This window comes from Lycium barbarum, chromosome 11 (genome assembly GCF_019175385.1).
Source record: "Lycium barbarum isolate Lr01 chromosome 11, ASM1917538v2, whole genome shotgun sequence".
NCBI classification, from domain to species: domain Eukaryota; kingdom Viridiplantae; phylum Streptophyta; class Magnoliopsida; order Solanales; family Solanaceae; genus Lycium; species Lycium barbarum.
This window is the reverse complement of record NC_083347.1, coordinates 7,535,652-7,607,740: the sequence shown is the minus strand read 5'-3', so window position 1 is coordinate 7,607,740 and position 72,089 is coordinate 7,535,652. Positions and strand designations below refer to the sequence as shown.

The following is a 72,089-nucleotide window of genomic DNA, read 5'->3' as shown; positions in this document are numbered from 1 at the left end:
TTTGTGTTAAAATATTACTTCATATGCAATTATTAGTGCTTAGATAAAAAAAAATGGCGTTGTAATAGCCGTGCAATAATATTTCGAAAATCCACAGTAAATAAACACTATTCTCTAATTATGCAAAGATAAATGCGATGCGTGTGCGTAAGCTGGTAAAATGCGCTAAAATGATAAAATGTGAGTTAATAATAATAATAATAATAATAATAATAATAATAATAATAATAATAATAATAGGATAGTGAAACGCCGACATTGATAAAAGACTAATAATTATAGTAAAATATAATATATATTTTTTATTTTCCAAAAATGTTAGAAGCATAAATAGGTATTTCGAAGGAGAGGCGGGACAAAATTGGGTGTCAACAAACTTCACTTTAAAATAGTGGAGAAAGAAAATAATAGAAGAATCCAGACAAATATTCAATAATTTACCTTCAATATCATGAAGGGAGCAATAAATTTAAGAAATAGCATTACAGAGCAAAAAGTTGAGGTCTTTACGGACATGAAACTAATCATTAACCATATATCATTTCTTATAACCTGTTTGACCAAGTTTCTAAAATTAGCTTATTTTAAAAAATAACAAATTTTCCAAAAGTAATTTTCAAAAAAGTACTTTTGGCTAAAAGCAGTTTGTGTTTGACCAATTGATTTAAAAAGTACTTTTGAGCAGCAGTTAGTGTTTGACCAAACTTTTAAAAAGTGCTTCTAAGTGTATTTTTCTTAAAAGTACTTTTTAAAAAAATGCTTTTGGGCAAAAGTTATTTTTTTAGCTTCTGAAAAACTACTTCCGCTACTCCCTAAAAACACTTATTTTCTCCTAAAAGCTTGGTCAAACACCTCATTTTTTTTAAAATAAGCACTTATTAAAAAAATAAGTACTTTTGAGAAAAAAATAAGCTTGACCAAACAGGCTATAAGTAGATTTGAAAAGTTGTGATATCTGGATAATAATAAATTGGGATAATAATATTATCCCACAGAGTTAGGCTAACGAGAAAATAATAAAAATATTTTTTAGGTAGAAGAAGACTCCATCACGATCCAAACTCGGGTTAGAACTTGTTATTTAGAATTTAGCTTTATTTTTTGTTTTTCAATTCAAAAGTTTTAACCACATGATTTCTTTGTTATTTTACAATCCAAATTCAAAATATTATTGATAACTTAATTATAACTTGTTTGGCCAAATTTTGTAGAGGCTAAAGTCAATATGCATAACAAATAAAAATGGAAAGAACATATACTTTCATTCTATAGTTCAGAATTCTGACCAAGCCAAAATTATTTCATATGAGCATAGAACGTTCTTTCCACAATTTTTTTTTTAACTTTACTGTCAAATAATTTTTGATCAATCTCAAAATTTGTCAAGGACATACCAAGAATCCGTGCGATTTTATACCTGATTACAATCTCGAGCCATTTTCATCAAGTTTTTTAATTACTTTACACCGGATGAGTAATCTATTTTTTTCAATAGTACAAAAATTAGAGTTCAACCAAAAATATGTATTACACAAAAGTGACCCCTCTCTATTCTTTTTGTGGCCTTCTAAAATTTCATTATGTGTGAATGATACAAAATCACAAAAATATATTTTGTAGAGATCAAGTTTTGTTCTTTTCCATTTAAGAACTAAGTGAGAATAATGCCACAAAATAACCTATTATATTGTCAAATTAAAATTCAATTGCCAAATTTATAATGAAATAATTCGGCAGTAACTTGAATCCATTAAACCAAAAAGACATGAAAATTCAATTGCAAAATATAATGAAAGATATAAAGATAATTCAGCAGTAACTCGAATCCATTGAACCAAAAAAGACATGAAAATTCAATTGCCAAAATTATAATGAAAGAGACAAAGATAATTTGGCAGTAACTCAAATCCATCAAACCAAAAAAGAAATATTAAAGCTCATGAAATGTCTAACAATTGCAATGAAAAAAACAAAAAGAGCATAAAATTTTCAGAGCAACAATATTTCAAGTTAAATAATAACCTAAATTCCGAAAGCAATGAAGTTAAGTAAGATCGTATTGCCTACCTAATACCTACTGAGACACTTCAAGAACAACAGATGATCTAATTGTGCACTTAATCAGATTGCGCTTGAGTCTTGATCAAAAGAATTGTCTGCGTAACAATTCAGAAATTCTGCAACAAAAAAATAAAAGAGAGAATACAAATTAGCAAAATAGAGAAAGGAAGGAGTCAAGCTCCTCATTTATTTTGTTCAGCACAACTCATAGTTCAATTTATATAATTTAAGATCACAAAAACTGCAATACACTTCTATTCAAGTTGAAATTCCAATAAACCAGCCATTTAAATTGGACTCGCTGATAAAGTATTCCTTATCCCACCCTATTATCTACTAATACAATATTTTTTGCATATTTATATGAGATAAACAGATCTAAGTTGAATATGCTTTTATATCATTATTTAAGCGGATAAGTCTGCCTAAATTTCCCAATTAAATATTAAATGTGATAAAAGTATAGGAATTCAAAATTTTGAAATATTATAGTTGTATGCTATCCTTGTTATCTTTCAATCCGGGATTCAAATTCAATTTTTTTTTCATTCCAAAAGTCTCTGTATAATATATCAAATTCAAAAAAGTTGATCTCAAATTCCAGTGTAAACTTTATCCATTTAGATTCCTTCAATACTTTTACTTTCCACCAAACATGTAACTAAAAATAAAATTTTTCGTTTTGATTGACAGAAAAGATCAAATAATTCTAATTATTTTATTTTAGTTATAGATTAATTTAAAATTAAATAAATACTCATCTTATTGTAACTTCAATCAACTTAGTCGTCGTTATCTACTGAGGAGTTGCTATAATTTCACGTTAGATAAGTTTAGTTTAGATAATTATTACGTGTAGATAATATCATAGTTGAACTATTATTTAAATTCAATGTGGTATTTTGTTCATCAATAACTCTTTTTAAAAAGGGAAAGTATTCAAATGCCCCCTAAACGTATACTCGAATTAATTATGACGCACCCAACCTTTGCGGTGACCTATTACCCCTCTCGCCTTATTTTTTCTGTATTTTTGTACCCTTTCTCGACTGACGTGACACAAAAAAAAATTAGATGACCAGTTGCACAAGGGAGAGTGTTGCACACTCTCCGCCACATCGGCGCCACGTCAGTGCAACGTTGGAACTTTCTAAATTTTGTCAAACAAGTATTATAATTTTATTTTTAATATATCTTTTCATAAATATATGTATTTTTAATTAATTTTTCCTTTTTTTTTTCTATTTCTTTTTTAAATTTTACTCCCTCCCTCTCTTCTATCATCAAGAGCTGCCGCCGCCCTCAGACTTCATCGCCTGCAAGCGACCACTGCCTCAACGACCCCCCTTCCTTCTAATTGATGATAAAAGTGAATGTGTATGTGTTAATAGAGGAAGAAAATAGGTTGGTTGATTTCTTGAAAAGATATGTATGATTGATGATGAAATTGAATGTGTGTGTTAATGGAGGAAGAAAATGGGTTGCATGTGTATGTGTTAATGGTGGAAGAATATGGATTGGTTGATTTCTTGAAAAGATATTTATGATTGATGATGAAATTGAATGTGTGTGTGTTAATGGAGGAAGAAAATGGGTTGATTGATTCCTTGAAATGAAGAAGAAGAAGAAGAATGGTTTAGCGATGAAGAAAATAAAATTAATGGAGGGTTTAATGATTAATTAGAGGTCAATTAGTGTAAATATAATTAATAAAAGAAAAATCAAATTAAAAAAAAAAAGAAAGGAAAAGAATATAAAATTAAAATTTAGAAAGTTCCAACGTGGCATTGACGTGGCGCCGATGTGGCGAAGAGTGTGTATCACTCTCCTTTGTGTAACTGGTCATCTAATTTTTTTTGTGCCACGTCAGCCAAAAAAGGGTACAAAAATACAGAAAAAATAAGGTCGGGGGTAATAGATCGCCCGCAAAAATTGGATGCATTATAATTAATTCGAGTATATGTTGAGGGGGCATTTGACTATTTTCTCTTTTAAAAAGATATCTTTGAGTTTGATTAGTCCCATAATCACGATGTTGCTAAGGATAGTTTAGCACATTTTGAATTTGAAAAAGCCTGTTAATGTGATATTGTTAAGGATAAAGTTTATGGCCTGCTAAATGCAGATAATTATAGCTTGCTTAAAAAGTCAAAAGTTTGTTTCTCATAAAATTATCTTTCAATTTTGGAATTTGATAAAAATTATGACTAAAAGACTTTGTCCTAATTCTCTTTAACTTTATCTTAAAATTGTCAAGTGATTTGTTATTAGCTTGCCACTTAACTTAACTATGTTGCTTGCACGTCTCCTATTTTGTATATATATATAGATAGATAAAATGATTTATAATTATATAAATATCTATAATTTATTTTAGATCATAATTTTTTTTAAAAACAAATTTCTTTAGCTTAATACCTAGATAGCTCATTAAACTTGACATGTTTTGTAAGATAGACATATAAACTTACATAGTGACCAAATAAACACTTAAACTTGTCCAAAGTGTATTTTTTAAACACTGAGTCCACCCTGGCATATAGCGTGCGGTGTATTTTCTTTTGAGCGAGTGAAGCCCAGCTCCTTGAAGTTAATAATGATAAAAAGTCCCTCTTTATATAGCCCATACCCCCCCATTAACATATTAAAGACCTGGCCCACATACTTTTCTTCTTCATCGTTGAAAACCCCATTGAAGGCAAAAAAGTTCAACGGTCATACCAAATGCTTTCTTCTAAATCTCTCTTACATTATTGGAAAGAAATCTAATTCACCTATTTTTTCATTATCTCCAATCTCCAAACAAGTTGACCACTAGGTAATAGGGTTGTTTTCTGTCATTGCGCAGAAAAAGTATTATTGAAGACTTCCTTGTCTCCAAACCAAATAACCCTAAGGTGTTTTTGGGGCAAGTTTAAGTGTCTATCTGGTCACTGTGTAAGTTTATATGTCTATTTTACAAAATATGCCAAGTTTAAGGGGCTATCTAGGTATTAAGCCAATTTCTTTCTTTCTTTCACATAAATTGAGATCGAGAGAGTAACTAAAATGACGTGCATCTCCAATCTCCAAACAAGTTGACCACTAGGTAATGGGGTTGTTTTCTGTCATTGCGCAGAAAAAGTATTATTGAAGACTTCCTTGTCTCCAAACCAAATAACCCTAAGTTGTTTTTGGGACAAGTTTAAGTGTCTATCTGGTCACTGTGTAAGTTTATATGTCTATTTTACAAAACATGCCAAGTTTAAGGGGTTATCTAGGTATTAAGCCAATTTCTTTCTTTCTTTCACATAAATTGAGATCGAGAGAGTAACTAAAATGACGTGCATCCCACCGCACCAATCTTTCTCTCCCTGAAAAAAGTTGTTTTAGGCATAAAAAGAATTTTCTCATTATGTTTCTCCGGCTGGGAGAGCATCACGGCAGTGAATACTTTAGTACATGTCTGTCACATCAGTTGGAAACGTGGCCCTCTTTAAGAGAAAAGCAATGGGTGAACGACAACAAGTATAACTTGAGTCCGAAATCAAAACGACTCAATAAAAAACAAGTGAACCAAAATACCCCAATAAAAAAAAAGTTACAAAATTACTTTTAGCACAGTAAAATATTGCGCTAAAGCAGTTCACCGAGATGGAGCCGTTAACTGCTTTAGCTGTCACGACCCAGCCCCGTGGGCCGCGAATGGTGCCCTATTTGGACACCCAAACAGACTTACGTACCAGATCGACATATCGAAGATTTATTCAAACTTAACATACGTCATTTTAAACAGATACTGAAAACGAATATCATCTTAAGCGGTCGCCCATACAGAAACATCATATCAAATCCGGTAGGCTGGCGGAATACACATCGCCCAGATATACATAAATATACAAACATATGGGCCGTTTTGGCCATAATAGCAAACGGGACCGCTTAAGGCACAAATCACGATCATAGTTGAACAAATGTGACCCATGACCCACATATATATCTACAGGCCTCTACAAAACATGACAGAAACATATGACGGGACAGGGCCCCGCCGTACCCAAATAGTCATATATACAGAATATGTATCACAGAAGATATGTACCAAAAATATGAGCTCCGGATCAAAAGGAGTAATCCAAGTGGAAGAATATGTATCCTATACTGGAGGATCACCAAAACGAACGTCAGTACCTGCGGGCATGAAACGCAGCCCCCGAAGAAAGGGGGTCAGTACGAAATATGTACTGAGTATGCAAAGCATGACATACAGAAATCCGAATCATAACTGAAGTGAGGAGTACAGAAAATGGATACAGATGTAGTATATCAAAACCTGTGCTGAAAGTATGTATATATAATGCAATTAAAATCGTGCATAGGGCTCAGGAATGTGGTCGCCACTCCGACGCTGGCGCCACAACACATCATACTCTAGAAGGTTTCATATCTCCGTACGATCCCCGAACATATCGTATCATCATAACATATCACAACACCAGAACATATCATATGCCATATCACATCATAACACCGTATATAAGCGGTAACCGGCCCTATGGCGAGGTCTCGGGAACCGTAACACATCATACTGCCGAATGTAACATAGTGCGCACGATCACAAAACCGGCCCGGGAACCGGCGAATGATATCATAGTAGTAGGCACGAGCGGATTAGTGCGGAAACCATATGCATATAAATAAATAAATTTCTTTCAAACTCGATAGCCAAATATTTTTACAAACATCTGAAGGCTCAAAAATAAGATTCGGTCAATTGGAATTAGTATGAGAGAGTTACAAACTTTCGAAGTATGGAACCTTCTGAAAATATTTCATAAGTCATACTTAGGAATTCAAGTATCATTCATATTAAGAAGCTTTCAAATAACATTATGGAGCAAATCAAACGGAGCCTTAGAATCATGTGCACATATCCAAAATATATATATAGATATCCAAAACTTTAGTCATATCAAATATTTTTCGAACAACATCCGGAAACGTATCGACTAGAACTTCGAACATCACAAGTGTGTATCAAACCATATGGGATAGTTTATGGAAATCAAAGACATAGGCCATCCTAGTGGCTCTAGGAGTAGAATTTTCTTTAGAAGCATATATATGTCATTTGTTTATTTCATAACAGTCATGGCAAAAGAAAGAAAGGTAGGCTCTACATACCTCAATCGCTCGCTAACAAATCCCGATCACTCGTTAAATAAATCCCGACTCAAGTCTCGGGCTCTCCAAGATCTACAATGACGTTATCAATTACCAAACATTAGCTACAAGTACTTAGAAATTTGATAACGTCCAAATACACTCCTCAAGAGAAAGTGTACATGGTCGTATGCAATATATTTACCCAACTATGAGTCGGGGTCGATCCCACAGGGAACAATATGCTAGGCGATTAAGAAAGTAAAGAACTTTCACCAACTAAGCTAAAGCCAAACGATAAATGATATTTTGGGTTTTTGAGAAAGATTATAACTAATGCGGAAATGTAAACTAACCTAGAAAGCGAGTAAAATGATCAATGGCCACAAGCATGGATAATAGGAGATTACACTCAAGTAACGATCCAACGTATTTTACGATTTTACAACTAAGAGCGGATTTGTGTTGATAGATAATGATATCTAAAATCTCATTGAAAGTCTTCCAACCAAATCAATGAATTTCACTCTAAGCTTTTCCAAGCCTTAGAGTGTGATATTAGGTACAATCAATTTAATCTCAAGTAACTATCCTCTTCCGAGCTCAAGTTATTAGATGAGTTTAATGACCCAAATTCTTGTTAATTGATCTTTCCCAACCTAGATTTCCTCTTCCAAGCTCAATCTAAGTAAATGGGTGAGTCCTAAGGTTAGCTAATCCCTTTGGAAACATTCAAGAACGAGATTAGTTAAATCAACAAAGACCCACTTCAATAGCAATAAGAATCATTCAATACATAAGCATAACAAGAGTTTCAAACCAAACTTTAATCAAGAATACTTTCATAAATGAGATTCAAGTTATGGAATAGAAAGCTACACACTTAGATATACAATACAAAGCAAGGAATTGAAGAAATGAATTAAAAGTTTAAGAAATACTCAACCAAATCTTCAAATCTTTAACCCCAAAGTGTGGTGTAAAAACTAGTCTCCAAACTTGATGAAAAACTGCCAAAGATAATTAATACAAACCCTAAAAGAGTATTTATATCATTACAAAAAACGGGAATAAAATCTGGACCAAAATACCCTCTTGCACAACATGCTGCACCACATGCTATTCGCATGTTCAACATGCTAATCGCATGTGGTGCCAAAACCGTAGCATGTGGTGACAATTTTCCCTGTCACCACATGCTGCTCGCATGTGCAACATGCTGCGTCATATGCTACACTCTGCGAGTAGCATATGGTGTCATTTTCACTGGCAGCAGATGCTGCAGCAGATGCTGCTAGCATGTTCAACATGCTGCACCACATGCTATTAGCATGTGGTGCCAGAAACGTTGATTTGTTCTATTTTTGCTCTATTTTGGTCCGTTTTGCTCTGTTTTGCTCCGTTATGCTCTCCGGGCATCTTTTCCTACAAAACAACATAAAAACACAAAAAGTAACAACAAAAGTGCTTAAGCAGTCAGAAAAGCTTAAGGAATTAGCGTCGAATATCGCGTAATTTCACGACTCATCAACACCCCCAACTTAAAGTCTTTGCTTGTCCTCAAGCAAACTAAAATAAAAATCTCAATGAGGATCCATTTTAAGCACAAAAACATGACTTTGGTTGGTACCAATAATTAGACTACAAGCATGTGAAGCTTCAACGAAATAACTCCCTCGTTTCAAAATATAATTTCAAGAATGCATTAGAGATTTAAAACAATCAAGCAACGACACTCAAGCCTCAATAAGTGACTCAAAACTACTAGCTTACTAGATATGCTCAGTTGACTCAACTTTGGATCTTTCAACATCACCAATCTATCGTAATCCATATGCCCTCACAAGAAAGAAAGTCCCTAAATCACTATATTCACAACAACAACACAAGGGACAAATACACAAAGTCACTCACACTCAACAAAGAAATTCTAGTGCTAACAAATATCACACCATAAGCTTGCCCTTATTTTCAATCATCACTAACTCAAGAACATTCAGTTGGAGATCACATAGGGACTTTTTAAGCTTGTAATGTAGGCTTAGGGAAGGGTAGGATAAGTATTTGGGATACAAGTGACTACGCCCTCCTTGAACACTACACATACTTTTTGTCCACTTTCCTCTTCATTTCAAAACATCACTCATTCCTTTGCATACTAGTTTCCCCAATTATGTAATTTTTTATTTATTTTTTATTATTTTTTTGCACAAAAAGTTTGCAACCTTTTTGTATTTTTCAAATTTTCTTCCTTTCTTTTGACTTTTCCACAACAACAACCTTCACCACTCTCAACCAACACTAACACCCCCAACTTAGGCTTTTGGCCTCAAATTCACAATTTCATGTTCACGGAGGGAAAGGTTCAAAAGAGAGACTCTTCATCAAAAAGGATAAAGGCTTGTAATGTGGCAACAAAAGAAAAGGTCGTAGGCTCAAATGGGGTTACTAGTGATATTATTTATGCAATGGTAGGCTAGAAAGGCTAAAGAGGCTTTTTTAAACATCACAAAGATAGCCCAAGGTCATCTCTCCAACCAACATAATCAAAATTAGCATTGAACGACTAACCGGGCAAGTTCTAGATGATAAAAGTAAACACAAGATTTATTCAACAAACACTCACACACATGGCATAGAAACTAGTCAAGATGGATTAATTTCACTACCCAAGCAAGAACAACTAGTGCAATATCTCATAATCCAAAGTAAACACAACTAGTAGGTAAAGAGTCACTAAATGAGCCAAAAAGTTGTCACAAAGATCATTCTTTCCTATGCACCTTATTTTTTTTTAACTTTCACAAAACAATTTGGAGGGTTATTCGCATTTCAATTTCACATGCAAGAGACTAACTCTATTAGTACCAAATAAGCCAAGTGTTTCCACATTTTTCCTCAAAGAAAATAAAATAATAAGAGTGACTAATCCACAACATGTCAAAAGAACAAAATTTTCAAAAATTTTGAGCAAGTTTCAAAATATAATGCGCTACCGCGTGCCACCCCCAACTATAAACATTGCAGTGTCCTCGCTGCACATAATCGAAACAAAACATAAAAATAGAAAAGGATTTTTTTTTTGGCATGACATGCGACCCCACATGCGATTCGCATGTATGACATGCGAGTCGCATGTGATGTCACCAGGAAAAAGTTTTTTTTTTTTTTGCTCTCTCTGTCACCATGTGCGACACTACATGCGATTCGCATGTATGACATGCGAATCGCATGTTATGACACCAGAAAACATTTTTTTTGCAGCTTTTACTGGTTTTGGGGGTTGTCCGGATATCCGATATGCTCAAAATAACTCCAAAAATTTTGAAACTTTGCAGATTAGTCAAAAACCATAAACTAAACTATTCTAAAAAATAAAATTTCAAAAACGATTTAAAACTTTTAAAACGATGGGTTACCTCCCACCAAGCGCTTGATTTAACGTCGCGGCACGACGGTTACCTTTACCACTTTTCCTTCCATTTGGAAGATATGAATTTGCGCCCCAACTTTGAATCAAGATTCCGGTGATGCTCGTGAGGCGGTGGTATGAAAGGAAAGAGGCCAACTCTCGGGTGTCGCATTTTGCACTTCTTGGCCTGTAAGTGAGGCATGCCATTTTGTCTTCTTGGCATAGCAAACTTCAAAATGAAAACGCTTTGATCTTCATCTCCAAAATTCTCCATAGGCTCGGTTAGTTCAACTTCCATTTCACTAACCAAGCATAATGTTGAAAAATGGTTGGAATGAGGTCCAACGCGCTCAAATTCCAAATTTGCATGAGTTTTGACATCCTCACCCAAAAATGAACTAGAGTCTTCAAAAACCATTTCATGAACTTTTTTATGCAACTCTAGTATCATTTCTTCAATCTCGGCATCATTTACTATTTTTGGGTTGGTAGGCTAGCAATTTACCATTAGCTCATGAAAATCGATCTTGACCTCTTCTTCATTGGAAACCAACTCAAAACTACAATCCATGGCCCTTTGATATTGAGCATCACATGCCTCAATCTTTGCATTCAGTTCGGCCTCCAATGTTTGGATAGCAATTTTAAGTAGCTCCACTTCTTGACTTTGCTCAACATGCATTTTTATAAATTCTTCCATCATCCATGAAATGCCTTCACGGTGATTTCCATAGGCTTCAAGTTGTTGAGCTTGATTCATTAGCCAATCTTGGCTCAAAATTTCCATTTTGTCAAGATTTTCTTCATTGTGAGAGTCGTCCAACTCTTGTAAAAATCCATCCATGGTGAGATATACCTTTTGGATAGTTTCATCATCTCCATGTTGAACTTCTTCCCACAATTTGGTCAAGACTTGCCCATATTGTTCATTCCTCCCCATTATGTTTTTCAAAATTTCCTCAACTTCTTCTTTTTGAGAATTGGAGATTTCTTCTTCAAGATTATGCTCTTCTTCTTCAAGTTGAACCATTTCTTCAATTTCACAACTTTCGTCGTGGTCACAAGAATTTTCGGGTTCATCTTGTAAACTTGAAATCTCTTCTTCAACCATTTCATTTTGAGGAGTCGACACTTCCATGACAATTGAGGAATTGGCATCCTCAAATGAATCATTCATTCTTTTCATAGCTTCTCCATTTTCTAAAATGGATTGTTGGACGAGTTTTCGCGCTTCCTCCATTTTAGCTTCTCGATCTAAGTATGTTTGGAGCATTGCCATGATGCCTTCATATCCGGCACTTTGTTCTTCATTTGCCATGTCATTGTCCCTGTCAAGCTCAAAAGCACAACTAGCATTTTCGTTAGAACAACTTGGGGGAGGGGAAGCAAAATAATTGGGACAATCACCCCAATGTCCACCTTGACCACCACACATATTACAAATACTCTCATCATAAGATTGAGACGGTGCACGCATCTCTCTCCCGGGAGCATATTCACAATCTTGCCAAAAGTGGAGTCCTTCACAATATGGACATGGGTCATCAAAATATGGATTGCAACCATCAAACCCATTTTCATTCCAAGATGCCATTATTTTTTTTTTGTTTTTTTTTGTTTTTTTTTTTATTTATATAAAGCAAAGAAAGTTTGGACCAAAGCAAGTTAGCTTAAATCCCAAACTAACCCAAATACGCCAAATTGTTCCCCGGCAACGGCGCCATTTTTGATAACGTCCAAATACACTCCTCAAAGAGAAAGTGTACACGGTCGTATGCAATATATTTACCCAACTATGAGTCGGGGTCGATCCCACAGGGAACAATATGCTAGGCGATTAAGAAAGTAAAGAACTTTTATCTCTTACTAGTCACAATTATTTCAAATTTCCCGAATATGCAAAAATACGGGATATAACATTAGCGCAGTATTTTATTGCGCTGAAGATTTTTTTTTTTGTATAGCGCAGTATTTTACTGCGCTATAGCGAGCACTAAAAAAAAAATTGGTAAACTTTTTTTTTTTTTTTTTTTGCAACACTTAGTGTGTTTTTTCATACTTTGACCAACGATTAGTCGTGTGTCAAGACTCAAAAACGTCAATATTTTATATAGAACCTGATATTTTTTTCTGCGTACAATAATGTAGGCTCAATACATCAAGGATATGTAGACGTTCGGATCGTCATTTTAGGGGTTGAAAAGGTGCCCGAAGTAAGTTTTTTTTTTTTTAAAAAACTTAGTGATTTTTGGCCAACATTTTATTTTTTGTAACACTTAGTGTTTTTTAAATATTTTAACCAATGATTAGTCGTGTGTCAAGACTCCGAAACGTCAATATTTTATATGGAACCTGATATTTTTTTCTGCGTACAATAATATAGGCCCAATACATCAAGGATACGTAGACGTTCGGATAGTCATTTTAGGGGTTAAAAAGGTGCCCGAAGTAAGTTTTGTTTGAAAAAACTTAGTGTTTTTTGGCCAACTTTTTTTTTTTTTTGTAACACTTAGTGTTTTTTCCATACTTTGACCAATGATTAGTCATGTGTCAAGACTTCAAAACGTCAATATTTTATATAAAACCTGATATTTTTTTCTGCGTACAATAATATAGGCTCAATACATCAAGGATACGTAAACATTAGGATAGTCATTTTAGGGGTTGAAAAGGTGCCCGAAGTAAGTTTTGTTTGAAAACTTTAGGTTTGAGTGTTCTTTACACATAGACGTCCATTTTTATTTGAAGACTTGTTGTCATTAGCTTAAATTTTTTTATTTTTAGGATTTAGATTTAATTGTGTTATTTTTTAATGCGTAACTTTATTTCGAATATATGCAATTTTTTGCGCTCGGACATCTGATTTATGCGATTTCTTTTTGCAACATATTCAAAATAAAGTTACGCATTAAAAAATAACACACTTAATAAACACTAAGTGCTTTTTTCCATAAAAAGATCGCAACATCTTATTTTTTTTTTTGCAACACTTAGAGTTCTCTTTTCCATACGTTGACCAACGATTAGTCGCGTATCAAGACTTAGAACTTGATATTTTTTTCTACGTACTATAATGTAGGCTCAATACATCAAAGATACATAAGCGTTCGGATCGTCGTTTTAGGGGTTGAAAAGGTACCTGAAGTTAGTTTTGTTTGGAAACTTTCGGTTTAAGTATTTTATTTTTTAAGATTTTGATTTAAGCGTGTTATTTTTTAATCAAGACATAACTTTATTTTGAATATAAATCTAATTCAGTTTGATAAAAAGTATTTAAAAAATATAGGGAGAAAATCTAGTTGTAAAGTGGTCAAACTTTAGATGGTCATAACTTTGCACTCGAACGTCCGATTTACGCGATTTTTTGTTTTGATTTTGGGTATTTTTCCGAGATCTATGCTGCGGCGGTTTGGCCGAGCCGATTTAAAAAAAAACACCTTTTATCCCATTCAATTTTAATTTCCCCCCAAATTGGCGTGAAATTTTCAGTTTTATTTACTTATAATATGATGATACACAATAGATATTAACGTAAAAATTCCGGAGTAATGTAGCTGTGAATGTCAATTTCACTTCTGTGGTTTCAATTTTTGAAAATAAAGCTGAATAATTTTCTCGACATATAAAGTTGACTAAAATAACCTTACAGTCAAACAGTAAGTTTTTTCAAATAGAACTTACTTCGGGCGCCTTTTCAACCCCTAAAATGATGATTCGAACATCTACGTATCCTTGATGTATTGAGCCTATATTATTGTAAGCAGAAAAAAATATCAGGTTTTATATAAAATATTGACGTTTCGGAGTCTTGACACACGACTAATCTTTGGTCAAAGTATGAAAAAACACAATAAGTGTTGCAAAAAAAAAAAAAAGTTTACCATTTTTTTTTAGTGCTCGCTATAGCGCAATATTTTACTACGCTATACAAAAAAAAAAAAACTTTAGAGCAGTAAAATACTGCGCTAAAGCAGTTAATGGCTCCGTCTCAGTGAACTGCTTTAGCGCAATATTTTACTGTGCTAATGGTAGTTTTGTAACTTTTTTTTTTTGTTAGGGTATTTTGGTTCACTTGGTTTTTTATTGAGTCATTTTGGTTCCAAACTCGTATAACTTTGTCCTTATTTCTATCCACTTCGATACAACCTGTGACCACTTGATAGTTATGCGTAAGGGTACGATATGCCTAACCAGAGAAAGTCTAGTCAATATATCTATTTTTATAGGAGTTAGTATATATTTTCTTAAGGGGCATGGTAAAAATTAAATATACTCTTATTTTGAACGCGAGGGAGTAATAAATAACTTATTTGAACTCATCTATCTATATGATATTAAAAACATGAATTCTCTAACTTAATGTTCAAATTACCTAAATACCTTCTAAGCCTAAGCACCCAAATTAATAACTGTCCAAACGAAAAGACACAACAAAAGTTGGGTTGGGAGCAACTTAACAAAACGGTGGCATCTTTTTGTTTGGTGAATGATTAGAATTGCTTGCGTTTAACCAAAACAGAAGCATGCAAAAGGGTTCAAGAATAGCAACTACGAAAGCAGTTTGGATATAAATTTCATGTTAGTGACTAAAAGCAATTGGTTGGGAACTTCACAAGGAGTACATATGTATTCAACTCCATTATTCCATCAGGCAAACAAAAGGTAAATTCAGACAGGAAAATTATTTCTCCTTTCAAGTTTAATTTTATCTTTCAATCAATAGTTAATTTGAAATTTTATTGTGTAAGTTTGGCAAAACATACTGGCTTGAAGTTCGAAAAAGGAGGAGAATTATTTTAAGTTGATGTCCAACATAATATGGAAATGATGTGTACGTATCTAGAGGCGGATTCATGATTTAAACTTTATGAGTTCAACATTTTAAGATTTTTAACATTGAATTCATTGTATTTTAAAAGTTATGGGTTCGTGTGTACGACTTATTGCAATTTTAATAACTTTTTTTCACATAAATTAATACTCCGCTTTAAAAGTTATGGTTCAATTGGACCTCCACCTATAATGCTACATACAACCCTAAATTTGTAATGTGGTATGTAGATTGATATCAATGCAATTAAGTTATATATTCTTTGATCCTGAATAGAGAGCAGAAAATTTAGAGGAAAATTTTAAACTAATGAAGAAAGAAATCAAAGAACGCCCTTCTGCTAATACATTACAGAGTAGGGGGGGCTCAAGAGAAGCAATGATCACTTGTCCCCGGATATTTAAAGTTGTATACTGCATGCAACTAAACAAATCTGTAGGAATATTGAGAAGATTTGTTTGGTAATGGCTAGTCTACTCTTAACATTAGCAGTCCACGACAACTTTATGTTCTTCTCTTGCAGTTTATTCTAAGACTAGTGCACGTGCCCGCGCTTCGCGCGGCTTGAATTTACAGAATAAATTTTCATCTCTGATATCCAAAGAGCCATCAAGTAGGTCAACTTTCTTGCACTTATTTAACAAATTTTATATGATTTTTCTATTGTACGTATAATATTCTAACATATATTTTCTTTTCATCGGGGAGTTTAGCTTTAGTGCATTGATAATTTTTCTCTTCTTTTATTTATGTAATATTGGATTGAGATGAACTTAAAAAGAGTTACATGAATTGCGGAAATTCATATAGTCGATCACAATTTGTTTGTAGGCACAATTATTATTGTTATTCATTTTCCAAAACAAACAAAAAAGTAAAATCTCTTTTATTTTCTCCAATTCTCATTTTATATGTAGAAAAACAGAGATAAAGGTAACAGATCAAAGAGAATCAAGGTATCATTGAGCTATTTTAAAAAAAAGTACTGTATCTAATAAAACTTAAGAAAAATATAAAAAAATGAGGGCGGGAAGGATGAATAGACATTCACCATATTCACATAATGAGTGATCACGTTTCTTTCAACTCCCTCCATGACAGTTGCCTACAAAAAAGAAACTTGAGGGGAAAAAAGGTATAATATTGGTATATTGTTGATTGGTCCCAAAGAGCTTCTAAGAAAATAGCACTGATAACATAACTTCTTACTCCCTGCTACATTCAACAATTACTAATAGGCATTCACTATATTCACATAATGAGTTATAATAATTCTTTCAACTCCCTCCATGACAGTTGCCTACAAAAGAGAAACTTGAGGAAAAAGAAGGCATAATATTGGTATATATATTCTTGTGCCCCAAAGAACTCATAGAAAAATATCACTGATAACATAAGTTCTTACTACTTGCTGCAATCAACAATTTAAGCATCAATTTAAGTGAAAAAAATTACTACTAAATAGGGTGTTGTTAATTGAAAATAAAACTAAAAAACGAAGAAATAGAAAAATAACTATTTCACAATCAAACGCATAACGATCAATTAAATTCAAATTTTGATAAGCATTATTGTTACCAAGAATCATCTTAAATGTTGTACAACATAAAAGAAATGTATGTGTTCGTGACTTGTATTTTGCTCATAACTAAACTATTGTGAAATGTAAAATGTCCTAGATGTCGTTGTTCTTGATCTTACTATCTTATCCGCACCTACTGTGCTACTTCCCCCGGAAGGAGCCGCGCAGCCGCCTCCCCGTTCCACCAATTCTCCGGCTTCTAAATGATGGAAATTTCACGACGCCTAATTTTGTATTACTTTCTTAAGAACTTGGTGCCAACAAATACAATGGCTAAGGATAGGTTCTTTCATTGGGGAGAGAAGAGGCTATTTGCAGAAGTTGAAACATAACTTTTACCAAAAAAAATTATCGGTCCATGTACATGTAATTCCTTATCTGGAACTCCATGTTCATGTGTAGGAATTATTGGAAGATCACATTTTATAGTATAGTTTTAACCTCTAAGAAGTTTTTTAGTTGTTTTAGTATTTAATGCCCTTTTGGTATCCCTTATTCTACTTGGAAAACGTTTAGGTATTTTGATGAAGTCTCGGCAGTTACTATGAAGAAGACTTTAAGGAAATTTAAGGTGAAAATTAAAGAGCAAATTAAATAGATTGAAGGAGAGAAATGGAGAAACCAAAAAAAGAGGAGAGAAATTAATACTAATGCTTTTAACACTCATTATAATCACATTTTAACGTGCATGAAATAAAAATTTACATGTGCAAGAATGAAGAAGCAGTGAATGAGAAGTCGTGGCATGGTTAAGATGGGCAATTAAGATGGATTTAAAAGTTATTTTCCAGTTAAATGACTTTTCAGATTTTTGATTTTTGCACTTTTTAAAATAGCACATAATTTTTGAAAATACGAAAATGGTCAAAAAAATTGATGAAAAAGATAAATACTAATGGAGGTCATAGAGAGGTGTCATATTACTTTATCTATGTCTAGCTTTATATTATATATAGATATAGATTGGTTATGAAGGAAAGGAACGTGGGTGTAGAAAAGGACGGGTATAAAAAAAATTCATGCATAGCTCATAATGTTTTGAAAGGTTTGAGTAGTAAATATTGAGACATTTAAGTATAAACATTAAAGATTAAAAATGAATAGAGAAGTAGTAATTGACACATTTATTTTTGAATAATAAGTAATAAGTAAATAGAAATGTTATGTAGAAAAAACTCATAAAAATCCAAAAAAAAGGAGAAAAAAGATAAATGCCAATAGAGGCCATAGAGAGGTGCCACATAGGATTGTCTATGCCTAACTTTATATTATATATAGATTTATTATAGACTGTTCAAAAATGCTAAGTAAACAGGAAGAGTTTTATAACAAAAGACGGAACCATTTGGCGAGGTAGAGAAAGTGTAAAATCAGGTACTACCTTTTTTACTTTACTCATTAATTAATTACTCGTCATTTATGTTTTTTTGAAATTTTGTTTTTGCAAATGTTAAGATAGATGTTATCCTTGAAAATCACACTTGAAATACTTAAATTAAAGTGCATAGTGTCTAATATTTTTTTGAAAAATTACAAGTGCACAAGGTTAACGAAATTACAAACTGATTCTTCGTTTTGCAAATTTCTTGATGGCACTAAAAGTATTCTCAATCAAAAAAATATATACATAATTATGTATAGGTCTTGTTGAAAGGACTAGACAAGTTACTTTAACAAATTGATTGTAAAAAAGTCATCTTTTACATTCAATTGGAAAAACATTGTGGTAATGAGATATAATTATGTAAGAGGTCTTGCTAAAAAAAAGACAAAAAAATGCGTTTGGTTAGTATCTTCAGAATGATTAATACATAAGATGTGGCCACACAAGTAATATGTATCAGTCAACAATTCTCATGTGAGTTCTAAAATGATTCTCCAATATGTGTTTATCTTTGCCTATTTAGCTAATGATTATGTTAGCTCTTAGAATATCTTAGTATTCCACTTTTTAAAAGAAATTCGTTAATCAACTATTGTAATAATATGTCATTGCATTCACGTCGAATATATGTACATAAGACTTTGTTCCAAACCTTTAATTCGAGGAATGACCTTTTATGACTACTTGCTATTTGAATAGAAGAAAATGACATTTTCAAATTTCTTGTACTTTCCTTTTAGATTTTTTATGTGTAAAAATAGAATTCTCTTAAGTCTTATAAATAAAACTAAAAATAAATTTATAAAGGACCACAAAACCAATTGACCACTCCTTAATAATTAATGTCTATCAATTATACTATATGGCTTGATATTCGAGGAACTAGTAAGACTAAAAATATAATGTGATCAAAGTTCAAAACCTTATAGATGAGACTCATAATGTTAAAATGTGATGTGATCAATATTAAAAATTTTAAAATTTAAATTCATAAAATTTAAATCGTTGATTCGTTTTTCTATTCGCTGGGAGAATCTTTAAGGCAGTGAATGCTTTAGTACATTTCTTTTACGTCAGTTGGATGTGTGGCCAATTTAAGAGATGAAAGCAATGGGTAAACGACAGCAAGTAACTTGTCCTTATCATCCACTTCGATATAACTTAGGACCACTTTCCAAAAAAAAAAAAAAAAAGAGAGAGAGAAAATTATGATCACTTCCTATATAGAGGCAGAGCAGAAGAAAGAGGAGTTCATTAATCGAGTGAGATGGAAGAAGTGAAGGAGAAGGGAAAGGTATGTCTAACAGGAGGTAGTGGTTATCTTGGATCATGGATGGTTATGAGGCTTCTTCAAGCTGGTTATTCTGTTAACACCACTATTAGGTCTCATCCAGGTAATTTGCTATACCTACAATTCTTAATTAATTGAGTTAATGATCAAAAGTAGTTCTCTTTTCCCATATGAATTATCACCGTATACTCAACTAAGTGTGTTTAATACATAGGTGGTGATAGGTAGGAAAAGAAAATCAGTCGATAGGCGCGAGTGTGAAACACGTGGAAAAGTGATAGTTTAGGCGTGTTTTTGACCATTATCTCTAATTAATTTGTGTTTCTTTACTTGTTTTCTATGTGACTATGCAATTATTTCATTCTTTAATGGAACAATTTTTAGGCCTTCTTCCATATCTGTTTTGCCATGGACCGGTATCATCCCTTTATAATTAAATTAATAACACGTCAAGCTAGCTACATATTCCTCAAATTTTAGAACAATCAGAACTTTAATACTATTTAATTAAGTTCCAGTAAGTTTCCTTCTTGTTGAATTTCTTTGGCGTTCATTTTTTTTGGGGGGGAGAGGGGGGGGGGGGGGGGGGGGTTGGGGGTTAGTGACCTAGTCTTTCTAGTTTGTGTGATTATTTGTGTTCTTAGTCTGCAAAAGAAAATATTGATGATTCGGAGATTGATACTTTAGTACAGTATTTCAAGATCAGAATTAGAAGAAGAAAGGCAAAGAATTACACCAAATGAGTCCTTTTGTCTTAAGCTTAGTAAATTTAAGTGAATGCCCACTTGCACCCTTGTTTATGCACTTTATCTTCTACAGTAATAAAATTGAGCTTGGTCTTTAACCACAAAAAAAAAAAAAAAAAAAAAAACGATTGAATCTGACACCTAACCATAAATTTATTTATTTATACTGGAAATACCTTACCAAGTACTTTCCATCCCAGGGGCGGATCTAGAGCACAACAAACAGGTTTAGAGGAACATTGTAACTTTTACCAATATAGAATTAAGAAAATTCACTAAATATTTACAAAATATTTGATCGCGAACCCAATTATTATGGTATATTAACTTTAGTTCGATGTAGGAACCCATAAACTTTAAATTATGAACCCATCTCTACTCAATCCCTTGCGAATTCTCACTTAAACACTTTATGTGATTGTCATGTTAAAGTTATATTCTTTTAGTGAGTTGATTTCTCATATGGTCACTCAACTAATAGTAATTATCATCTGAAAAAGTCATTTTCTTTGTTGAAGGAATCGGAATTAAGAAGAAAAAAGAAAGGTGACCTTCTGAGATAATAATTATTAGTTGAGTGATCATTTGAGAAATCAACATGTCTTTGAATCTAACTTCCTCATTTGTGTGATCACGAAATACGTTCAAGTTTCTATGAAAATTTTGATTTCATTGCTAGATCGCAAAAAGGATGTGAGCTACCTCACAAATCTTCCGCGTGCACAAGAAAGGCTGCATATTTTTAATGCTGATCTAGCCAGACCAGAGAGTTTCAAAGCAGCAATTGAAGGCTGCATTGGGGTATTTCATGTTGCACATCCAATGGAATTAGAGAACAAAGAAAGTGAAGAAATGATAACGCAAAGATCTATCGACAGTATTATAGGTATTTTACAGGCATGTATCGAGTCAAAGACAGTTAAACGTGTCGTGTACACTTCTAGTGCAGCTACGGTTGTGGGTGGCAGTTCAAACATAATAGATGAAAACTCGTGGACAGACGTAGATCTTATAAGAACCTTAAAGCCTTTTGCTAGTTCTTACACGATTAGCAAGACCTTAACAGAAAAGGCAGCTCTGGAATTTGCAGAAATATATGGAATTGATCTTGTGACTCTAATTCCAACCTGGATACATGGCCCTTTTATTACTCCTCAAATTCCTGGTTCTGTTCGTTCATCCATGGAAATGATTCTTGGTATGTCTTAAATTGTACTTCAAATACCATGATCATTCCCTCAATGTATCCTGGTACTAATTGCAAATTTGTGCAGGTCATCAAAATAATTCGATGAGTTATCCTCCAATTGTACCTTTTGTACATGTAGATGATGTCACAAATGCTCACATCTTCCTTCTTGAAAATCCTAATGCAAAAGGGAGGTATATTTGTTCAGCTGTTGAAATAACACGTGAAAAGCTAGCTGAGTTTCTTTCTACAAGATATCCTGAATATCGAAAACAAATTAATGAGTAAGTATAGATTCTTGCCTTAACTTTAGTTGGCTGACTGTTTTATATTTTATTCTTCTTTTTCTTTGTAGCTACGGCTCTTATCCTTTCTAAGTGGTTCATATGTATTATTTAGTTTAGACTTCTAAAGATTGCTTGCACCCCTTATTCCTGTTTTAGCCTGTGAGTTATTGCTCTTGTTGTTCTTTTTAGTTTTAATGAAGTGCTTATAGGGCTCAATTCCGTTTTAGCTATTTCTGTTGTAGAAGAAGAGTATATTATAGAATATATATACCCTTAGACCCAGTATGGACAGGGAGTAAGATAATTTATCATCAACCAAGGAAGGAACTCGTTAAAGTATTTATATCCTCCAATACTATACGGAGCAGCAAGTAGTTTGGAATCTAGTGAATTTGTCTTTCCTTTTAGATAAGGCGAGAAAAAGAAAAGCGGAATATTAAGCAGTTGGAGTTTTTTTTTTTTTGTGTCAAAGTTGAGCGTCCAACTTTCGTTTTTAGTTTGTGCTATTATAGTAAGGGGCAGAGCTAGCTCATCGGGTACGGATTTGGTCGAACCCAGTAGCTTTAGTCCAAACCTTATATTTGTGTTAAAAAATCTATTGAACATATACAAATTATTAATTAAGAACCTAGTAACTTAAAAAAAAAAAAAATTCAAACCCATAAACGTCAAATCCTGGCTCCGCCTCTGGACTTATAGCATAAACTTTCAGAAAAGTAACTGTCAAAATATAATGTATTCAACAAAAAGTTAACGTATGACCTATGAACACGTGCCAGTGATCTTATAAGCTAAGTAATGCATATTTCAACTAGGTACAAGTCAAATTAAAACATTTAATTTGAGACAATGGAAGAAAATAATTGATGTGCTGCTATTTATTTGCAGGTACACAGGGTCAAGTGTAGAACAACCTAAACACACTAGCCTTTCATCAAAAAAACTTTTGGAGATCGGATTCAAGTACAAGTATGGCCTTGAGGAAATGTTTGATGGAGCAATCGAATGTTGCAAACAAAAAGGCATACTCTAATCCCTATGTAGCAAATAGCAAATACAACTTAGAAACCTCATATTATATGAAGCTCTTCCCTTTCCTTTTCTTCTATTGTTTTGTTTCCATGTACGCGCATAGACCTGAATTATTGGAATCGTACATTTTAGTGCTCTTTAATTAATCAATGGTTCAAATGAATGGAGAAGAAGTCTTGCACATGCATTTGCCTGGACAAAGATGTAGTAGCTAACAAAAATGTTCTACTATATATTATGGGTGAAAGGGGAAATGTCACAACCCACTTCTGCTAGTCGCAATCAGTACCTAACGAGTTACTACCCTTTCTTAGGTGAATCATCGTTTCACTTAAAATCCAACACGAGTATATAGTTAAAGTAAAGCAATTGCAAATTAGACGTCTTAAAATCTCAAAAGCAACGAAATACTAAACAAAAAGTACAAACTGAATGGTCTAACACAAATTATCCCACAAATGTTGTCAAGGAGCTACTATAATACTCTAAATATAAGATTCGAGCGGCACCTCCGGAAAAGAAGAACATGACATAAATAAAGGATACTCTAGCATGCCACCATGACAGATATGGTTGGCTTGCTTTAGTTGAAACTGGAAGACTTTGTTGAACTAGATCACTGATGACGTGGTGCCACTAAGATTAGTATTAAGCAGTAAGTGAATTTGGTGAGCATAAATTCCAGTTAGATTATTGACCTTGCTCCTGCTCCTTGCCCTGTGGAGCAAGTCTTTAAAATAAATGTTTGAGGCAAAATAGGATATATATCTCAATACTGTAAACAGTATTATAAATAACCATAGCAGGTAAAATGGTACATTGAATATCAACTCAACAATTAATAAACTATATAAACGCGTTGGGATCTCGTGTATGTTACCCACTCGACCAAACTCGTATGTCCTATACAGATAGAATTGCTAGGCCAATTCACAGGTCCTTAGCAAAAGAACTGCTCGACCAATCACATGGGCCCTCGTCAATAGAATGACTAGATCAAGTCCATAAGGCGTCGCAAATAAGACCGCTAGACCAAAATCATGATAAGAATATCAATTAAACTCAACAAAATAAGTACAACATTCAATATGTACTAGGATGTTATGGTTAGTTTACCTAAAAAAAGATTAAAATAGTGCTTTTACAACTCAATAATATCATGTTATAATCTTGAGAAAGTATAACATATAGTAATAGCGCAAAATAGCATACATTTCTAAGTACGCCCTTGCCTCACAACATACAAGGTAGTTACTCAATACAATTATGCAAGTTTTAAATTGTGCCTTTGAAAAAACATTCAATCTGAATGTTAAAGTCGTCTCACTTACCTTGAAACCAGCAAGCTTCTTAAACCCAATTCTCCTCCAATTCGACTCTAACGGCCTTCATCAATACAAAGTACCGGGTAACAACTTCAACAGTACTTATCAGTGTCATTCCCATACTTTTCGTGTCAAGTCTAACTCAAAGTCAACAGAAAAATCGTTTTAACGGAGTTATGTGTGAGATATATAGCGTTTTAATTGAATAGGTGGTACTAATTTATTGGTCCATGGGAATAGTAGACCAACCCATAAATAACCCAACCTATTCGAATATATTTGTTCGGTAATCCATGGAACCGAATTACTACTATATAGAAGCATGGGTCTCAACCCATGCTTCGTCGTCCGTTAGGCATAAAGAAAAAAAAATTATGATCCCCATATTAAACACCAACCAATATTTAAAAAAAAAAAAAACCCCAACCAATATTAAAAAATAAAAAAGTAGAACCCCACCATCTCCAAACTCACAGGGGAAAAAAAAAGTGAACCTCATATTAACAAAATCAAGCAATATAAAAAAAAAAGTGAATCTCATATTAAAAAAAAAACAATGTAAAAAAAAAAGTCAGACTTTGTATTCGTAGCAAACACTAATATAATAAAGTTTTAAATACGGAGCACAAACTACAATGTTATATTAATCGTGTTTTGAATATAGTATCCCATATTGACAAGATCAAGTAATATAAAAAAAAAAGTGAATCCCATATTAAAAAAACAAACAATGTTAAAAAAAAAAATGCAGACTTTGTATTCGTAGCAAACACTAATATAATAAAGTTTTAGATACGGAGCACAAACTACAATGTTATATTAGTCGTGTTTTGAACATAGTATGTATATATATATATATATACATAAAAATAGTGCAAACTAATAATGTCCAAAAGTGTGGGGCCCATACTAAACAACACCAAGCAATATAAAAAATAAAAAAAAAAAAAAAAAAGAAACTATATAAAGCATGGGTTTAGACCCATGCTTCGTCGTCCGTTGTCCCTTAAAAAAAGGGTGGGTCCCATACTAAATAACACCGAGCAATTAAAAAAAAAGGAAGAAAAAAAAGTGGAACTCACCATCTCCAAACTCATGAGAAAAAAAAGTGGACCCCATATTATCAAAATCAAAAAAAAAAAGTGAACCCCATATTAAAAATAATATAATGTTAAAAAAAAGTGCAGACTTCGTATTCGTAGAAAACACTAATATAATAAAGTTTTAGATACGGAGCACAAACTACAATGTTATATTAATCGTGTTTTGAACATAGTATATGTATATATATTATATGCATAAAAATAGTACAAACTAATAATGTCCCAAAAAAAAAAGTGCACCCCATAAAGGGTGGACCTCATACTAAACAACATCAAGCAATATATATAAAAAAAAAAAAGTGGAACCCACCATCTCTAAACTCACTGTGAAAAACAGTGGGCCCCATATTAACAAAATCAAGGAATATAAAAAAAAAAGTGAACCCCATATTAAAAAAAATAATGTAAAAAAAAAAGTGCAGACTTTGTATTCGTAGTAAACACTAATATAATAAAGTTTTAGATACGGAGTACAAACTACAATTTTATATTAATCGTGTTTTGAACATAGTATATATATATATATATATAAAAAAAATAGTGCAAATTAATAATGTCAAAAAAAAAAAAAGTGCACCCCATATTAAAAAATCAAACAATATTCATGTAATTTTCAAAGTATCTCATTAAGTCAATAATGATGGATTCATTGCCACGTGCGTATTCGTAACAAACACTAATATAATAAAGTTTTAAATACGGAGCACAAAATACAATGTTATATTAATCGTGTTTTTAACATAGTATCCCATATTGACAAAATCAAGCAATATATAAAAAAAAAAAAGCGAATCCCATGTTAAAAAAACAAACAATGTCGAAAAAAAAAAGTGCAGACTTTGTATTCGTAGCAAACACTAATATAATAAAGTTTTAGATACAGAGCACAAACTACAATGTTATATATATATATATGCATAAAAATAATGCAAACTAATAATGTCCAAAAGGGTGGGCCCCATACTAAACAACACCAAACAAAATAAAAAAAATAAAAAAAAATAAAAAAATAAAAAAAGAAACTATATAAAGCATGGGTTTAGACCCATGCTTAGAAAGAAACTATATAAAGCATGGGTTTAGACCCATGCTTCGTCGTCCGTTGTCCCTTAAAAAAAAGGGTGGGTCTCATACTAAATAACACCGAGCAATAAAAAAAAGAAAGAAAAAAAGTGGAACTCACCATCTCCAAACTTATGGGAAAAAAAAAATGGACCCCATATTATCAAAATCAAGCAATATCAAAAAAAAAAAAAAAAAACTGAACCTCATATTAAAAAAAAATATAATGTTAAAAAAAACGTGCTGACTTTGTATTCGTAGCAAACACTAATATAATAAAGATTTAGATACGGAGCACAAACTACAATGTTATATTAATCGTGTTTTGAACATAGTATATGTATATATATATTATATGCATAAAAATAGTACAAACTAATAATGTCCAAAAAAAAAAAAAAAAAGTGCACCCCATAAAGGGTGGACCTCATACTAAACAACATTAAGCAATATAAAAAAATAAAAAAAATAAAAGTGGAACCCACCATCTCCAAACTCACGGTAAAAAAAAGTGAACCCCATATTAACAATATCAAGCAATATAAAAAAAAAAAAAAAAAAGGTGAACCCCATATTAAAAAAAAAATAATGTAAAAAAAAAAGTACAGACTTTGTATTCGTAGTAAACACGAATATAATAAAGTTTTAGATACGGAGTACAAACTACAATGTTATATTAATCTTGTTTTGAACATAGTATATATATATATATATATATATATATATATATATATATATATATATATATATATATATATATATATGCATAAAAATAGTGCAAATTAATAATGTCCAAAAAAAAAAAATGCACTCCGTATTAAAAAATCAAACAATATTCATGTAATTTTCAAAGTATCTCATTAAGTCAATAATGATGGATTCATTGCCACGTGTGTATCAATCCATTAGTGGGAGCAAATGAAAATGCTTTTCTTCAAAAGATTAAGTAGTCAAACCATACAATTTTTTTTTATATTAGCCTGAGATCTAATCTAGATATTAAATTGTTGTATATGCTATTCCGCCATGTCATTTGTTTGTTATGTTTACTAAAATAAATATACTTAAAATATTTATATTTTAAAACAAGATAGAATTTAATTACTTTTTTATTTTTATTCTTACTCTAATAAATGTGAAAAGAGATTAATGTCGTAAAAAAATATATCAAATGGAGATCAAATAATGAATAAGGTAAATTAGTCAAATTATAATTCTAATCGACGTTTTCTTAAAAAACTATACAAAAGACAACATGACAAGTAAAATGAGCTAAACTGAGAATATTTACCAAAAATTAAAAAATAGTATTTCTTCGTTTAAATAGAAAATCAATTTCTACTTTGTTTCGTTTTACACATGTAAAATTAATTTAATAATTTGAATTAGAATTATCCAAATCAAAATTTGATAAAAAATAATAAGTATTTTACACCTTTAAATTAATCGAATTAAAATTGAAAGTAGCAACTGATGCTTAAATATTGCTATTATTTTATCTCAAAGAGAGGAAAATAGTTTCCTTTTAAACAAGTCTTCTCTTTTAAAAAATATTAATAAATTTGCCGATTTTGTATTCGTAGCAAACATTAATATAATAAAATTTTAGATACGGAGCACAAACTACAATGTTATATTAATCGTGTTTTGAACATAATATATACTCTCTCTATATATATAATCACTATTCAAAGACAACTATATACACATAGATGCACTATAATCTAAAGTGTTGGGCCCGTACGCAGCACGGGCATAGGCCGTCTAGTTTCTTAATTAGAACCCACAATTTTTAAAGGATGAAGATGTCACGACCCAATTCACGGGTCATGATGGCACCTACACTATTTTCCCGGTAGGCAACCATCTCCAAATCATCAATCATTTATAAGAAAGAATAATGCAGAAATTACGTACATTGAAAATACTTAACAGTCTTGATAGTATGAATAAGTGCAGAAAAGATAACTTAGTCTTTACAACCCCCAAAACTTGGTCTAACTCATACGAGAGCTTCTAAATACAGTACAAGTTTGAAATACAAAATATGAAACTATCTGAAAATCTAAAGACGGAATCATAAGATAGGAGGAGATTCAAGGCTGCGGAAGTGTATATTGGTTCACCCTAAAATCTCGAAATAGACCACCTCGAGATCAGCCACGAGGCCTAGTGCTGGAACAAAATGAGTATCTACGCCCAAAGAAAGTGCAGCAAGTGTAGTATGAGTAAAACGACGAGTACTCATAGATATCATAGGCTGACAACGAAGGGAACATATATACATAATATAAAAATCAAAGTTAAACACTTAATGCATCAGTTCCATTTAGCTTCACCAACTATGCTCAATTGAATCACATTTCACACTAAAACAGACAAGCACACATCATATTAGGAAACTAAGAGACAAATGGATATGAGTACATGAATACAATGCATTGGCCATTATCAAACCTGGTACACACACGCTAATGGTCATTCCATCTAGTCATGACCCATAGGGGACTCGCAATGTCCATATACCTGTCACTGTACCGCCCGAGTTCCTTTCCCTTCAGACTGTGACCACTCACTGTACCACTCGACTTTACCACCGAACTGTGAGACACTCATTGTACAGCTGAACTGTGAGGACAATATCCCTACCTCATTCCGATACCTATACCATCTTGTATCCTCTCTTTGTCATAACTTACCAAATGTGCATATAAATGGAAATGAATGCAAAAACATAATATCTTATGTCAACAACATTATGAATTGCAAGAATGAATGTGCGTCATCCCACTAGTTGCATATGTCAGCTCATAAATCTAGAACAATTTCCTTTCACAATGATATGAGATATGGAGCGATGACATAACAATTCAATCAAGCAGGTATTAATCAAATCACGACATAGCCCACATAAACAACAAACATACCAACCTAAGTGGATTTATCACTACAACTACGCCCGAAGGCGCAACATGCTTCCCCTGTCATTCTAGCTACCCAACAATATACACTGGTATCCACCCAAGTCCTCATCGCAATTACTAAGGCGGGACCCTCCATTGTGCCCAATACCCCTTAAATATTTAAAAACTATATATGCCCTCCAATCGGGGACTAAAGAATAAACCATAACCTACCTCGAGGCGGAACCGGAGCCACAAAACTCAAGCCAACACCTTTCCTTTTCGGAGTGCTTCCGAACGATTAGATTCTATCAAATATGAAATCTACGTTAAAATACGATTCTATGGATACCCCTATTACCATACTTTTAACAAGAACCCAAAAACGAACCCCAAAATAATCAAACCTGAGCCCCAAGGGTAAAACTAGAATTTTAGTGCGGAAATATATTACCCATAGTCTAAATAGTCAAAAACCTAAGATTCATGGAAATCTAATCATAAATGAGCCTTCACTTTCACTATTTACTCAAAACCCCAAGTTCTGGAAACCCTATTCTCATACCCAAAATCATGGATTGAATCAGAAAATAATGGATGAATTCATGAATTAAGGGTTAGAAATTTACCCCAATGAAGAATCTTGAAAGTAGAACTTGAAATCACCCCAAATCGAGCTCTAGAAATCCAAATATTTGAAAATGAAGGGTTCCTATCTATTTTTAGAATAAATCTGTTACACCCCGCCCTCTCCAAGCATGAAAACGCCATGTATTTCACCATATTAATGGAATATCGGAGACGTCCTGTGAAGTCTTGAGAGGCACAAGGCATGGGAAGTATGTAACAATGAAGTGAAGGATGAATTATGATCTCGTAAGTCGTAACCGGGAAGGACAACCTTGGAACCAGGGAACATGACCCTTATCAAGTATAATTAATGATAAATATCATGTATGAGAAGTTTCGGAAGGTTTTGGGATCAAGCGGATAGAAGAAAAGAAAGTTAATGGGACTTTGGAAGAAGTTGGTGAAATTTCGAAAGTAAATTTTGGTCCAACTAGATGGCAGTGTAACTTTTAGCATACAAGGAGTTTTGAGGTGATTCAAGAGCCTAAAATGAATTTCATCGAGTCTAGTTTCCAACGCAACAAACCGTTCGTCATTATGACATCGGAGTAGGGAGTTACGGGTATTTTAAGATAGACAGCCAGAACTGCAAAGGACAAATCTGGGCCCGGCCCAATTCGGCCCAACTCGACTTTCAGGCCTATAAATACCCCTTAGCCCCCTATTTCTCCTCATTTTACAAACCACAAAGCTCTAGAATCCTCCACTTTTATCCCTTAGGGGTCGGTTGGTACGCAGGACAAACATAAATAGTCCTGGGATAAGAATTTAGCAATTCCTTATCCCTTATTTGGTTAGTAATCATGGGACAAGTTATCGCAGGAGTAAAAATAGTGCTGGGATAACTTATACCTGTCATAGGGTGGAATAAGTTATCCTGGGATAACTGGAAGAAACCTCTTCTTTTTAGAAATTATCCAATGTATAATACTTTTAGTCCAGCATACTAAACAGTCAATAAAAATAACTCCAGAATAACTAATCTTAGCATAACTTATCCCAATGTAATTAATCCTAGCATGACTTATCCCAGCGTAATTTGTTTTTGAACCAAGCGACCCCTTCAAGTCCATACATCATTGTTAGCTCAAGATTTGTAGATCCAACCACAAATTAAGCTTGGGAAAGGCGTATAATCCCATAATTTCCATTTTCCATCAACGGGTTATTGTTCAAAAGGGCGAAAACCTCGAGCTCGAGTGGCAGTACACGCATGCAAGCCCATTTAAGGTAAGATCACTTGTCTATTATTAAAGATTTACATAAATCCGTATTGGGTCTTGCTCGATGTCGCTCGTATTAAGTTGAATTGGTAGAAACCCGAAATAATCTAAAGTGGGTAGTGTTGATGGATGGTAATAGGTGTTGTTGATGGGTTGGCATGGATACGAATTCATATTAATTAATTGTTGGTGTTGGTTGGATTGTTGGTAATTGTTGCTATCGTTGTTGACGGTTGTTGTTGTTATTGATATTACGGCTATTTGACACATGCCGGGATATATCAAAAATAGAGGAAGTGCTGCCGAATTTTTCATAATTCGAACTCTTCAAGACTATAGGATTAGGATAAGTTGAATCTACGGAATCTACGAAATTGACTAAAGGAAATATTTGTCGATATAGGTTTCGGGATGAAGGGAGGAGCGGCGGAATAAGGGAGCAAGTCGGGATTAACAAGGCAGCAGAGACATGTATGTAAGGTTTAGCTGTCCTCATTTCCTTGGCACGAGTCTTAGAGCTATTTAGCGTGCATGTTCCTCCATTCGAACCGTCCGAAGTTTTACAAAGAAAGGATACGTTTTTATAAGAAAGCTGGATTTTGAGAAAAAACCATGTTTTACGAGATTTACCAATTTTATGAAAAAGTATATTTTATTTGATTTTCTCTAAAAGTATTTTATATGATTTTCTCTAAAAGAGGTTATTGATTATGACTAAAAGTTCGTTAGTGCGCATTCCTTGACCCTCATTAAATTCCACAAAATGTCATGTATAATCCTTATGCTTTGTTTATTGATATTATAACTATTATTGATTGTCCTTTTGGCCTCGATATACATTCCATAACTAATTCGGAGGTCACGACATTACGTCACTCCGAAAGGCCCATGTCTATTTCTTGAACACTGCATGCATTTATATATATACTATATTTGCACTATTTTACCTACCGAGCCGCGCTATAGTCGGTCGGGTACGACACGTAGATGTGCAACCACTGATCAATTGGGTATGTTTATCGAGTCCCAAAAAGGGTCGGGTATGTTACAATGATGATGATGATATGAAGTTTCCGCGGACGCGGGAGGATATGATGATGATGATATTTTTTTATCGAGTCTCGAAAAGGCCGGGTACGATATCTCACCGAGTCCCACTAGGGCTGGTTATGTTATATATATATACACACACTATATTGCTTATGAAAAATTATTTTACCATGCATTGCATATTAACTGCTTTCAGATTATGTCCTTCGTTTTTCTTATCTTATGGTTATTTCTGGTTTCATTATCGTATTTCATCCTGCCTTACATACTCAGTACATATTTTACCTTGATAGGTGCATCGTCAGCGAGTCAGCAAGTGCCATTCATCCGAACTTGCCTGTTTTGGTATATGATTATGACTGCATGGTTAGTGTATATGTTTTGGATACGTCGGTGGACGTGTAGTCCCAATCATTTATGAGGATGATGTTTCCTACTCTTAGAGGCTCGTAGACCCTGTGTAGTGTGTTGGTGTTGGTCATGAGAATTATGTTCTATTAAATGGGCCTACTGACTTATGATATTGTTTAGTGGGGGCCTCGTCGGCACGCGTACTGTGATTATGTGTATATATAGGTGGTGTTGTCTACTGTTCGGGTTGGGTTTTGCTGAATACAGGTGCCGCTAAGCTTTATGCTAAGTTATTCCAAGTCCATTATGATTATGTTATCTAGTTCAGGTTAGCTCAGCCGACATTCCGGTCGAGGGGTCAGGTGCCCTGCCGCCTCCCGGTGGGGGTGTGACAAAATGGAATCAGAGCGGGTCAGTCCTAAGGGTGTCTACGAGTCGTGTCTAGTAGAGTCCTGTTTATCAGTATAAAGCGCGTCATACTTATAAACAGGAGGATACATGGCATTTAGGAATGTTTCCTATTTTTCTTGATCTAGATCGTGCGTTAGAGCCATACATACGGTGTTCACTTTCGATTCCGACCCACGTTTATATTGCAGCTATGTCGACGGAGAGTCCAGTTTCAGCAACTAAGAGTGAGAGCACCGCTTCGAGGGTAGATGCAGGACCAACACCTCCTGCCCCTACAGATCAGAGAGCGGCAGATGAGGGGAGGCGGAGTGTTAGATCTTCTATGGAGTCAGACCCCTCCGAGTTTATTCCAGAGCAGGCTCCCTCTGAGGCTATGACATCCATGGAGTCAGACCCTTCTGAGATCGTTCCAGAGCCAGGCCTTTCTGAGCATCCGACTCCGATAGAGGAGGACCCATCTGAGGGTTCCTATGAAATCTCCATAGAGCTCGAGGAGACGCCAGAGGAGCAAGAGGTGTACTCGGGAGGATTGGGGCAAGCAGAGTTATTCCAGGGATCACCACGTCCGGCTTCCCCTATGGTTCAACATTATGTGAAGCAGGCCACAACTGTAAGTGTTACTGAGCCCGATAGCCCCTAGTCTTGGGCATCTGTGAATAGGGGTCCCCAGTGTATGTGATGAGATATGTTTCAGAGGAGGAGAAAGAGGATAGACCGACAGAGAGGGAGAGAGAAGAAGAAGAGGCTAGAAGAGCTCTACTTCAAGAGGCATCTGACCAGAGCTCCCGTGTGCAGGACTCGCGTAGCGGCTGACATATATATTAGCACCCTATTGATATCATGTGTGTTGTATATGTGTACAAGTTAGTTTGATTATCTATAGTATGGTATATGAAGAAAAAAAAATCGAAGGAATTTCTTCCTGAAAAGGGGGATTAAGGTCGGTATGACGAGAACTGTGATGTCGGGTGTTAAGTGAATAAAGATTGGGCCTTAGTCGCTAGTTACCCTATTTCACCCTCTTCTTAACGACATATGATCAGATAATTTTTCCATAGTTCTAATCAGACCCTAAGTTAACAACCAAATGGAAAGTCAGGACGACCTGAGTAGGCAAAGAAGAATGAAGATAACTGGGAGCTAGGACATGGAGGTTATATTGAGCAAGAATAGGAGAGACCGTGAGACGAGAGAGATAGTAGATAAGCCGAATAAGCATCAAGGATAAATGAGCATAAAAGAAAGTATGGAGAGGTAAAAGTGGAAAGGACCGAAATACATCAAGGACAAGGAATCCCGAATAATGAAAGGTTGAGCAGGTTGGAAAATGTAACCCCAATACGGAAGCACAGTGAAGGATTAAGTATAGTACGAGGGCAACACTAGAAGTCACGAGGCGACCACGAAATCTGACTCGAAGGAAAAGCACTAGCTACGGGAGTGAAGCGAGTAAGGACTAACGCAGTAAGAAGACAAATGCAAGAAGATTCAACCTATCAGGAAAGTGGCCTCAGAATTCTGAGATTTGCAACTCTGCCAGGCAGCAGGGAAATATTAGTAAGCATTGGGGGAAGACCCGAGGAACCAGACGATAAATTCATATCTATAAGGCGTATTGAGTGTAGACAACGTCAAGTAAAGCGAAGATCATGTGCAGGCATGCATTCATCTTAGTAAACGCCCAAGTAATCTATATGAATGAAGTGAAAGGATACGAGGATCTTAACCACCTTAGACCCGCCTCAGAGAATTCTGGGAATTGACCAACATGAAGAGGGACGGAGTTCCACAATCTGGAGAAAAGAGCGAAGTGTATGGAAGACTAGACGGAAACAAGATAGTGGACGCGGATAACCGGACAATGGAACACTCTAAAACCTAGAGCAGGAGAGTAAGACAGCAGAGAAGGAATTGAGTTGAGAGAGTTGACGTCAGAAGCCAAGTAGAAGGACTTCTGGGTTAACCGCGCTCTGAGAAAGCGCCAGCCTTCGAACAAACATCTTGGAAATAGCGAGACAGGACCAGTATTATTGCAAAGGGAATCAAGCATGGATCAATAACAAGGTAAGATGCTTTAACCTGAGAAGCATTCAAACATAGATTTGACTATAACAAGTGTATTAGAGACTGCCAACCCAAGAATTAAGGTCACAATGAGGAGAAAGCTAAAAAGGCCACACCAGGAAAACACGATGGGAATTCTAAGGACAAGACCCTAATCGTGTCAGGGGGAAAACTATGGGCAAAGGTATTAAAGGCTGAAGTTGATCAAGAGAACCGCTCAAGCTATTCCAAACATAAGGTGTTATACGACGTTGGTAGTAGAGAGGCGAAGTGTAAGGAAGCATTCCATGACATTCTTGGAAAATATTAGTTAAGGACTATATTATGGGTGGCAATACGAATGGGAGCGTGACTCAAGACTTATTAATTTTTCTACAGAATCTTTGAAGAGACTCAACATATTTCAGCTGCGGTAAGGGATACGAATATTGCCAAGGGCAAGTAAGTAACACGCGAATGGAATCTAACTTCTACTTCGAAACAAGGTTGAGAGCCCCAACCAGTCATTCCGGAATGAAGAAAGGACTCAAACATGTGACAAAGGCTTTGGCATTCCTCGAGTTCTATTCTTTGCTAAAGAAGATTCGAGAAGGAGATGGAAGTAAAGGACACGCTCTCAGAACACAAATAAGGTATAGGTTGAAAAAGAGGGTCAGCATAGTTGGATAACATTGGAAGGGCCTTAAAACGATGCGCCGACTCAGGTAATACCCTTGTTTGCTGCAAGGTATCCCACCCGTCGACTGGGACTTGATTAGTTGTATATCGGTTAGTCGCCACGGGAGCAAGGGACAAGCTAGGTGCAGCAAGTAATGAGCGCCCTATGCGAGGGTAAGCCACATAAGTAGTTTTGGTTAGCTGGTGGAATTCAAGTATGAATTAGTAAAGAAAGGTAAGGACACCCCTATAAGGGGGGAGAGAGAGAAAGGAATAGAAAAGGAAGAGACGCAATATAAATAATGGAAGCAGAACGGATATTGGGAAAGGACCTAGACGTAGTCAAAAGGTGGAAAGGTATCTCCCGTAATTAAGAGGTAGAGACGCTATCCGAAAACATCATAAGCAGAAGATACTAGAGACAGGTATGATGCCACTGCAATGTGATTCGGTAAATAAACATGGACGCAGGTATAAGCTACCATACTGATCATCGAATTCCAAGACAAGAAAGGATGAGTAAGGTATAAGATAAAGGGAGTACGACTAATCGCTGTCAAGAGCAGTGACAGTAGGATGATTAGGACAGCAATGGAATTCACCCCGCGAATCCCAAGTAACACCATCACCTAAGAGTTGAGCTCACTCGAGGAATAGTATGGTAAGGACTAATGATCAGATAAGGGGAAGTGGGCAATGACAAAATAACCAAAGATTGAGACATCAGAGAAGATAGACACTAAGTCGAAGTCCATAACCGCAAGGAATGGGGTAAGCATAAAACCTATGGCCATTAAGAAGGTGTCAGACAAAGGACATTAATGCAAAAAGGGCCTAACACGAGAACGACAGTAAGTAGATGCCATGAGCAGCTAAAGGACTAGAAGAACCAGAAACAGAATTTCCCAAGTATTAACCAGATCCAAGGAGCATATCGTAATTTTGTCACCAAGTGCAGGCCAAGCGTTGTCGGCACCTCCAAAGGCAGATATTATATAAAGGACGAGGGAAAAAACTTTTCGAGTAAAGACGCAAGATTGATGTAAATGTATGGAAGTTGGGAATGTTATTGCAAGAATTAAGGTTAGTCATGAGGACTCCGAAGGTAGCCAGGAGGAAAATGCACCAAGGAAAGAGTACCCCGTACCACACTAACTAAATGACAACAAGCTGTAATGAAGGCTTAAAAGGTAAAAAATAAGGACAAAGGAAGGGTGGGGAAGACTCTGAGTATAACCGAGTAAGTTCATTGATCATCAGCGTTTTCCATCTATGCGCGAGGGTGCAGACAAGAAAGAAAGGGACTCTTGGAGGCAAATTATCAACAAGATAGATAGAGGAATTAGCGGAAACTAAATACAAGTTCAGAAGACGAAGATAAGAAGGACGTCAGGTTCAAGTACACAACGGCACCCCATTGTTAATCAACAAATAGGAAAACAAGAGTTAGTATATTGAAGACAAAGTGTTGAGTTGTAAAAGTCTTGCTCGCAAAGATAACTTGGGTGGAAATGAAGACAAGAACTTATGTTTGGGATAGGCGAAGCAAATACAGACACTATCAACAGTATGCCATAGTACGACGGACCGTAATAAGAGGGGCCCCCATACTTTCAAGGGCTTATGGAAGTACATGTATACACTGCACAACATGCCATGTGCATGACAGATCCAAGCAAATCAGGAAGGAAAAAAATGACAAAGGAGGTGCTTATACGGACAGTGAAAGAAAGGTTGGTTCAGGACAATCGAAGGTACTTGAGGCCATCCATACCAGACAACGAAGTAGACTCAGTGGTCATAGCTGGTCGGAAGGTAGTAGCTAGAGGAGAAGACGTAGGATGTAAGGAGTAATGAAAGGAGGATCAAGATTCAAGAGATTATCGGCTGATGAAGCCTTCAAGAGAAGTGTTGGTGTATACAAGCATTCTTAAGTCCAATATAGCTTCTGCCCTGTGGAATGATATCGGAATTCTAGGAGAACGAACCCAACAACTGAGGAAACACTTCGACTGTTAACATTTGAGGACGAATGTTCTTAAGGGGGGAGAATGATACACCCCGCCCTCTCAGAGCATGAGCACACTAGGTATTTCACTATATTAATGGAATATCGGAGACGTCCCGTGAAGTCTTGAAAGGTACAAGCCATGGGAAGTATGTAACAATGAAGTAAATGATGAATTATGATCTCGTAAGTTGTAACCGGGAAGGGCAACCTTGGAACAAGGGGACATGACCCTTATCAAGTATAATTAATGATAAATACCATGTATGGAAAGTTTCGGAAAGTTCTGGAATCAAGCAGATAGAAGAAAAGAAAGTTAATGGGACTTTGGAAGAAGTTGGTGAAATTTTGGAAGCAAATTTTGGTCCAAATAGATAGGAGTGTAACTTTTGGCATACAAGGAGTTTTGAGGTGATTCAAGAGCCTAAAATGAAGTTCATCGAGTCTAATTTCCAATACAATAAACCGTTCATCAGTACGACATCGCAGTTGGGAGTTATGGACATTTTAAGACGGACTGCTAGAACTTTGAAGGACAAATCTGGGCTAGGCCCAATTCAGCCCAACTCGACTTTCAGGCCTATAAATACCCCTTAGCCCCCTATTTCACCTCATTTTACAAACCACAAAGCTCTATAATCCTCCACCTTTATCCCTTAAAGTCCATACATAATTGTTAGCTCAAGATCTGTAGATCCAACCATAAATTAAGCTTGAGAAAGGCATATAATCCCATAATTTTCATATTCCATCAATGGGTTATTGTTCAAAGAGGAGGAAACCTCGAGCCTGAGTAGTAGTGCACGCATGCAAGCCCATTTAAGGTAAGTGCCTTCTCTATTATTAAAGATTTACATAAATTCGTATTGGATCTTGCTCGATGTCGCCCGTATTAAGTTGAATTGGTGGAAACCTGAAATAATCTAAAGTGGGTAGTGTTGATGGATGGTAATGGGTGTTGTTGATGGGTTTGCATGGATATGAATTCATATTAATTAATTGTTGGTGTTGGTTGGATTGTTGGAAATTGTTGTTGTTGTTGTTGACGGTTGTTGTTGTTGATATTACGGCTATCTGACACATGCCAGGATATAACAAAAACAAAAGAAGTGCTGCCAAATTTTTCGTAAATCGAACTCTTCAAGACTATAGGATTTGGATAAGTTGAATTTACAGAATCTACAAAATTGACTAAAGGAAGTATTTGTCGATATAGGTTTCGGGACGAAGGGACGAGCGGTGGAATAAGAGAGCAAGTCAGGATTAGCAAGGCAGCAGAGACAGGTATGTAAGGTTTAGTTGTCCTCATTTCCTTGGCACGAGTCTTAGAGCTATTTAGCGTGTATGTTCCTCCATTCGAACTGTCTGAAGTTTTACAAAGAAAGGATGCGCTTTTATAAGAAAGCTGGATTTTGAGAAAAAGCCATGTTTTACGAGATTTACCGATTTTATGGAAAAGTATATTTTATACGATTTTCTCTAAAAGAAGTTATTGATTATGACTAAAAGTCCATTAGTGAGCATTCCTGGACCCCCGTTAAATTCCATAAAATGTCACGTATAATCCTTATGCTTGTTTATTGATATCATAACTATTATTGATTGTCCTTTTGGCCTCGATATGCATTCCATAACCAATTCAGAGGTTACGACCTTACGTCACTCCGAAAGGCCCATGTCTATTTCTTGAACTCTGCATGCATTTATATATATACTCTATTTGCACTATTTTACCTACCGAGTTGCGCTATAGTCGGTCGGGGACGGCACGTAGATGTACAACCACTGATCAGTTGGGTATGTTTACCGAGTCCCAAAAAGGGCCGGGTACGTTACGACGATGATGATGATGATATGAAGTTTCCGCGGACGCGGGAGGATATATGATGATGATGTTTGTTTACCGAGTCTCGAAAAGGCCAGGTACGATATCTCAACGAGTTCCACTAGGGCTGGGTACGTTATATATATATATATATATACCCACACTATATTGCTTATGAAAAATTGTTTTACCATGCATTGCATATTAACTGCTTTCAGATTATGTCCTTCGTTTTTCTTATCTTATGGTTATGTCTGGTTTCATTACCGTATTTCATCCTGCCTTACATACTCAGTAAATATTTTCCATACTGACTGTTCCATTTTGGGACTTGCATCTCGTGCTGCAGGTCAGGACAGGTTTACTGAAGGCGCGCCTTGATAGGAGCATCATCAGCGGGTCAGCAAGTGCCATTTATTCGGACTTGCCTTTTTGGTATATGATTATGACTGCATGGTTACTGTATATGTTTTGGATATGTTGGTGGACGTCTAGTCCCGACCTTTTATGAGAATGATGTTTCCTACTCTTAGAGGCTCGTAGACCCTGTGTAGTGTGTTGGTGTTGGTCGTGAGAATTATGTTCTGTTAAATGGGCCTATTGATTGTTTAGTGGGGGCCTCGTCGGCACACGTACTGTGAATATATGTATATGTAGGTGGTGTTTTCTACTGTTCGGGTTAGGTTATTCTTAATGCAGGTGCCGCTGAGGCTTTATGCTAAGTTATTCCAAGTCCACTATGATTATGTTATCTAGTTCAAGTTAGCTCAGCTTGCATTCCGGCCGAGGGGTCGGGTGACCTGTCACGCCTCCCGGCAGGGGTGTGACAAAATCACTGCTCACTGAAAATTCCTTCATCGCGATCATAGAAGACCATTACAATCGTGATGATACGCGCCCCAACTCAGTGAAAATGTCCTTCAGGAACGTGGATAGGGTCTCGCGTACGCTAGGCTTTATACCTGGCTAGGCCCAACCTATTTCCTCTGCGAGAATGCAAGGAGACTCGTGCGAGTGGGACCACGCAATCGCGGCCCCTCCTTATCGAATGCAAAAAAGGAAACCAGAAACTAGACACCTAAAATTCTGGTGTCCCCCGAACTCGGGATGGATACCAGAAGCTTACCCAAAACCCCCCGGACACAAACAAAATTTGCACTTCACTCATAAAACACGCTATGAACTCGCTCGCGCACTTGGAATTCCCAAAAGAGGTCATCTTGACCTAGTGTTTACCATGGTCAACTCCAAAACATCTAAAACCAATAATTCTAACCAATGACCCAAATCAGACGTGAACACGACGGGACCTGAACCAAAAGCTCAACTAAGTCATAAATGACATTCCGAACCTAGTGCAATCGATGAAACTTTGAAAATGATGAGAATACTCCTGATTTTGACTTTGGTAAACCCTTTATATTCCTATAACTTAGAATCTCTAAAGCCCACCAAACCAATCCAAACTCGCTCGATTACCTCGGGAACCGCACCACGCATCCCCGAAAGTTCTAAACGAAAAAATGAAACTATTAGAAGGGTAATTTAGGGAAAAAGTGGAAATAGCCTAAAACAACCAAAACGGGTCGTTACCGAAGAAGTTGAGTTGAACCTAGATCTAGACTCGATTGGGACTTGGTTGGATCAATATTAAACCAAAAAATCGCATCTTTGTTAGGGTTTTCTCTAGGTTATGTATCTTTTAGTATATTTCTTTTGTTGTCTGATTTATTGTCATTCAAGGTTTGCAATTATTAGCCTCCGACCCAAAAATCTAGTAGGCGCAATCACACCAACACCTAAATTGATAGGCGAACCAAAAGCCAAATTTAATTCATTATTCAATTAGTAAGCAGAAAAGCAAAAGAAGAATAGTAATTAAGTCAGAAATGTAGTCGCATAATCATCAAACCGCATAAAATAAGAAGTACACCACTAAAACCTGGTGTCATAGGTACAAGAGTCTCCAAAACAAGAATTCAAGTCTAGAAATATCTCAATATAGATATCTCAGAATAGTAAAAGCCAGAATAGAAATAAAGATAGATGGGGTCTAGTGCTGTGGAGTATCCAGACAACTCACCTCAAAGTCTCCAATAAGCAGCTCTTAAATCAACTAAGTCTGTGTGCTCCACTGATACACATATATAAATCTACACAAAAATGCACAACAAGTATAGCAGGAATATGATAGATCAATATGTACTTAACAAGTAGCATTAACCGACCCTAAATGAAGTAGTGACGAGCGCTGGTCCACGAAATACTTGCTATCACACTTCGATAGTTATAAGCCTTGTCAGATAAATAATCAATAATCAAAGATAAGATAACTCAGCTAAAACAGTAAACCACAAAACTAATACAAGAAAAAATATGCACAAAATCCCCTTATAGCACAGTATGATGCTTAATCACATTCAACATGATAATATGAGAGTGCAACACAATGTAATGCATCAGTCACATCTACTCATAATCCTGCACACACCCTAACTCCACGGGTGTGTCCAGGAGCATGACCTATAGGGGACAACCGCATTGTCCCTGCGCCTCACGAACGATCTCCATGTGCAAGTTAGAACGGTCTTAACATACTATAAATGTCATAACCAATACTAAACCTCTGCACGGACGATCTCGACATGCTATTAATCTTATAATCAATACTCAATCTCTACACGAATGATCTCAACGTGCTCATTACAAGATCCTCGATCAATACATAATTATGCCCATGCATGGCATAACAATATCAAATGAAAGAGCATCAACATGCTTTATAAATTAAATTCTAAGTGAAGCCCATCATGTCATTAATTCTCATATAATATCATGTTGTACGTATTTACCTCTAAATGACGCCCATCATGGCAATGTTCATCACATCACATCACATCATTCTTTATGCATTTATCTCTAAATGAAGATGATGTAGGCTATGCGTCCACCAAACACAATATAAGGAGACCTGGTTGTGTACCAGTTCCCTGATGTAATGCAGTACGAGAATCGACACAAGATTTTTACATGAAAAACTTCCTGCTCAAGAGATTAAAAATTACTACCTACCCTAGTAGGATTTCAACTCCACTAACCGAGCAACTTCTGATTACAACCTATTGTAAGCTAGGAATTAACTTCAATTACCCCTCACCCTTACAATAGCCCAATCGTAACCTTCACACTTAACTACCCATAACCAAGCAAACTAATACACCTAGACTAACTGTAGCCTAGTTTACCACTCAAAGGCTCTCTTTGAGAATTCAACACCGTGACTAACTTTAGCCACTCACATACTAATACACCTAGACTAACTTTAGCCTAGTGTACCACTTAAGAGCTTGTAGAAGCAGCGTTGGGAATTTAGAAAACCTACAACTAGCTTCCGTTTAGAGAAAAGTAGGTTTACAATTTAGCACAAAAGAATAAAGACTCAACAACCTAAGGACCTAAAGCATCTTCAGTTCTGGATCTGGTCTTTCAGCTTGTTGAGGCTTTGTTCTTGGGGAACACCTTGAGAGGTTGAAACTTCTACTTAGGATGGAGAAATTTGATTTTTGCAAGCATGAGTCTTCACTTAAACGTGATGTTTGTATATGTATAGGAAAAGGGAGGGTGTGTAGAGGAAGAGTGAAGGTGACAGCCCATAAAACAACTTTACTGTTGTACTACTACTGCACTGCCGCATTGCTACTGTGTCAACAACTGTAGAGTTGACTTTTCAATGATCCAGGGACCTAGTCCCTCATCTAGAGGAACCTGGTCCTTTATCTGTTCTTGAATGGGCTGCAACAATTCTGTTGCTGTGCTGCTACACTGCTGCAATGTTAGTAGCTTTTGAGTTGTTCAGTTGGCCAAGTAATAGCTGGGGACCTGATCCCATCTGGTCCCTCTGAGGACGTATCTGGTCCTTTATATATGAACATATCCTGCTGGGAACCTGATCTCATCTGGTCCCTCTGAACACGTATCTAGTCCTTCATATATAAACATATCCTGCAGCTTGTGTAGTGACTGATTGCATTTGATTCTTCAAGGAGCATGTCAACATAGCAGTACATGATATAAAAAGGAGGCCAAATACAACAAGTGAACCTGATCATATCTGGTTTCTTATGGTTTGCTAAATCATCAAAACATAAGGTATCATAACTCATCAATTTTTCCTTTTTTGATGATGACAAAAAAATATAATTTGTATCTCCCCTGAGGACCAGATTTCTCACTTGTTCCCTCTTTTCTCACTTGTTCCCCCAGAGAACCAGACCACTCTTCCAATCACAAACAACAACAGTATTGTTACACCTCGCATTTTGGAGTAGGAGCATGCCACGTACTTTGCTGTATTAATGGAGTATCGAAGACATCCCATGAAGTTTTGGAAGGTACAAGCCATGAAAAGTTCGTAACAATGAAGTAAAGGATGAATTACGATCTCGTAAGTCGTAATTGGGAAGGACAACCTTGAAACCAAAGAAAATGACCATTATCAAGTATTATTAATGATAAATATCATGTATGGAGAGTTTTGAAAAATTCTGGGACCAGGCAAATCGAAGAAAATAAGTTTGTCGAATATTTGCAAAAAAGTTGACACAATTTTGGGTCAAATTTGGAGGCATATATCTCCATGTATATTAGGAGTTTTAAGGTGTTTCAAATGCCTAAAATGAAGTTCGTTGAGTCTAGTTTCCAATGCAACAAACTGCTCATCAAAACGACATCGGAGTAAGGAGTTATGGCCATTTTAAGATAACCCCTCAAACTGCCAAATGGCTTCCGCGGGTCCCACTCGGGAAAGTCCGTATTTTTTCATCATTTTACATTCTCATGAGTCCTAGAAACCTCCTAACACATCCCCCAAACATTTATAGCCCATTAAATCAAGGATTTAACAAGATTACATCAAACTAGTCCATAAAAGGTGATTGTTCTTGCTTCTACTTGATGTTGTGGTGAATTTGGTCTTGAAGAAAGTTGGTGTGGCTAAAGTTCTTTAAGTATAAGATATGTTCTTCATTCAATCTCTTATGTTGAGTTGATTTGAAGGTTTAGCAAGTCTTAAAAGTGAAAATAGTTATGGAGGAAAGGTCATAAAGTGTTGTGTTCTAGTTGTTGTGTTTATGGACTGTTTTAAGCATGTTGTGGCCATGTGGTTGGACTGATTTACATGTATATGTATGGTATCTAATGTTGTTGGTGTGTTGATGAGATTATGCTCCTTGATTGGGATGAAAGGAAGTGTATATTGTTGTTGTATGTTGAAAAATATAGTGTGGGATGTTTTATGGAATATTTTGGTATTAATGATGATGTTGTTGATATTAGTATTGCTATTGTTGTTGTTTTATTGGTATTGTGATTTCGGGCTAGGGATATAAACAGGGAGATACTGTCCGAATTTCGGCAGATTTTAAACGAAATTAATTTCTAACTTCAATATGTGATGGATATGAATATTCAAATAGCATTAATGATACCATAGCATAACTTACAATTCGAATGGGAAATTACCTTTTAATTTCACTTTTCCTTTTTGCCTCTGCGTTTACTACTACAGAAACCCAACTATTTGATACCCAGCAGAGTTGTCCGGCGCCGGACTCTACAGTTAATTACCGTCTGGTCATCGGAATTGTTAGTCATCCCGGCGATGGCGCTACCGGCCGTCTCAGCAACGCTACTAATGTGTCCTACATTGCAGCTTCGTATGTTAAATTTGCTGAAATGGCTGGTGCTACAGTTATTCCTCTCCTATACACTGAGCCTCCCCAAATTCTCAATCAAATACGTAATAATAACACTCGTCGTTCTTTATTATTTCTATAATCTCCAAAAGTGTATATTATATTTCAAGCAAATTAAAGATTCTTACCAACAATAACATACCCAGTGTAATCTCACAAATAGAGGTGACAAATGAGTGAGTTTGGTTGGATTTGATTTAGTTGAAAATGGTCTGAACAAAAACGGATTGGGTTTCAAACCGCCTATATTTCATGTGAGCAAATATGGGTTGGGTGATAAATGAGTGGGTTGATTATGGGTTAACCCATATTATACAAGTGTAATATTTCAGGCGTAATGTTTATAATTTTTTTCTTTTGTCAAGTAAATTTTTTTTTTTCATATATTCATAATTGATATTATCACATAGAAATTTCAGGGTGTGGAACGGCGCGGGGGTAAGAATTTTTTCCCATTTTTTATAAATATCTTATAAAAGTAAAATCTATGAAATTGAAATTTGGGCGGATGGGGGAGGGGGGTCGTGGAGGGGGTGGGATGGGGAGTAAGAATTTTTTTTCGCTTTTTATAAAAGATAAAATGTATGAAATAAAAATGTGGTGAGGGGGGATGGGGGTAGAGGTCGGAGTGGGAGGTAAGAAAAAAAATTCTCTTTTTTTATAAAAGTAAAATAAAGTATATGAAATAAAAAAATGTGTGTGTGGGTGTGGGGGGGGCGGGCGGGGGGGAGGGGTTATGAAAATATTGCTCACATTTTATATTTTATTTTTATATTTTATTAAAAAAGTAAAATAAATTAATAGAAAATGTTGGGGGGAGGGGGGCGGGGTGGGTGGTGAGGTTGGAGGTAAGAAAGAAATTTCTCATTTTCGAAATAAGTTGTGATTGGGTCTAGTGTGTTCTTATATGGATACCCATATTTTGCCCATATTTTTATGGGTTAAAAAGAGACTTGAAGCCCATATTTACCCCCTTGAAATATGAGTGACCCAACTCACTAAAATGTGGGTTAAATGGGTTAGTTTTCTAAATATGGGCTCAAATTGCCACCTCTACTCACAAGTGGGGTTGGAGTTTGAGGAAAGTAGAGTGTACGCAGGCTATTTCTGAAAGACCTCGGCTCAAGAAAAGCATGACCAGTGGGTCAGATAAGAATTGACAAAAGTAAAGAAGCCATGGCAAAATACTATAGATAAGCATTATTGAAGAAAAGCAACACTAACCGCAACAAGCTAATACGATAAACATAGTACAAGAGACAGCAGATAGTAACTAGTAACTGATAATCGAAGGGCAGAAAACTACAAAGATAATACTATGCCTACTAGTATGGAAGGATATACGAGACAACACTCTACTACCTACTAACCTTCTACTAAATATCCAATGTTCGAATTTATGATCAAAATTTAAAAGTTTGACTGCCGAAATTCGAACCTACCACATTAATTGATACAGAGAGAGTATCTCAAATATAAGTGAATTCAGTCCGTACTCAGAGATTTAAAGGAAGTACCTGACGGTGGAGCTAGAAGGATAGGTACAGGTCCTCTGAAGCCAGTAATTTTAATCAAAATTTTCGTATTTGTACTAAGAAGTTCACTAAATATGGCCAAAAATTGAATTCAGAACCCATTTACTAATACTTCGATGTCGCTATTCTAGGATTTAGAATCCTAAAGTTCAAAACCTGGCTCAACCTCAGTGAAGTACCTCAATCGTCAAGATACTAAAGCTTGGATTGTTTTTTTATTCTTTTTCCTTCTTTGTATCAAAAGCAGTGATGTTATTTTCCATCTCCTGTAGTTATCATTTGCAGTTTGGGATTTGCTAATTTGATTTCTTTTGCAGAAGCTTAATCTAGTAAATGGCATTATCTTCACTGGAGGGTGGGCTAAGGATGGCCTCTATTTTGATGTTATTAAAGGAATTTTCCAGTTGATTATATACTTTGCTTACGCGCCCACCTCAAATCATGCTACCGTTGCTGCAATATTTTATCAAATGCTATGCATGTCGGATGGAATCTATGACCAAAAAAATGTGACATAATGAAATTTCCTAGTATTGTAATTTGAATAGAACATGTAGATTGTAGCACTTTTCATTTTGAAATGCCTTGTCTCAGTAATCATCTCTCTTTTTATTTTTAAAGGATAGCAAAGATGTTTGTTGATGAAAATTGCTTCCTTGATACATGCAGAAAGTTTTGGAGAAGAATGATGCTGGCGAGCACTTGCCTCTACTTGCAATATGCCTGGGATATGAACTTTTAACAATGATCATCACCAAGGTAATGAAGGTGTATGGGAGAATCTATATGTTTCTTTTAGCTTTATTGAGTATGCACACTTTGAGAAGTCAATACCTTTAAATATAACATCTTAGTTGCATAGACACTTGATGCAACAGAATCAATGAGCAAACTGCAATATACTACTCCCTCCGTTTTAATTTATGTGAACCTATTTGACTGGGCACGAAATTTAAGAAAAAAGAGAAGACTTTTGAACTTGTGGTGTAAAATGAGACACATATTTGTTGTGTGGCTATAAATCATTGCATAAAGGTAAATTGTTTCCAAATATGGAAATAAGTCATTCTTTTTGGCACAAACTAAAAAGGAATAAGTTCACATAAATTGAAACGGAGGGAGTAATATTTATGTGGAAAGTCAAAAAGGAATTCCTTTATGCGTTTTATGCAAAATATGTGAAGCTGCTAATGTTATGTTCCTTTCTCATGGGATCCTGAAAGTCAATTACTCGTAAATGTGTGCTTAGCATACTCATTCCCTAAGTGCATAAATGTGAGTTCATTCTATGTACGATGCTCTATAGCATCTACATGTTGTAAAAGTTGGAAAGGATCTTGGATCAAATAATGATTAGAAATCAAATGATTACATTGAAGAATAGTGAGGAACATATTGTTACCTGCTAGATTTTCCTTATCCTTTTCTGGTGTTTTCTGATATAAATTCCTTTTCTGGTGTAAATTACTTTTCTGATATGTATACCTAATTTCATATGGATATTCTACTTATCGTAGTCTATTAGTAATTTGATGTTTACATACTAATCACACGTGTGTTAAAATTGCGAAATGTTTAACATGTCAAGCGTCAACCTAGGGTATTTCAGAAAAACAATAACTAACCAAACAGAAGATGTGAGAGAAACAATAACTAAAAAAACAGAAGATGTGAGAGAAACAATCCTGCCTTCTAGATAATGTAGGGGATCACCTCTATGCGGCACAAACTTACTCCTATCTAATCAACGAAATTTGTTACCTTTTCAAGACTTTAAAACTTGAGTTCAGTTGTTCTCTTGGGTGGAATTCAAGACATTTCTTTGTGTGCAATAGGACAACAACATTCTTGAAGAATTCAGTGCAGCAAGTCAAGCATCTACAGTACAGCTTGTGGAAAATGTAAATATTGAAGGAACGGTATTTGGAAGGTATATGCTTGTTCTGTTCCTTTATGTGTTCGTTTTCTTTTTGTTCCGTCTCTTCCAATTTTCTCTTTCCTGCTTTCTTCTTTCCTTCTCCATTTCATTTCTCTTTGGAAAAATGCCAGATTACCCCTATTTTAAGGTCCTCTAAAGGTAAACATAAAAAGATAGTTCATAATGGTAATTTCAGGTGTTACATCCATAGGAAAATGGTAAACAGCTTGTCTGATCTGTTGACCTTATAGCGTGCTCAACTCTATATTGAATGAGCACTCATGGCCTACATTCGTGTATCAAAGAAAAACGTATACTGTCATTCATGTAAACTATTCTTTATACTTTCTTTAGAGCTATGTGTCAGGTTTCAGTGATAATTCTTATTTGCTGATATACAGCTTGCTATCGACTTCCCTGCAGATTCCCCCCTGTATTGCTAAAGAAGATGGGTGCAGATTGCCTTGTGATGCAAAATCATCATGTAAGTTTCACAAAATAGGATTTTTCTTGTCCTTGTGTGGCACTATCATCTTTTAGCTTAGTTATGATCGTTACAAGCTCAACTACATGTTTTGGTTTGTCCAGTGGTAATTGTAATAGCTCAATGGTATAACTCTTGAATAATGTCCTAAAGCTTTTCAGTGAGGTTTTTATATCAGTTTTGGATTTAAGAAACGGAAAAGGGTCAAAAATACCCCTTTACATTTATAAATTGACTACTTTTACCCTCCGTTACAAATTGGGGTCAAATATACCCCTACCGTTAGCAAAGTATTTAAAAATACCCCTCATTTCTAACATATTCCCACATAAGCAAGTCTAGTCATTGAAATTGGGTGACATGGACGCCACATGTCATTTAACTTATTCTATTTGGTGCCTATGTGGCAATTTTTTTAAAAACAATCTGGAAAATTGATTTTTTTTTAGGAACAACTCTGGAAGAAATGGTTTTTATTAAAAATCTGAATTTTTTTTATTTTATTAAACTCGTTTTTTAAAAATATATTCTCGAAAATTCGATTTTTAAATTAAAAAATCTGGAAAACTGTAAAGTTTTTTTTTTTTTAAGTGTCCGAAAAATCTTCTTTTTTTTTTTTATATCTGGATTAATTTTTAAGAAAATCTGAAAAAACTGATTTAAAAAAAAAATCATTTTCCAGATATTTTAATAAAAAAAATCCAATTTTCCAGTTTTTTTTTTTTTTTGAAGAAACGGGTTTTATAAAATCAAAAAAAATCAGATTTTTAATAAATGCCATTTTTTCCAGATTTGTTTTTAGAATAATCAATTTTCCAGATTGTTTTTAAAAAAATTGCCACATAGGCCCCACATATAATAAGTTAAATGTCATGTGGCGTTCATGTCACCCAGTTTCAATGACTAGGCTTGCTTATGTGGGAATATGTTAGAAATGAGGGTATTTTTGAATATTTTGCTAACGGTAAGGGTATATTTGGCCCCAACTTGTAACGGAGGGTAAAAGTAGCCAATTTATGACACTACATGGGTATTTTTGACCCTTTTCCCTTTAAGAAATGATAAATTCTTGTGTTGATTGATTTCCGAACCCAACATCAGAGCGTTTTGGTCTCTGCTTTACCTGTTTTGGGGTTACTTTAGTCCTTCACATTACTTGGTAGATTCTTCCATGAAATTGGCATCATTCATAGACTGTCACCTAGAGATCAATATGTAGTAAGTCCCCGCGAAACTGTAATACAGGCTTGACAACCCCTTCAGATGAATGAATCATGTTAATCTTAGAATACATTTCAAGCAGGCTAGATATTCTACTTGTCTTTCAGTTTTTGCTTCCGGCCTTACTAGCGCTTTTGGTATGCTGTGCTGCGGCTGATTAATTGCATGTTTCTTTACTAATGCAACAGTTTGGTATATCACCAGAATATTTCAAGCGAATTGACATTTGAGTAGCTTTTTCAGGGTGTTGACAACTAGTACGGATGAAAACAACAAGGTATATGTTGAATTTAACCACATTTCTCTATTGGGATATTTCTGGTGAATGCTTCCAAATACTATGAAATCTAGTAGAAATTGTTTTTGAACTACTCTGTTTTGATTCATTAATTAATTGATTCAGGTCTATGTCTCTACCGTTCAAGCTAAACGTTATCCTATAACTGCTTTCCAATGGCACCCAGAGGTACCATCTTTGGTATTATGACTTCGGATTTACATTACTATCATGAACATATAGCAAACTAATAGTTGTTAGATATAACAAATGTGAGAGCATATTCTAATTTTTTTCTAGCTTGTTTATTCTCTGAGAGTCTTTGGTGTTTTTAAATTACGTAATCACATTGTAGTGGCTACTGCTCAAAGGATATTGGTAGGTTTATGAAACAGGTTCTGACAGAGACCAAGCCATGATTTAAGCTGCACTTTTGGTATCTGATAAGAAAAAATATTTCTTCTGTTCTCTCATTATTTATAATTTCATGCTTCCATTAGAACTAAAATATTATCTTAAAACGAAGAGAGCTAATACAACTATTTTCCTTGGAGAGAAGAGCTCATCTTAATACAAATACGTGGCCTTTTATTTTGACACCATACCTTTGTCTGAAGTTCCTTGTTTAAATGCTTTCGTTTTGTATGTTACTGCAGAAAAATGTTTTTGAATGGGGTTCATCAAGGGTTCTACATACTGAGGATGCAATTCAAGTTACTACACATGTTGCCAACTATTTTATAAAGTATAAACCCTTCTTGCTTTTCCTGTCTGTCAAGGAGGGCTTCAGAGGTGCAAAATGACATATTGATAGAACTAATCGTTTAAACACTGGAGAAGTGAGGAGTCATATAGCCAGCCGTAACTTCCTTGGGATTGTGGCATATGTAGTTATTGTTGTATTGTTTTATGTTGCTATTGTGCTTCTAAGTTTATGAGTTTTATTTCATCTTAAATGCAGTGAAGCTAGAAAGTCTTCTAACAAACCAGTAGCTCGCGAAGTGCTTGACAAGCTCATATACAATTACAATCCCACTTATGGTGGGAAGGCAGGGTAAGTCATACAGCAATTTCAGGTTGGTTGAAAATTAGCACATTGATTTTCAGAACCTTAATTTGTTTTTCCTCTTGATCTGTAGAAAGGGATATGATGAAGTTTATCTCTTCACTCCGCATTCTGCCTTAGAGTTCTCTGTGGAGAAAAAACAGCAGTGTAATTGAGGAATAACAACTGCACAATCTAAGATGCACGTCGAGACCTGGGAGTGGTGAGTGCGTGATGTTCACTGTTGGAACTGGCCTTCAATCTCCAGATACTGTTCTCACAACCAAATAGGGAATTCTAAATCTTGTTGTATGATGCTTGTTAGGAGGTGGATCCAGGATTTTAAGAATACGGGATCTGGATCACAAAACTTTTTGCTGGCCTAGTTCTGGATTAGATTCAGGATTTTGAGCCGAGGGTCTTTTGAAAACAACCTCTCTACCTCCACGAGGTAGGGGTAAGATCTGCCTACACTACCCTCCCCAAACCCATCTGTGGGATTACACTAGGTCTGTGTTGTTGTTGTTGTTGAGTTCTGGATTAGATTATTTATATATATTAAGTGAAAATTTCAACACAAATACAGTGTATGAGCCAAAGCTATTTTGCCAAACAGTAACTTCAATCATAGATCCGCCATTGCTTGTTTAGTCTTCTAATATGATATGCTATTTCGAATAGATGATCATGATATGCATGGAATAAAACAGGGATTTGAATATTTTAGGAATAATACATAAGGACCGCTAAACACCGTCTTTTCAATTACACCAAGTTTTTGGAGGTTTTAACTTTTAATATCCCTGAACTAGTTCGAAGTGATATTATAAGATCACCTTTTGAGCACAGCACCAGTCCGATGAGTTCAACACTTTGACAGGAAACCACAAGTGTGTGGCCCAGATCTTACCGTAGTTAGATGAACCACTCGAGAAAATGACCAAAATGGTCCTTAAATTATAGTGGTTGGACTGTTTTAGTCCTTGATATGTACCCTTTAAAAGAAATAATCCTATATATATATATACATACACACAAAAAGTGCATCATTTTATATACACATTCGATGCGGGTCAGATTTCGCCGTGAAAACACCATGAGTTTGACAGGTAACTAGCATGAGGTATGAGTACCAAATTGAGTTTGAGAGACTTGCGTGATTCTTATTGCGTGCAGCTTGATTTTTCAGAACCAAGAAAAATGATGGAGAGTGCAGCTTCCTTTGTATGGGCATATTGTTCCTAGCAATAATTACATGTACCTCCCTTCTGATGAAATACAGACATAAATAGCGGAAGCAAATAACGAGAACCGAACTTGCGTGTAATATAGATAACATATAATCAAGATATTAGTCAAACATAAAATTGATACTTATCTCTTGAAGCGTCAATGCAACCTCGAATCTAGCCTTTAAGTACGAGCAAAAACCATCCGCGCGTTCATCCTTCAGTTCCACGGTCTTCTACTGTGTAACCTGAATAATATCAGAATCTGCGAAATTCGTGTGGGCGAATTTCTATGGAAAACCTGCTAGGTTTTTCTTTTCCACCAAGAAATCAGATTCCATTCAATTCTTTATTATTTGGCCACAGGAGGGACCACAGAATTTAATTAACGAGGCTTCCCATTATGGAATTAATTCGAAATATCTGAATTAATCCTACCATAATAAATTACGACTTATTCCACTAAAAATTCGTAATTGCACTCCTCAGTTCAATTTCGAAATCATACATTAAAACCTATTTAACTCCCCATGTTAAGATTACAAATATCAATCAATTAAATTAATTAAATTAAATTGCTGACAATTTAATTCATTGACTAATTGAATTCTTTATATTTCCACTTAACTTATATCATGTGACGGATACAAAATCCACCTGCAGGGTTTTCACATGAGACTTATAAGCATCCATAAAGGGGTATCATCAATCTCAAAGCCGAGACATAGATTCTATCAACTGATTATTATTTCACAAATGTATTTTTGGCATTATTCAATTTACCAGGAATACATAGACCCGTAATTGAGTCGTACCTTTTTATAAATCAAAATAATGAACAAATCACATTGATTATAATAATCATATCAAGATTAAGAGTATAAGTACATTTAATGAACTAGAGAGGTTGTTTTATATATTCAGTACAAAAACACTTATCTCTACTTGATCCGTTCAATACATACAAAATGTAGTAACACGAGAAGATGGAACTATACCGTTCCAATAATGAAGATACATTATATTTAATCTTGTGCAACAATCATACCGATAGCTTTGTCCAATTTTCATCTTAGATTGTGAACATAAACTTTATACTTATAAGAAATGATGATTTAATCTTCCGTGTATAAGCTAAACTCTATACACTAAATCATCTACTATATATATAAGTAAAGGACACACATACTAGTACATGATTTATTTAATTCTTTATTAAAATATGAATAAATAATTGTTTTATAACAACTATTATATCCAAACATATGGTTAATAGTATATATCCCAACACCTTCAACAACTACCATGCATGACTCTAAGCATTTATACACTGGTAGTACGATTTAGTTGGTTATATTGGGTTACTTCAATTTTACTGGTTTGTGTATCCTCCCTCTATGACTTAATCTTACTAAGCACAAAATTTAAAACAGAGAATTTCTTTTGAAATCTGTAGCTTTATATATATATATATATATATATATATATATATATATATTTATATTTATTTACGTGACTACAATTTTTGAAACTTATAATCTGAAATATGATAGCTTGTCATTAAAGATAAAATGAAAAGTTCAAACTAAATTGCTTCTAACTTAGGAAGTGTCATTTTTTTATAAACGGACATAATAAGGAAAAAATATCATTACTTTTTCAAACGGAGGGAGTAAGATTTGTTGTATAATTTGTACGTCAATGTAATTTGATAGTAAAAAAACATACATATTATCCGTGAGAGAACTTATTCTCATCTAATTCTTAACATTAATAGTTGAGTCTTCTATAAAAACTTTACATGAGCTCCTCAATCACTATGTACACAATACTATCAACTTCAAAAAAAATGTTGAACTACTTCCTCATTTCCCTTCTCACCCTCTCTTTCATCCTGGTGATAGCTGTTGCCGCCATTGAGTCGCCGGAGCTTTCTGTCCCCGCTGGCTGCCCTGTGCCGGAACATGACCTTAATTACCGGCCAGTCATCGGGATTATCAGCCATCCCAGTGACGGAGCCTCCGGTCGTATAGTTAATTCCAGCAAAGTTTCCTACATTGCCTCTTCATATGTGAAGTTTGTTGAATCGGGTGGTGCTAGGGTCATTCCACTTCTCTTTGAGGATTCTCCTCAACTTCTAAATCAAGTCAGCACTTAATTTGCCTCCTATATTTTTCAACTCTTATTTTAAAAGCTTTTACGTTGAAGTATACCATGCATCTTGTATGTCATATTCAATCTCTATATTGGTACCTAGCTAGTTCTTCAAATGAGGTTCACCTTTCCATAATTAGTACGTAGTTGCAGTTATTATTAACATGAATATCTATTTGCAGAAACTTGATCTAGTGAATGGCGTGATCTTCCCAGGAGGGTGGGCCAAGAAGGGACAATATTTTGAGACTGTCAAAGCTATTTTCAAGGTGACTATTTATGGATTTAAGTTACTATACTCTTTCAATGAAATATTTTTTTACCTTGTCTGTGTAATATAGTTTAACATGTTATAGCGGGCAAGGCAAGGTAGTTAAAATTTTAGGAGTACGATGTTACTCCATTAATTAATGCAGTAGGATTTATCTGATACTACCACTTCATATCTGATTTTTCTACATTTCCTTGGTGATACTTACAGAAAGTTTTGGAAAAGAATGATGCCGGAGAACATTTCCCTCTCCTTGCGATCAACCTTGGATTTGATCTTTTGATGATGATTGTCTCCAAGGTAATTCACGAATACCTGTGGCAATATCATAAATTTCGTTAAGGATGTTTCTGATTTAGTATATATGTATAAAAAGTTATCTTTGGTCTATATGCACAACATAATTTTCTATATACACAACATAATTTTTCAGACACATAAAAAATCTCCAGTTCTGCTTTGCTAGAAACTTTGGACTCTTTTCAACGAAAATGAAAATGATGTATCACAACATTGGTCACATAAACTTTCAAACACAATAAGTAACAGATTTGTTACATCCTTTTATTAGGGCTGTTTTAACTATTGAGTAGTTGTGACATTTAGTTGTTTCCAAAAAAAAATTCTCCTTTGTAACAGGACAAGAACATTCTTGAGAAATTCAGTGTATCAAATCAGGCAACCAAACTCCAGTTTGTGGAAACCGTTAATATTGAAGATACAGTATTTGGGAGGTATTCCTAGTTTTAAGTGATTACTAATAATCGCCAATCTAATTACTTGACTCAATATTGACCAATTTGATTTATACTAACTCTTTTGACGACTGTAGCAAGATGTGTTTTTCATTGAGGACTGGTTTTTTATTTTTGCCAATATGTTTCATGCAGATTCCCACCTACATTGGTAAAGAAGTTGAGTAAGGAATGCCTTGTGCTACAAAATCTTAAAGTGAGTCCTAGAAAATTTACTTGCACTTCTATTAGCACTGAAAAAATTGTATTGTTTCTTGGTGATACTGGGGAATAATTTTTTCCCCTACTCCATATGAGACCACAATCATACCCCTGACAATAGTTTGTCTATAACACCAACTTTTAGATCACTAAGTATCATATTCTGAGTCTTATATAACAGGCTTGAAGTTTATCAAGATATTATGTTGATTATCCTAAAGTTAGGTAACTCATAAGTGTGATCATGGGCAGACCTAGGGGGCGAAGAGGTTCATCTGAAGTATATATGGTCAATCTTCTTTTTATGTATGTATATTTATGTTGAATTCCCTGGGTGGAAATCCTGTCTCCGCGACTGAGTGGCATTACTTTTTTTCTGAACTTTCATCTTGGTCTTCCCTTTTATTTGATCTGTGCATTTTTTGATATTCACATGAAAAATATCAAGCAGTGTTTATTAGACTGATTTTTCTGTTTCCCTCATGCAACAGTATGGCTTATCACCAGAAAAATTTCAAGCAAATGATGATCTATCGAGCTTTTTTATTATGTTGACTACTAGCACAGATACACGCAACAGGGTACATAGTCTATTCTCTTCCTCCACTTTTGTCATACATATGACTATTGTCATTTTCAACACAACAAGTTTTCTAATTTTCTTAATTGATGAATCAGGTTTATGTCTCTACTCTTCAAGCAGAGAACTATCCCATAACTGCTTTACAGTGGCACCCAGAGGTAACATATGCACCCAATTTTGTACTGAAATATTATGAATAATCATAATTATTTCTTGTCTTATTACATCCAATATAGCATATTCTATTAGTATAGGTGAAGTAGTTAAGCAGGGTAATACCCTCTCTTTAAGACCTTTCATGTATTTCCTTGATGGTGGTTGAACTTATTGAATGTAAAAGTTGAATTATAATTATACAGTTAACACTTATTTGGTTTAATAGTTCTTGTTACTGCAGAAAAGTTCTTTTGAATGGGGATCATCAGCAATTCCACATTCTGAGGATGCAGTTCAAGTGACTCAACTTGTTGCCACCTATTTTGTCAGGTACACCTCTTTATTATAGCCTTTCGTTGCCCTAGTGAAGAAAATTCTGGTTTAACACTTACAACGATAACAAGCTTGTCTGTGTTTTCTATTCAAAGATTTTACTTATGGTTGAAAGCTTTCTCTTCTTTTATATTATAATTATAATAATGCAGTGAAACAAGGAAGTCTTCTAATAAACCTGAGGCTCAAAAAGTACTTGATAATCTCATCTACAATTACAGTCCCACTTATAGTGGGAAGGCTGGGTAAGTTGTTCTGCATTTTTAATATTTCTAGTTAGCAATCACCTCAATTTCCAGTAATTTGATGTATCTATGCTTTTTGTCCTGCAGAAAGGGTTACGACGAGGTTTACATTTTCAACGGTCCTGCTGTGAGCTCTCTTTAGATGCAGAGGAAATGCAAATGAACTAGTAAGAATATTAGAATAACCCTGAGTGTAAGATTTAGTAATCGAAGGGACTTCTCGATGCTTCGAGCAATCTCCAGTTTCATTTCGAAAAAACTAGCACTTGATTATACTAGCTCCACTCTTGTACCATTGTGTTTTAACAAGATTCTTGAATGGTTTCTATCTTGCATTATGGATAGAAGTGCTGCAGCGGATTGCCATTGCGTTGTACTAGTAGAGCTATTATAGAATTTAAATGCACAGAAACTAATCATCAGAAAATTGGGATAAAAAGAAAAGAAAATCATAATCCTCTGCATTTCATTGACTCAAAATTCTGACACCTATCTCATATGTTACTCAGACTCTTCAAAAATGTCGTTAGATGCATGTCGGATCCTCCAAAAGTAATGCATTTTACTCAAAGTCAAGTTGATTTCACCAAATTCTGATCCTACTAAAGTCCAACTGAGCTTAAAAGCTAATTATAGAAACTAAACAAGAGCAAATGTTTCAACATGCTTGTAGGCATGATACCATTTGTAGTTGTACACCAAAAAACCTTCCATGCTGAGATGAAGCTCTTCTAGCGGCACCTTGAGAAGCTCCTTGATACTAATATTCTTGATATCATATGAAATCATTTTTTCTGGTAATGACAACATGAGCATCGTCTTCCCTTCTGTCTCACCATCAACGAAACACAGTACATCAAATTGGTAACCGATGACATCAAGAGACTCAGGCTCATTAATCACCATTAGAGGAAACAAACGAGTCAGATCATCAAGATCCACCACGTACTTCACGAACCACTTTGAATAATCTTTCTCCAATTCAAACACATTAAGTAAGGTAGGTCGAAGCACATTTTCCTCGATAACATGCAATTTTCCAGCAGATTCTCCAAAATACTTAATTTTTCTTCCGTTACGCCTCTCAGGAACAGAAGTACACGGCACTATTTCCAAACTCTCATTATCCAAATCAAAGCTCATAAAATGTGAATGTTTACTAACAAAATATATAACACCATTCAAGAATACACCTCTTCCATAATAAAACTCTCCTCTGACCCGACCCGATTCCTTCCAAGTAGTATCACTAGAAAATGTGAAAAACCTAAATAACCCTAACTTGTCTCTTACAATACAAACGATCTTATAATTGCTTGATTTTGAAGGATCAAAACCCAAATTCATAGAAACAATTTCATCATCACCATCAATTTCAGGCAGTGGAATATTAGTATATCCATTAGTACAAGGGTTATAAACACAATAAATTACCTCATCATTATCAACCTGAGGTGATTTATTGGAAACAACCTCTCTACCTGCCAAGTCAGCAGTAAAGTATGCGTCCACTCTATCATCCCCAGACCCCACTTGTGGGATTACACTAGCTATATTGTTGTTTTTGTTGTTGTTATCAAGGTGAAGCTTAAGGCACAACAAACCATTGCAATAGTGCACTGGTTCAACTGATTTGAACCTTTCAATGAAAGTACTGATATTATAAGGAACTCCTTTCTTATTAGTAGTTTTGGAGAAATTAAGGAGGTGGTCTAAGTGGTACATTTTGTCGGATTTACGGAATAAGAAGAGGCCAGTGGTGGCAGTGGAGCTCTGGCGGGAATGGAGTTGCCGGAAATCAGGGTCGGAGATTATAGAAAGCCATTGACGAGATACACACCGGAAACAGGCAAGAGAACTAACCGGCAAATGTATAAGAATTTCCCTGAGGAGATCATCGTTACCGGCGATCTTTTCAGCTTGCCAAAATGATGATTCTGATATCATTTGCTTGAAGTTTTCAGTCATTGTTGCAGAAACGAAAAAATTTGAGTTTATGAGTTCTGAATTCTAATTTATACAGCTGAATTCTGTATAAATTTAAAGTGTCTAGTTTGATTGTATACAGAGTTTAAGAAAAGGAGATGATTCAGTTTCAAAGCTAAAGACTGTAGTTCTCAAAAGAGCAATGAAAAGATTCTAGAGCATCTTTGGGATTAGGTATTGTTCCCCAATGATCATTAGACTTTTGAATGTTGTAGTTTAAATTGACAATACGTGTAGTTTTTTAAATCTTGTGATCTAACTTGCCACGTATAATGTTGAAATTGAAAATTTATTAAATATAGTAAGAAGTAATTTTTTTGGGACAGATTAAAAAAAAAAACACTTAAAGGGGACGGAGGGAATAATAATTTCTTGACACAAATATAGAGTCAAAGAGTTATTTTGGCCAAAGTCATTATTCTGATGAACTTGTAACTTGGGAGTAGAGTGAAAGGTTTAAGTAGAGATGTTTTAGATTTCGTTTTGATTTGTTATGTGGCCAACCATTTTTGACGGCTTGAAATTTGCATTCATTCAATCCAGGCGCTTAAAATTGTCTTCATATTCATAACAGTAAAACTAGTAGCATGAAGAGCCATGAAAATAATACTGATAGTGTAACAGTTTTTGGGAAAAATGACAACGATTTCGCGCAAATAGGGAAAATGGTTAGGCAGTTAGCTTTTAAAGGAAATGAAACTCGTAACAAATTAAATAATAGAGCTACATTTATCAAGTTTAAGTTTTAAATTATATACGAATTGCTTAAAAATTGCAAAATGACTAGAAGGTGAAATTATTGGCATTCTGTTAACTGTTATGACACGCCACTCGCTGCATTGCTAATTGATTATTAATATCACTCAATTATATTAAGTTAATATACCTATATTATTGCCCTACAAAATCGCTTACTCATCAATAAAAAGGTTCTTTGCCTTGGCGAAGGGCTAAGCCATTGTCAATTTCGTGGCGAAGGAGACCTACTATACATATACTGGATTAGTAAGCGTTGACATAACAAACTACACAAAATTTACTTGAAGTTGTCAGTGTGATTGATTAGACACGGGTACCAAGGACTTTCTATAGACTTCTTTCATTTCTGAATTAACATATGACAAGTCCTAGCATTAGTATGAGTTCGTGAGTGCGTAGTGTTTGTAAGTTTGTAATATTGAAGGGGGAATGAGAAAAGTTTAATAAAAGAAGACATTAGCCAAAAGCAAGGGATTCCCGACGCTCGAACTAGAGCAGAGGCACAAAGGCAACCATGATAAGTTGATATAATATGGTGTAAACATCGAGTGTCTATAAGTATTATCTAGTTGAGGTTTATCTAGCGTAGCATCTTAGCCCTCAAACTGTATCTTCCATTAAATGGCATTTACCAAAACGCAACATAATGAAACGTACATAACAAAAAGTTGGAATTGGCATCCAATCGCTCACAAATCACAATTATTCACTGTTCCAGTAGATGTAAACCAAATACTACAACGAGTACTTGAGTCCCAACTCCTAATATTCCTAGCAAATCTTGGATTATAATTAAACAAAAAAAGGAATTGGCTCTTTCCAGCTGGTAATTATAGTTTCGCCACTTTAAACTTAAAAAAGAGGTTATGTGGTAGCGACTAATGGGTAATTTTACGTTACAACATATGCACCATCTTCAATTGTGTGGAAGCGACTTATATTTCTTCATGTAAATTCTTAACCATATCTTATCATGTTTGTTGGCTCGCTCAAAACGTACTTTGGTAGTTCATATTTAGTACCTGCAAGAAATGTTTCCTATTAGTAGCACTTTCGATGAAACTCATCTGCGTGATCAAATAAATAGGAAAAATAACAAAAATAGTGTTTTATGTTTGAGGATTGGTCTAAAATAATCCCAAAAATATACACCAAAGCAGATATAATGCTTTATGTTTACCAAGACCGAACACTTTTTGTCTCCGTTATGTCTAAAACACATGACGATAGTTATATTTTGATAGAATTGGCTCGTGACAAGTACGCGAGCTGCTAGTTTGGTTTTCTTAAGAAATGTGATGTTTGCTAGTTTGGTTTTTTAAGGTATGAATTGGGGGACGTCGTCCTGGTTTCTTTTGTTTAAACGGCTCACGTGCATCTCACGAGTCAATTATGTGAAATATAACTACCTCGGTGTGTTTTTTAAGTATAAGACAGATCAAAATTTGGTTTATTTCGATAAACGTACAGGACTAGAACTGTATGGTTAATGGACTATATTAAACCAACCCCAACTATAAATCAGTTTGTCATTTTCTCATCAAATAACAGAAACATCCCTTCGAAATCTGCTGACTTGGCTAGTTTTGTATGCAAGAAGATGCATTCTAAGGAAATTAATCAAGTGGATCACTTCAAGTCATGTTTTTATAAGTACCTGATTCATCAAAGCACACGGTCATGTCAGTATTCTGGGCAATGATTCCAGCACTGTCCACAATTGCTTGAGCTAGTTCTAGATTTGCTTCTGCTGCAGCACGAAGCGCATCCCATATTTCTGTTACATAGTCGAACAACGTCCATAAATATATGTCGGAACAGCTGAATGTAGGGTCTAAGGTGTAAATAAATGTGTGATCTTTCTATCGGTTTAATTTTTTTTAAATGAAATTACATACAGTTTAATATGTTATCAGAATAAGCAGAGACTCTAATTTAATTTCTCACTATTACCCACTATCAAAAAGAACTATCAGCCAAGGGCTACACTGCTATTGAAGCATGATTTGATTCAAGCTCAACGTGGAATCCAACATATATGAGGGCCAAGTTATGCTTGCCAATTATATATGTTAGCCCATTTAATTAAATCATACAATTAAGTTAATATTAAGTCTACATATAGGATAATATCCAACACCACTATCATAAAAAAAAATCCTGTGCTTAATCCATATAAAAAGTTAACCAAAACCCACACGAGGAGTACTATATATTTAGGATATAGTTAATTAACTAAAAGTGTGTTTTCCCTGACACAGCTTAACCTTGTCAATGAGATAATTAGAGTATTAATTGTACCTTTCTTGCCACCATAGTGAGGAGCAGTGTCCCAGAACTCTTCCCTTAGCTGCATCAACTGACTTCTTGTTATTGGCTGTGGATGCTTCCATGGTTTTGGCTTTCTTATTATCTTTTTATTCACAGTCCCTGCATGTCAAATTATCAACAAAACACAATTAATCTTATTCCAAAAATAAAGCAATAATTAAAGGAGAAATTAAATATAATCCTAGAAAGGACTACTCACTGTTTGGCTTGGCGTGAGACGATGCACAAGAACCCATGTTTCTTTTAGCATACAGAATTTGTAGAGTTATTAGACACATAAACCATAGTGGCTTAGAACTTGTCGGAAATTGTAGTCAAAATATTCCTAAAATTGCAATGAGATTTAAGTAAACAAGGAGAAGGAGAACTTTGGGCAAAAACACGAAGTTGAAATACCATACTACGACTATGGATAATATTAAAGAGGAAAGTTATGTTGGTAGTTGGCTTTGAGTTGCTTTCTCGTGAGTACACCGTTTTATGCCACTAGACTAATTCAGCAATGACCAAAGTTTTACCATAGAAGAAAATTCAAAACGTGATCAACATAAAAAATAAAAATAAAAAGTTGAGCTTGTTATCACTTGTATATCTGATACATTTTCACTTCAATTTTTAAGAATATTTAAGGTTAAACTTTTTGTCTTGATGTAAAACATCGAGTGCAAGTATGTACCGTAAAAAAATTAGTTTAACAAATCGTTATCCTTATGGTTGATAGAGGCTTTACTTAGGTGAAAAGCAGAGGAGAGTCATGTTGTGCATAGAAAATATAGTTGTGGTGGAGTGATAAGTACAGTTTCATTCTTAACTAGAGGTCTCAAGTTTGAGCTTTGGGAATGGAGGCTCTTTTCGTGGGGGACGGTTTACCCCAAAATGGGACCTCTAGGCGCAATCCGAATTACTCAGACGCCAAAACGAATAACGAATACCAGACCAAAAACCCTAATGTGCATTTCTTAACTAGAGGGTTTCGAGTTCGAGTGCTAGGAATGGAGTCCCTTTTCGTAGGGAACGCCGGAACGGTTTACCCCAAAATGGGACTTCTCGGCGTTGAATCCGAGTTAGTCGAACTCCAAAACGGGTACCTGACACCGGATAGGAAACCGGAAAAGATATTACTCTACTATTATGTACACACCACCTCCATTCAAGAATTTCCTAAAAGACACGATTTGTTTTAGTGATTCACAAATAGGGCCTGTCATCCATCACTGTGGAACTGATAAAAATATCTTACTGGATGTGGACAGGTAGAAGAACTTTTCACTGTTTACTAGTAGTGATTATCACGTTAAATCTGTCCTTGGTTTTAATTTTCATTTCAGTCTAACTTTCAACAAGCTCACTTTTTGCTCTGCCGACGTAAATGGCAAGAAGATCTCTTTTCCAGTATTATTTTTATTTCTGTAAAAAAAGGGCAGCTTGGTGCCCTAAGCCCCGCTATGCGCGAGGTCCGGGAAAGGGCCAGACCACAAGGGTCTATTATACGCAGTCTTACCTTGTATTTCTGCAAAAGGCTATTTCCACGGCTCGAACCCGTGACCTCCGGTCACATGACAGCAACTTTATCAGTTTTTATTTCTGTGCTAGACATAAAATTCTAATTGAAGTACTGGAAAATGAAACAGCACAAAAAAAGTCATAATAATATTAAAACACTTTCTTGTGAGTCGTCATTTCACTTGCTGTCTTCATTAAGGGATGGAAATGAGGGTTCTCCTTAAGTTAGCACCAACATTGAAGTTATTTAGTTTGAGTATCTGATCATCAAGAATATCACGGCTGTCATCTTTCAACCTCAGAAATCACATGAACGTCTCATCCTTTTCCAGCTTTCCTATTACTTTCACTCCCCGGCAATATATACACCACTACTTTAAGATTTTTCCTATATATTTTTCTTTCTCCAGAGAGAGTATAACAAGATCTGTGACTATGACCATGCATTCATATTAACAGCACATATGACTTTACTTGCTTCCTTTAATATTAGAGTTACAACTTACATGACAAAAAGGTTTGTCCCTCCACTTACAAAAACTAAATCGTTAATCACCTATAGTCATGGATAACGGGGGAAAGGGTCTCCGTACTTGTTCCTCATGTTGTAATGGGCATACTTTGGATCCTGATAGTTTACTGCTTTCGTTTCAGCAGGTTTTGCCTCCACTCCTGCTCCAACATTGTCTTGTCGCCGATGCTTAGTTCTTTCCTTCTGGCTTTTAGACCTAACTTGCGTATATGGAGGAACCTCACCTGAGGTCCCGTAGTATTCTGTATACTCATGTCGTCTGGAAGACCTGTGCTTGGTCGACAAGGTAGGGTCTTTTGAACTACTAGACCTAATCTTCATGGGCTTGCCCTCGGGAAATTTATCACCAACAGCTGGGACCTGTCTGATCTCAGAAGCAGGCGCTGGAGCCCTCTGCTTTTGAACTAACGGGGGTTCAACTTCATCTTGAGGCATGATTAATGAATCTTTCAATGGAGTTAGTCCAGCTCTAATAAAGCTCTTGTGTCTAAACCGCAATGGAACGATATAGCCAAAAAGGGAACCAAGACCCTCTATTGCAAGCTTGGACAAATCCCAGAGTAGCTGTCCGAATGATGGCCATCCTGCTTCCTGTTCTTCTTTGACAGTTTCAACAGCAGGGGCGGGCTTCTCCTTGATTAAAGAAGGTTCCTGTTGCTCCACTTCCACATGTACTTGCTGCAACTATACACAATTAGAAACAGCATGATACCAAGCACATGCCTGTCTTTTCATATAAAGCAAATAAAATTTTAACAGTACCAAGCACATGCCTGTCTTTTCATGTATAACACGATAATTTTAACAATATGATTTTGAGGCCATACTAATCTTGCATGCAATTGCTGGAAGGATAAACAACACATAAGTGAATGTCCTGGAAGAAACTTGGGAAGGAGAAACCTCTATTTTATGCCAAGATGTAGTAATAGAAGTAATATTTTTAGGTAATCACTGATATTCCTAAAAAGTACAGCCTCCATTTCAAGATATTTAAATTGATCTTCGAGGGCATTGCAATGTTTCATTGGTCAGCAAGAATATGAAAATCAATAAGAACTGGACTAAGAGATGGATGCTCCAAAATAATCACACAATTGTAATGCAAGAAAGAAGACCATGGATAAGAATCACCTAGACCATGGATAAGAATCACCTACCGTCTTGGAGCCAAATCCCTGTTGGAGCATGCACGCAGCATACCCTATTACAATAGCACCAATAACCATGACAACATCTGCCACAAGTATAAGATGAAAGTTAGAAAGAACCTAAGCGAACCATCTTACTGCAATTCCACATATTACCAGGCTTAAGCAGCCAGTGGTAAACATCTAAAATTTCTTACAGTTGACATTTTGTATATCCATCCACTAATTGGATTTGGATAGCGTGCGTCTAGAGACGGTTTCTCTTCTTTTATGCCAATTTCACATCCTCTTAATTTTGAGTGGCTAGTATGTGTTAATACTTTTTTGCTTGGATATAGCAAGTTAGTCTTAGAGAGCAGGGGAAAGGTTGGAGACAGACAAGTGCTAAAATGTTCACCGCATGCGGGCCAGTACTCAAAGGCACTGTCAAGTTATCTATAAGAATCCAGCTTATTGTGGTATCTCATCCCACCGGGCTTTCTGGCACCCAAAAAATTCTTCAGACCCCATTTTTTTTTATAACCGAGATATCCCCGAGGGCCTTCCAATTATAAGTAACACTGTCAAGCTAATAAGTAACTTAAACAGAACGAAAAGGCCTATATTTGTCTGTATAGTTTATTCAAGAAGAAAAACATCGCATCAGCATTGATTTTCTCATACCAGGTGCACAGTCAATTCTCTGCTAGATTCTAAAGGGTGGTTTGGTATGATGGATAAGCAAAAATAGTGATGGGATAAAAATTTAGTACCACTTTATTCTTTGTTTGGTTACTAACTGTGGGATAAGTTATCCTAGTATTAAAAAAAGTGATGGGATAACTTATACCCATATGAGGGTGGAATAACTATACCGGGATAACTTGCTTTCTAACCAAACGAGCCCTAAGCATTTAGCCTCAAAGAAATACTAGCCAAAATGAGATCTCATCGTCACAGTAGATTTACAACTCCATACATGAGAGTCTGGCATACATTACTTTGCTGAGAGAGATAACAGTAAGTACAACAAGTAACCAACTGATTTTAAAGTCAGATACATGGATGTACCTAGTCAGAGGATGATAGAGCTAGAGCATTGCTCATATCAGATAGATATTGAACACTTCTACATAGCACATACTATTCATAGTATTTGAAGATCAAAACAGGCAGCTATTCTTAAAGAATTCAAACCTATAGTTGACACTGAGCTATACTGGTAGTCACAATCCTCCTGGCTGAGAGAAATTTGCCTAAGAGCAGCATTTCCTCGATCAACAACGAGTAATGAACAAGTTGGCCGAACGTATATTACATCAAAGTCGCTTGAGAATTGTGCATCCTCACTTGGCCCATCCCTGTATCCTGGAACATTAGACTTTCCTCCAGCAATTGTTGTCACACCTGAAAATAAGAAAGAAGAAGACCTTTAGGGGTCGTTTGGTAGGGTGTATTAGGTAGAAAAAAGCTGGTATAAAATCTTAGTACAATGTTGGGTTGCAAACCTCACCCATTTTCAACTTACTTATACACCCTATTCAGTACTATTCTTATACATAGTAAACCATGGCATTAACAATACCAATACTATTCTTATACTTATACACTCTATTCAGTACTATTCTTGATAATGCAATGCATGTTATTTTTAATACAACAAACCAGACAATCGATAAGAGATAATGCCAGCATAACTAATCCCAACATTACTAGTTGTCTTCGAACCAAACGACCCCTAAACTGATAGACTAGATATTCAATCATTTTCCTTTTTTGCTTTGTGTAAATAAGTAAAGTATAGCCAATCCCCTCTATGGAAGGCAGTGTGGGGGAAATGCAGTAACTCGGCCTAGTTTTTCTCAAGAAACATAAAAGTAACCAAACAAAGATTAATTTAGAACGTCATATGTCTGTCAAAGAATATCAAAATGAAGGCGAGATGTCATGAACAACAAGCACCTGCTTCTCCAATCTTCCTAATAGCCAGATTTGCTGTATCAGCAACATAAATATTTCCTTTGTCATCCATGGTAGCTCCTTTTGGATTTTTAAAACGAGCATCAATTGGCTTCCCGTCCACATGGCCAGTATGACCTTGAAACGAACCAGCAACCAATCTTGCTCTACTATCTGCACAATCAACAATCTTAATAAGCAAAAATCAAAAGAAAATGACCATTCACAACCATTTACTAACTCGAAAGAAGCTTACATTGAGACAACGGGGGAGTAATTCGAACAATTTTGCTATTAATAGCATCAACAGCAAACAATTCACCGTCCTGTGAAACACGAATCTTATATGGCACAACACCAAGTTCATTTCCTTCTACAACAGTTTCAACTAAGTAGCCTTCTTCAAATTGAAGAAAATTCCCATCTGTAACAACATAACATTAACACACATAATTTAATCATCCACTAGTACACATACAAAACAATATGAACCAATATATATAACTGATTACTAATACTAGTATTTAATAAAAATGAACCTAAACAAAAAATTAATGGGGCTTACCTGATTGAGGAGTTTTAGAGGTAGACCTAGACCATTTGAGTATAGAATTTAAGTGCTTAATCAATGGCCCTAAGTAGCAAAAAAAAAAAAAAAATCAAATTAACAACACTAATTAATGTATACCCATAACATAAACAAATCACCCCGTTACAACATTAAGAAGAAAAAAAAGAGAATTAATTGAAATGGGTCTTACCAGCAGGAGCAACAGCATGGACCTGAAATTGAAAATAAGCAATAAAAAGGGCTATGAAAGTGAAAAATAAAAGGGAATTTCCCATGGCTATAAAAACTCAAAAAGTGTACAAAGATTTAAGCAAACGGTGAATTTTTTTTTTGGGGGGGATAATTTTTTTTTCTGGATCTCTTAAAATGAAGAAGAAAGTACAGCTGAATGCTGTAAGTTAGAGAAGAATCACATTGATTTTGTTAAGCTAAGTTCAGTACTGTTCAGTTGTATTGGTAAGTGCAGTAGTACTTTGAACAATTTTGGGAAATATGTGACTAATGAGGGAGATAGCTTTTTTTATTTTATTTATTTATTTACTTTTTGTTTTTTACTTTAGTTAGTGGCTTTAAAAATTTCATTTTTTGTTTAGAGAAAGTGCATTTATCGAGGATGACGGAAAGCTGGTTAAGATTATTTTTACTTGAGAAAAGTACTTTTGCTTATGAGATGGAATAATATTGGGAATTTTGTTATGCTAATTGCACTGCTAGATGTTGTTGTTACACGCGCCTAGTTTAGTGATGATGTGGCCCAATGTTAATGTGGACTTGTAAATTAAGAGGGCCTTCACAGTCGAGAACATCAATTGTCAATCCACTGGGCCACTTTGATGTTTAGCTTGGGTCATTGGCACTTATGCTCCTATTTGTGCTGGTCTTGTCCCTCATCACAAACAACTTTTTGGCGGGATATTACTATATAATATAAGAGCAAATGTGAGGACTTTTGTAGTCCTCACAATAATTTTTTAATTTTTTAAAAACTTTTTAATTAATTATTTTTAGGTTCTAATTTTATTTATTTAAGTTAATTTTTTTATTTTTAAGGTCTACTTTTCAGAAGCAATCGAACCTGGGGACTTTTGTAGTCCTCACAATAATTTCCAATTTTTTAAATTAATTACTTTTAGGTCCTAATCTTATTTATTTAAGTCAATTTTTTTGTTTTTTGTTTTTAAGGTCTACTTTTCAAAAGCTATCGAACCTCCTACCTCATTTTTCATGTTCTTTGGTTTTCTGGTTGGTGCTCGATATCCGCATTTGAGCCCAATTAATCCAGATAATTTGCATTGTATCGCGCCTATTCGGGGGGAGCGCTTCCTCCAAAGATTTTTTCCATATCCATGTTCGAACTCCTAATCCCTAATTAAGAGAGGAGCAGCTCCATCCGCTGCACAAGTTAAATTATGTATTTGTCTTAAAAGTTCATTAACTATGTATAGATTATTTATTTAGAACTAAATAACTTCAGAAAATTAGGATACATAAGTTATAAATGTCAAATTCTGGCTCCACATTTGATTTGAAGTAAATAATTTCATCAAAATGGAAGTTAAAATATTAAAGGGGTGGAATGAAAATTTTGCTTTCATATAACTACCCACTTGTGGAACTACAATGGGTATATGGTTGTTGTTGTTGTTGTACACTTGTACTAACAGAAATTATATTTCTTTAGTTAAAATATCTACTTTTATATCTTGAGTTTGGACCCGGACTTAGCACGGGCCTCACATAACTAGTAAGTATATGTTTTCACATCATAGATTCTCACAAGTTATTTTTCGTAGGACTTTTGTCCCTTAAAAGAATTTATGCACCGTATGCATAAGTTCAATTGGTAAACGCCAAAAATTAATAGACAATTTAAAGCATGAAAATTAAAGACCAACCCATTTGAAGAACAACACGTGCAATTTTTTCGTTTAGCTTTGGACCATTCTGAGGTGCATTTTATGTATTTAAGCTAGGACTTCAGGGCCATTGCGCTCAAAATGAGGTTGCTTGATTTGAGTGATATTCGGAGAAAATAGTATTTGAAGTTAAATTGAAAAAAAAAAAAAATTGAAAGTTGAAGTTATCTTTGAACACGTATTTCATTTGAAAAAATGTTAAAATTTTATGAGGAAAAAACTTTTTTGTTTGGAGTTCAAGTTTTGGAGTGAAAAGATTATACAAATGTAACATCTTGTAAATTCGTACTAAATCATATTCATGACTCAGGAGGTTAGAAACCCAAGAAGGAGAGTGTTGGAATCGAAAATATGTTTCAGTTCGGAAAACCTAGCGTTACGCTTCAAGGGACGGACCGTAAAAAGTGTTACGGACCGTCGTTCATACCATAACGGTATGGCTTCGAAAAATCACCATAACTTGGACCAAAGGACGGTTCATCGTTACGGACCGTAACATGAGATACGGTCCATAACTCGTGTCGGTAACCCAACCTCAAAATTTAGACCCTCTCTGGAAATTTGACACGCGTTACGGTCCAGTGTTACGGACCGTAACACGGTCCGTAGCAGTGCCACAACTGAGACAATTAAAAGACAGGAATTCAGTTTTATTTCATAAGTCTCATTCCTCTCAACCCCTAACACGAAAGTTCTCTCCTCTCAACTTCTCCAAGCATCAAGGTAAGCTCCTTAAGACCATCCTAAGTGAATTCCATCAATTTCCCATGAATTCTAAGTAGGAATTTCATGTTCTTAACATAGGGTTTTCAAGAAAACCCACCTAAAGGGATCCAAGACCAAGGATTAGAATTCTCCTTCCAAGTTTAGATTTTAATACAAGTTTGGAGCATTACCATGTATGTAGAGTCTCTATCTACGTGTGGGAACATCATTGTTCTTCCCCACACCCTTCTTTCATAAATTATGAAGTTATACGAAAGCTAGGGTTTTGAACATGATCGTGATAACCCTAGGCCCATGTCCCATGATTATTTTATGTATGAAATTGTTAGTAATTCTTCATTGAAGTTCTTGATAATTCCTTATGATTATTGAGAGTCTGTCCTAATCTATGAAAACCCATGCGTTGCATCCTATGGGTTCTTACATGCAAGTTATGACTATTATGGTATTTTTAAGAAATATACTACATGTTTTACAAGTTTTCATGCAATTATATTATATAATCACTCACATGCCATGATACAAGATACATACATGCTAAATACAAGTCATGCTTTCATGAAATCATGTTTACAAGTTATGTCACGAAAATCAAGGGCTTCTTAGCCAACTATATCATGTTCATATTTTTGGGAGTTGCACAAATTACCGAGAAAGCTCAGATAGCCTGAAACTACGTAGCCACCGTAGGACAAGGATCGCTCCGCCCAGTTAGGACAATTCCTTAATTTTCCACTGAATGGATCCATCAGGCACATTACACCTTATAACCTAGCAAGGTATGGGGGCTAAGCTGGTCCGGCGAGGTACCAGACTCCGCGTACCCACGTGGTGATATCATGTTGTAGGTTTATGAAATGCTCTCCCTACTTATCATGTTATTCCATGTCCCGTGTTATTTCTTTCAGTTGTTTTACATACCAGTACATTCAACGTGCTGACGTCCC

The 72,089-nt window shown here is 35.2% G+C and overlaps 5 protein-coding genes and 1 pseudogene across 6 annotated transcripts; 3 read left to right on the top strand and 3 right to left on the bottom strand.

Moving 5' to 3' along the window:
- The first annotated feature begins 19,607 nt into the window (after positions 1-19,607).
- Positions 19,608-23,138, top strand: LOC132617204 (vestitone reductase-like). The gene is made up of 4 exons (XM_060332156.1): positions 19,608-19,806; positions 21,129-21,647; positions 21,724-21,922; positions 22,814-23,138. The coding sequence occupies exons 1-4, from the start codon at positions 19,680-19,682 to the stop codon at positions 22,956-22,958; spliced, it is 990 nt and encodes a 329-aa protein (XP_060188139.1). The 5' UTR covers positions 19,608-19,679; the 3' UTR covers positions 22,959-23,138.
- A 21,939-nt stretch (positions 23,139-45,077) lies between these two features.
- LOC132618335 (gamma-glutamyl hydrolase 2-like) lies at positions 45,078-52,452 on the top strand (annotated as a pseudogene).
- Positions 52,453-54,794: 2,342 nt separating this feature from the next.
- On the top strand, positions 54,795-58,107 carry LOC132619119 (gamma-glutamyl hydrolase 1-like). The gene is made up of 10 exons (XM_060334081.1): positions 54,795-55,177; positions 55,368-55,454; positions 55,667-55,756; positions 56,096-56,190; positions 56,347-56,407; positions 56,904-56,993; positions 57,091-57,153; positions 57,393-57,481; positions 57,637-57,729; positions 57,817-58,107. Exons 1-10 carry the CDS (start codon positions 54,833-54,835, stop codon positions 57,869-57,871), a joined length of 1,068 nt encoding a protein of 355 aa, XP_060190064.1. The 5' UTR covers positions 54,795-54,832; the 3' UTR covers positions 57,872-58,107.
- Positions 58,108-58,368: 261 nt separating this feature from the next.
- LOC132619387 (F-box protein At5g07610-like) lies at positions 58,369-59,697 on the bottom strand. Its single transcript, XM_060334309.1, has 2 exons — positions 59,334-59,697; positions 58,369-59,210 (listed from the first exon to the last, which is right to left on the bottom strand). The coding sequence occupies exons 1-2, from the start codon at positions 59,695-59,697 to the stop codon at positions 58,369-58,371; spliced, it is 1,206 nt and encodes a 401-aa protein (XP_060190292.1).
- Positions 59,698-61,148: 1,451 nt separating this feature from the next.
- Positions 61,149-63,241, bottom strand: LOC132619117 (uncharacterized). The gene is made up of 4 exons (XM_060334080.1): positions 63,005-63,241; positions 62,776-62,904; positions 62,132-62,251; positions 61,149-61,496 (listed from the first exon to the last, which is right to left on the bottom strand). Exons 1-4 carry the CDS (start codon positions 63,081-63,083, stop codon positions 61,432-61,434), a joined length of 393 nt encoding a protein of 130 aa, XP_060190063.1. The 5' UTR covers positions 63,084-63,241; the 3' UTR covers positions 61,149-61,431.
- A 1,513-nt stretch (positions 63,242-64,754) lies between these two features.
- Positions 64,755-69,093, bottom strand: LOC132617260 (uncharacterized). 2 transcript variants are annotated; one of them, XM_060332229.1, is made up of 7 exons: positions 68,691-69,093; positions 68,495-68,563; positions 68,186-68,353; positions 67,933-68,103; positions 67,168-67,377; positions 66,001-66,077; positions 64,755-65,524 (listed from the first exon to the last, which is right to left on the bottom strand). In XM_060332229.1, exons 1-7 carry the CDS (start codon positions 68,773-68,775, stop codon positions 64,871-64,873), a joined length of 1,434 nt encoding a protein of 477 aa, XP_060188212.1. In that variant the 5' UTR covers positions 68,776-69,093; the 3' UTR covers positions 64,755-64,870. The 2 variants fall into 2 exon arrangements, with proteins under 2 accessions (XP_060188212.1, XP_060188213.1); XM_060332230.1 differs by having other exon boundaries at positions 64,755-65,518; positions 68,691-69,091.
- Positions 69,094-72,089: the final 2,996 nt, after the last annotated feature.

Bases quoted from the DNA above. Each gene is read 5' to 3' on its own strand.
- LOC132617204 (XM_060332156.1), top strand. From the start codon at position 19,680: ATGGAAGAAGTGAAGGAGAAGGGAAAGGTATGTCTAACAGGAGGTAGT. The intron at 19,807-21,128 runs GTAATTTGCTAT...TTTCATTGCTAG, and splicing joins CACTATTAGGTCTCATCCAG to ATCGCAAAAAGGATGTGAGC. The intron at 21,648-21,723 runs GTATGTCTTAAA...AAATTTGTGCAG, and splicing joins ATCCATGGAAATGATTCTTG to GTCATCAAAATAATTCGATG.
- LOC132619119 (XM_060334081.1), top strand. From the start codon at position 54,833: ATGAGCTCCTCAATCACTATGTACACAATACTATCAACTTCAAAAAAA. The intron at 55,455-55,666 runs GTGACTATTTAT...TGATACTTACAG, and splicing joins CTGTCAAAGCTATTTTCAAG to AAAGTTTTGGAAAAGAATGA. The intron at 57,154-57,392 runs GTAACATATGCA...TTGTTACTGCAG, and splicing joins CTTTACAGTGGCACCCAGAG to AAAAGTTCTTTTGAATGGGG.
- LOC132619387 (XM_060334309.1), bottom strand. From the start codon at position 59,697: ATGACTGAAAACTTCAAGCAAATGATATCAGAATCATCATTTTGGCAA. The intron at 59,211-59,333 runs GTTTGTTGTGCC...CTGACTTGGCAG, and splicing joins ACCAGTGCACTATTGCAATG to GTAGAGAGGTTGTTTCCAAT.
- LOC132619117 (XM_060334080.1), bottom strand. From the start codon at position 63,083: ATGTGTCTAATAACTCTACAAATTCTGTATGCTAAAAGAAACATGGGT. The intron at 62,905-63,004 runs GTGAGTAGTCCT...TTTGACATGCAG, and splicing joins GTCTCACGCCAAGCCAAACA to GGACTGTGAATAAAAAGATA. The intron at 62,252-62,775 runs GTACAATTAATA...ACTATGTAACAG, and splicing joins TCACTATGGTGGCAAGAAAG to AAATATGGGATGCGCTTCGT.
- LOC132617260 (XM_060332229.1), bottom strand. From the start codon at position 68,775: ATGGGAAATTCCCTTTTATTTTTCACTTTCATAGCCCTTTTTATTGCT. The intron at 68,354-68,494 runs GTAAGCCCCATT...ATGTTGTTACAG, and splicing joins CTCTAAAACTCCTCAATCAG to ATGGGAATTTTCTTCAATTT. The intron at 65,525-66,000 runs GTAGGTGATTCT...AATTGTGTATAG, and splicing joins AGGGATTTGGCTCCAAGACG to TTGCAGCAAGTACATGTGGA.